The sequence below is a fragment of the Pinus tabuliformis genome, chromosome 1_2 (genome assembly GCF_031772625.1).
Source record: "Pinus tabuliformis cultivar Carrire ecotype Pingquan chromosome 1_2, CPIR1, whole genome shotgun sequence".
Taxonomy (NCBI): domain Eukaryota; kingdom Viridiplantae; phylum Streptophyta; class Pinopsida; order Pinales; family Pinaceae; genus Pinus; species Pinus tabuliformis.
The window spans coordinates 880,101,480-880,173,568 of record NC_142298.1 but is presented as its reverse complement, the minus strand read 5'-3'; the positions used below and the strand labels follow the sequence as shown (position 1 = coordinate 880,173,568).

Genomic DNA, 72,089 nt, shown 5'->3' with positions numbered 1-72,089 from the left:
ATAACAATTTCTTATGTAAATGTTATAAACAATTTAACATAAAACATATGTTGAACAACAACAAAATAATACTAAAGAACATCAAAATACAACACACAACACAAAGATTTCATGAGGAGTTCACCTCTCCTGGGCTACGTCTCCTTGCTCTAGCTTCCATTGCCTGGGCCTCTCTATTATGCTCAAAATTACAACAAAAGTGTGTTTACAATTCTCAAATGCCTCTGAAAACCTATCTCAATGAGTTCATAATACTCAAAAATGGCTATCTAGCCTCCTTTTGCATCCAATTTCGATAATAACTGAAGACGTTATGACTTCTCCTAGTTCTCCCACTATTTGTTCCACAATTTTTTCCGAAACCTATAGAAACCCACAAATTCGCTCCAAAATCCACTAACTGAGCAAATATTTCACCATGTCACGGGCCATAACCTATCGGTCATATAGAAAATCACAATCGGTGAGGCTTGGCGAGCTAAACGTCTTGCTAACATGATGGAATGTTGTGATAGAGATATTGCAGACCTGAAGGGGATATAAAATGGAATTAATAACATCAAAATTGGTGGTATTGACGGACCTGACGGCATATAAACTGCAACACATAACATATCACGTCTGAGACTTATCACAATCAGAACTCATGTCATTTATCTATCGGCTGATAATCTTTGTATCATATATATATTGGTGGTTACTAGATGTGATATGCGATTGCAATATATCGCATCACAACCCTGACTGTGCCAGCGGCCGATTCTATAACACCTCCCTTCCTGCGATTGCGATATGCGATATCGCAAATTGCAAACAGCACTGCCTGGGGATAATTCTTAACCAGATCCACCTATAAACTATGATATGTAACATGTGAGGGTCAATGGTAGCCTACCACTTGGCACCTCCTCATTCACTAAGAATTTTTCCATGTCATCCAATCCGGCCATGTAGATAAGTCAAATTTGAACTTTTACTTGCTCTAAATTTTGCATACAAGATTCGATTTGAGTGTCATTCACACCATTGGATTCAGAATGACGAGCTCTTTGATCTGAAGCTAAGTGTGAAAAAATTTGACGCTTTGATTTTTCAACATAAACTTCAGCACCTGAGCACTCCTCTCCAGTGGAAGCCTTTCAGAGGCCAAAATATTATATTCATTTATTGAATAGATGAGGGTATTTTCCCTCACCTTCCCCTCTTTGATCGATTTGGGCTTTGATGGATTTTTACCTTTCAGGCCCACTCGAAGATAATCAAGATTTCCCCTTTTTGATGACCTCATTCTTCTGTCAAGTGTGGTGTATTGCTGAAGCTCATCAAGAAACTCTAGAGAAAAATATTTAATTGATGGAATCTGTACACTTTCTCCTTGATATTCAATCAAAGGAGGCTCATACAATCACAAATTTTCAACATTAACAATGGAATAATTTGCATATATGAAGGCAAATCAAGCTTGAATGCTTTATTACAAATATTTTCCAAAAATTTAAATGGACTATAACGGATTGGTTTCAGCTTTTTACCTTCACCTTGAATCCATTCCTTGCTAATGTAGAGCCAAAATTCATCACCTACTTGAAATTTATAATCCACACGATGCTTATCATGCCTTGCCTTATAGTTGCCTTGAATCTTTACTAGTTGTTCTTAAACTATTTGGTGAATCAAATGAATTTTCTCAATGAATTTCTTTGCTATGTCTATGTTGCTATGTCCATCTATAGCTACATCATTTTCAAAAATGAAATCAAAAGGATATTTAGGAAAATAACCAAGACATGCCTCAAAAGGAAAAGTTAGAGTAGAAGAGTGTTTTTCTCAGTTGTAAGCATGCTAAACATAATGCAACTATTCATCCCACAACTTAGGATGTTTGCTGCAATATTCTCTTAGCAAATGAATAACTATCATGTTAACCACTTTAGTTTGACCATATTTTTTTTTCAAATGGAAGACTATACTTTTCATCAACTTAGTGTCCATCAAGCTCCATAAACTTGACCAAAAATTCCGAACAAATCGGGAATCAAAATCACTTACAATAGAAGTAGGTAATCCGAAATGAACCCATACATTTTGAAAGAAAAGTTGAGCTATTTGTTCAGATGTAATTAGTTTTTTTACAAGGCATTAATATGTGCATCTTGTTGAACCTATCCACAATTACGTACAAATAATGATGACCTTTTCTTGATAAAGGAAGACATCCTACAAAATCCATAGAAACCCTTTCCCATGGATGTGAAGTTACTAGAAGTGGTGTGTATAAATCTAGTTTCCTATTATTAGGCTTATTGACTACACACAATGAAAAACCTTTGATAAAATGTGACACACTTTCAAGCGTACGAGGCCAATAAAAATACCTCTGAATATTTGCCATTGTTTTACTTACACTGAAATGTCCAACAATAAGAGAAGTGTGTGCTTCCCTTGTGACATTCACTCTCTCTCCCTCTGGAACACAAATTTTTCCCAAATGATGCAACATATTATCATTTGCATAGTATTCTAATTCCTCAACTTGGTGGTCTTGACTCAATTTTGAATATACCTCTTGAAATTCAACATCATGTGTGTATTGTTCAACATAACTTTGAGGAAAAATAGAATGATTCTTGAGTAGAGTGGCTACATTAACAACGGGTCTAGAAATCATATCAGTAACTCCGTTATAAATACCTTTCTTGTACCTGATTACCAAGTGGAATTGTTGTAAGAATCCCATCCAATGAAAGTTCCTTTATTGTTGTAATTTTGTTTGAGATTGGTGTGAATAATGGTTTCTTTTCGCATCAAGCAATTCTTCCATTTATTCACACTTTTCACCAATGCGTAAAGCTCTTTATCATATATAGGATAGTTAATAACAAAACTATTAAAAATTTTAGAATGAAATGAAATGGGCTTTCCATGTTCTAAAAGAACTACACCCATGGTATAGTCACTTGCATCTGTTTGTATTTCAAATGGTTATTTCAAATCTAGCAATGCTAAAATTGGCGCTAAACTGATCTTTTGTTTTAAACCATGGAATGTTTTTTTATTTTTTTCCTCCCCATTGGAACACAACCTTCGCGCTGGTCAAAGCATGTAGTGGAGATATTATGGAGAAGAAATTGGCAATGAACTTCCTCCGATACTGCATTACTCCAAGAAAAATCCTTACTTCTTTGACTGATTTGGGTATTGGCAAATTCTCAATGACTGACACTTTAGAGGAGTCAATATTCAGCTCACCTCATCCAAATGTGTCCCAAATAAAGTAAGGAATTTTTCCCAAATTCACACTTAGACATCTTCAGAAATAACTGTTCTTTCTTCAAGATATTCAACACTTTCCTCACATGCTTGAAATGTTCTTCTCGTGATTTTTTGAATATAAAAATATCATCTAAATAGACAATTACACACTCATCAAGAGAGGACCTTAAAACATCATTCATAACTCTCATGAATGTAGCTGGAGCATTGCAAAGATTGAAAGGCATAACCAGTCACTCAAACAATCCTTGTTTAGCTTTAAAAGAAGTCTTCCAAATATCCTCTACAGTTATTCTAACTTGATGATATCCACTTCTCAACTATAATTTAGTGAAATATTTTGCATTCTTCAACTAATCTAGTAAATCATCTATTATGGGTAGTTGGTATTGATTCTTTATGGTAATTTTATTCAAATCTCGATAATCTACACACATGCGTTAGGTTCCATTTATCTTAGGTACCAAAACAATTGGTGAACCACATGGCTAAGTAGAGGGACTAATTACACCTTTATCTAACAATTCCTAGGCGTGTTTCTTAATTTCTAAACTTTTGCATAATTGACATTCGATACATACCAATGTTTGGGAGTGGATAGTCTTGTTGTAGCTGAATTTCATGTTGAATTTCCCCTTTTCGTCGCAGTCCCTTTGTTTCTTGAAACATGTCTCCATATTAATTGACCCCATCAACCAATTCTTCTTTTAGCTTCATGTCACATCCTTCAAAGGATTAATGCTCTATCTCATTCTTTTTCTTGATCACAAGGAGCTCAAGACTCTTGTTGGAATTGACCAGTGATTGCATTTTCCCTACGGTTGCAAAAGAAAGTTTAAGCTTCCTCTGATGGGCTATCACAATATAATCCACTCTGTCTTTGAAAAAATGATATTTTTTCTCAAATCCATGTAAAATGGATTTCATGTCATACAGATACAGGCTTCCCAACACAATTCCAAAAATATCCAGCGGCACTACATCTAATTTGACTTCATCAATGAAATTGACAGTAATTGAAAACCTGAAAACACATTTTTTGTGACATGAAAATTGGCATCCTTGGTTATCAAACCCAACATATACGGTTTATGATGAGGCATGGTTTCTAGATTCAACTTCTTGACGAAGTCTGTAGAAATAAAATTTTCCTGGGATCCATTGTTAAACAATGTATCAATCATCGTGTGTTTGGAAATAAATCTGATGTGGATCAACTCAATTATGTTTTTGTCATTCGAAATGTTTTTTGAGTTATTTTTTTGTGTTGGCGCTTGCCATGACTTCCTCTTTTCTTGATTTTTCCACGACTTTTCCTTTAGTGACTGTGGCTACAATCTTCATTTCATCAGCTGAGTCAGAACCTGAGTCCTTTTGTGCAAAAAAGTTGGTCTTTTGTTTCCCTTTATTCATAAATTTCTTCAGTTGTAATTCATAATGAAACTTCGAGCAATTCCCTTCATCATGACCCTCTTTGGAACAATTCTTGCACACGAGTTTCTCCCCTTCTTTCTTAACAAAAGAATTTATCTTATGCTTTCCTTTGAAATTGTTCCCTTTTGCACCACTCTGGAATTGCTTCTTGTTACCTTCTTCTTGTACAATTTTCCCTCTTGCTTCCAGGTGTGTATCTTGAACACAAAACTTGTCAAGATTCGTGGAATTAAACATAAGAAATTGTATGTCGATGTTATCTATTCAAACCTCCTATATATTTTAGCAAAGTGTCTTGTGACTGCAATTCTTCTCCTAACATAAGAGCTCTTCTCCTAAACTCTTGAGTATCCTCTTGCACATTTTGACCTTTTAACTGTCTGAATTTTTTTAAATTCATGATAACTTTTTTCATATGGGCTAAAGGGTAGAGTTGTCTTTTTATAGCACCAATGAAATGATACCAAGTAATAGAGATCTTACCATGTTTTTTGATATCATATTGATTCCTTGCTTCCCACCAAATGAGTGTTGCACCCTCCATTCTCAATTAAGCCAACTGAATTTTGATATCATCCTCTTAAAGGTTCTGAATTCTACAATACACCTCGAACTGATGAATCTAGTTATCCATCCTTTCTGGATTAACTTCTCCATTGTACATAGGCAACTCAAATTTAGCATCAAGCTTTAGAAAATTTTATTTACCAATTCCTTTTGTAGAATGATGATGAAGATGAGTAAGGGCTATATTAGTGGAAGAGTGTGAAGATGCTTTTGAAGTAGAAGATGAAGAATATGGTGGAGAGGGTGGGGGCCTGTCTCCATTCCTATTACCTCCTCCCAAAGAGAATTCTCCTTTGGGAGGTTTGGAACTTTCTCCTTGCAATCTGCTATTCCTCTCTTCATAGAGGAGCTTCACCATATCTATGATATCAAAGAAATCCTTTCCGAAGGTCTTCTCATCTTCTGTCATGATAGGTTCTCCTTTATGACAAACGGTCTTTGAAGACTCAACCGCAACTTCTGCAAATTGACAATGTACTATTGTAGAGGACTTTGGAAACCTTTCTCTTCTCCCCCTTGAGTGAAAAATAGGGCTTTAAACTAGCTTTCCTTCACCTCTTTTGATTTTTAACCTTGTTAGCATGACACAAACTTGCAAACATTTAAATCCTTATTTCACAAACAAAATACAATAAGTAAAAACTAGAGCTCTGATGCAAAATTGATATGAAATAGAGCATATTAGTAATGTTGTGTTAATTCCCCATTCAGAATAAAACACAAGATGCTTATCATTTTCTTATCAAGTGCTTAAGGATTAACCATGTTTTCTTAATTAATTGATTCCCATGAGAATTAATTATGTAAATGTTATAAACAACTTAACATAAAACATATGCTGAACAACAAGAAAATGACAACAAAGAACATCAAAATACAACAAACAACAAAAATATTTGATTAGGAGTTCACCCCTCTAGGGCTAGGTCTCCTTTTTCAAGCTTAGAATTCTTAGGCCTCTCTATTGTGCTCAAAATTACAACAAAAGTGTGTTTACAATGCTAAAATGCCTCTAAAAACTTGTCTCAATGAGTTTAGAATACTAAAAAATGGCTATCTAGCCTCTTTTTGAATCCAATTTGGATAAGAACTAAAGAAGTTATGACTTATCCTAGTTCTCCCACTATTTGCTCCACAAATTTCTCAAAAACCGACGAAAGCCCACAAATTCACTCAAAAATTCACTAACTAAGCGAATATTTCATCGTGTCATGGACCATAACATATCGGCCATATCGCAAATCGCAATTGGCGAGGTTTGGCGGGCTGAAGGTCTTGTTAACATGGGAAAATGTTACGAGGATATAAACTGGAATTCATAACATCTTGCATTCAAGCAGTTTATCGCTCATCACAATCGGCAATAATTGCAGGAACATAATCAACAATATTGGCAGACTCGACAACATATAAACTACAACACATAACATATCACATCTGGGACTTATCACAATTGGAACTCATCACATTTCTCTATCGGCAGATAATCTCTGTATCATATATATAATGGAAGGTATTGGGTGCAATATGCGATTCGATATATCACATCGCAACCCTGACTATATTGGGGGCTGATTCTATAACTCCTCCTTTCCTACGATTGCGATATGTGATATCACAACTCACAATCGACATTACCGGGGGCTAATTCTCAACCCAATCCACCTGCAACCTATGTTATGGATATGGCAAGGTCAATGGCATCCTGCCACTTGGAACCTCCTCATTAGCTGGGACCTTTTCCACATCATCCAATCTTGCTATTTAGACAAGTCAAACTTGAACTTTGACTTGCTCTAAATTTTTCATACGAGCTCGGACTTGAGTGTCATTCCCACCGTGGGATTCAGAATGACAAGCCCTTCGATCTAAAGCTAAGTTTGACAAAATTCTGAAACTTTTAATTTTTAGCATAAACTTTAGCACTTGATCAATTTGCACAAGTGCTAAAAATGAAGAGTAGACTGACAAAATAGTCATTCTGTAAGCATGGAACAATTTCAGCCCTTAGGTTTTTACTTTTAGATTCATCTTATAGTTGAGATTGGGCACCATACTGTAATCAGTAATATGGCTTTGGAAGGGTATTAATGGCAAGAAATTTGATCCCTAAACTATAATGTTTTTGACATATTCATTGATTATTGAATGTTCTATTCTAATTTTCAGTAATGGAAAACTACAGAAATTTTCTCAAGCTCTTCAAATTTTCTTCATAGAGTATTCAGGGGATAAGAAATTTCATCAAGATGAGATTGCCAACACCATGCTATACATGTCTCTACAAAAGATTGAGGAACGTGTAGTTTATGCAGATACTTCCAAAAAGCATATTGAAGACGAGCCTTTGAAGGCCAAAGAAGTGAGAGATATACACATAGGCTCTAAAACCTGGCTTGAGTCTTTGCTCTAATGACTTGGATGCGGTTGTGGACAGTCTCATTCTCATTTTTAATTTTTTTTGAATTTGAAACGAAATTTATAAGAAATATATAATAAATGAAAAAATATAAAAAACTATTAAAGAGATAAAACAAATTCAGTTATTAAATATTAATATGGCATAAGAGTAAATATTAGTTCAGAACTAAAATCAAGGTCAATAATGAATAAATTAGAACTAACAATATTCCTTGATATAATCAAAAGAGAAAGTAAGATTAATAGAAAGAGAACTTATTAAATTAGTATTTTTTAATTTGAAACAAAATTTATAAGAAATATATAATAAATGAAGATAAAAATATTAAAGAGTTAAACCAAATTCAGTTAATAAACATTAACAAGGCATAAGAGTAAATATTAGTTGGAAATGGAAAATTAGTTATGATATGATTATCTTCGACAAAATTTCTTTAATAATTATTATTTTTTAAAATATTCATTTTAATATTCAATTTTTCAAAAACATTAAGAAATTTTATAAATGATTTTAAAAAATTTACAAAATTTAAAAGTTCTAACAACCAATTGCTTGCCATATAATAAAAGGATATTTGTAAAAATTAACTCATACTGAATATTTTTAGAATCAAGCAAGAATAAATTAAGAAAATAAAAAGATAATTATGTTAAATTTTAAGTGTAGAGAAGGTTTGTCAATTCATTGTTAAAATGAGTGGATACTTTGTTTAAATATAGGTAGATGATTTCCTATATGTTGCTATAATAATATGCCATAGCAATGAGTTTAACTCTGGGTAAGATATTCCAGTTCACGCTTAGTAAATAAACTAATAGGACAATATTGAAGTGCATTGTAATAACTTAGACTTCCAAGAAAACTTTGAAAAATCAAAGTTATTTTCTTTAGAAGAATTATGTTGCATAAGACCTCTAATCCACCCGCAGCCACACAATTTCTAACTACAGACACTCAAATATAATGAAGTATTGTATTAGTTTAAACGGTTGTAGTAAAGGGATCTAAATAATGGACACAGCTCATTACAAGTACTTTCATACATACATTGTTTATTATTTTTATAAAAAGGAAGATTACATAAAAGAAAAGTGATTTAGAGCCCACTCGATTCTTCCCTAATTTTGTACTATGAATAAAAGCAAAGTGATTTAGATCCCACTTGGTTCTACTCCACATTACTACTACGAAACTTCAATTACATGTTGTTTCTAAACATCACTTCCCCACATTGACAACAAACTTCATTTCTATGTTGTTTCTAAACATTTCTTCCCCGCATTTCTATACATGCATTACATTCACTTGGCTTCAAAACATATATTACACCCAAGAAAACAAATATATTTAAATATATGCAGGAGAGCAATGCTTTATCAAGGAAAACACAATATTTTCCAACACGTTTACAAGAAAATAAACAATTTTTTAACTAGTTGTTTCAGATCATAGCATGCCACCAACTTACATTCAAATAAGAACAAATTGCTCAGTGAATGTACATTGGTTGGAAAACTCCACTGATAACATATATAAAAACACATTTCTTTTTCCTAAAACATAATTTTAGAAAATTGAGCTCAAACAATGTGTAACTTCATATTCATCAAAGGTTGCAACAACCCAGTGTACATTTAAAATAGTGAATAGACTATTATTAAGTGGACTCTAGCAGTATTACTTCAAAGTCCAGTTAAATTATTAATACATGTAGAATCCCAAACTAACTTCTATTGATTTGTTGAACATATTTCTCAATAAAAAATTAGTTGATTAAAAGCTACTTCCAGTCGAGCCTGTTGGACAACTAATCCTCTATGGGTTCGTGTAGAATGTGAACAACAACGAGAGTCCAAGAGACATTGGGATATGGAACCCAACGGTCACGCAAATATAATATAAATGTATATCATGTGAATAATAATGCATTCAATGTTTATCATCCATATTTGTTGTTTACATTCCATGTGACTTTAACATGGTATCAGAGCATAGGCCATGGCTGAGCATTTTAACATTCTGTCAGCTCTACATCATTTCCAGAATTTATCTATAATTTCTCTATTTATAGAAATATTCTAATGTTGCTCTGTTGCACCTGCGTGCTCTAGCATACCGTTTAATTACTCTTTGTGAATGTGTATGCACTCAGTGTTGGTTGGAATCTTGAAAACTATTCATTGAGCCTCTGTTATACTGCAATTAGTTGGAGGTTGCGTTACTTCATTACCGTGGCTGACTATGTTAATTATTTTACCGAGTAACTGTCTTAATTATTTTACTGAGACATTGTGTGTTGTCAGCTCCTCTGTCTACACTTAAAGATTCGACAGTCATACCACCATATATACAATTCTGTTAAGAACGCTATTGGCATCACACAAGAGCACTTGAAGATCTTCAATCTGGCCATCAGAACATAGTTCTTGATACCGAGCTAAGTCACCAGTGTTAAATGCTTGTAAAACATAATATAGCCACTCTACACATGTACCCAAAAGACTCTTCACAATTGGATGTGCCAGTAGTTCTCCAAAGTTGCATATGTTATCTCCAAGTAATGTAGCAAGAGACAAGTCAAATTCTAAATCCAACTTGAACAACTCTGAAAGAGACTCTACAGTAGTATAAGCTAGAAACACAAGAGCAATTTTATAAAAATCAGCAAATTCTTGTCTCGACTTATGATGCTGAGATGATAGCCAATGGTAGCTTGCATAAATAGAAGGATCTATCAGTCATACTGTCCAGCGTATTTTTTCCCTCATCTAGTAGCTTTTTACATTCTTTCTGTTCACTTTGTTCAAGTTTTAATGTGACTATTTGCATTCTAACATATTGTATTGGTTCCTCAATTCGTGTATCCCTTGTGGCACGAAGCTTCTCGATTACTCCCTCTAAGTAGCTGATATCAGCTTCCCTTTCTGTGTACTAACAAGAAATAATAACAACAAAATGTGCAAGCTTAAGCAAATTGATCTTCGTCTCAAAATCTGTTATAAAATTGTGATATAGTTGGATAACCACATCACCAGCTTGAAAAACTACGAGGGCTATGAATTGTTCGAGCTTGAGAGTGAGTTGATGCCCCATTAATACAAGATTTTTCATTGGCTCTTTGCGTTTCTCCACCACGGGCTCCTTCACCTATAGCAGATTTACATGCTCAGGGGTTGCATCTTCCCCACTGAGCTTCTTCCCTGGAAGCTTCAAGCATCTGTCCCTTCAATTTTTGGGCATTGAAATCGGTATCAATGGCCAAGAAGATATTTCAATCATATGTCTGAACTTGTTCTAGAGTATTGAACAATCTTGCAGATGATTTTCTCCATCATATCACCTTGTATCTGATGGGGGGCCAATGTTGGTCCTCTACAAGCTTCAAAACCACATCAAGTGAGCCTAAGCCACAACCTACCATACCAGATTTAGATTTGTAGCCAGAGACAAATATGCCCTTGAGCATGCCTTATGTCGATGATACCTCTTCAAAGAAATGGGGACACTTCCTCTAGTAGAAGACTTCATCTTCTTGCCAGTTTTGGAAGAGTTCCAGGAATTGCATTAAGCATTCTAGAGTTGTTGGTCATCCTTAAACCATCATAGGTTGAGACCTCTCGTTAGAGGTTGAGGTTCTCCCTTTTATGTTTGGTGAGACCTCCCTTTCATGGTTGAAGGTCTCCCTCTTCAAAACATCAGGAGCACTTCCTCTAGCAGAAGACCTAAGCTTCATGGCAAACTTGGAAGAGTTCTGGAACTACACTAAACATTCTAGTGTTGGTGGTCATCCTTAAACCACCCCCCTTATACCAACATTTCAAAGAGCACAACATTTCAAAGAGCACATTTAGCCTAGTGTTGCCATGTATTTTTGCACATTTTGTATTATAGCTTTCTTCTTGGACTCATACATACCCCCTCAGATTAAGGGGGGAATGTTGGACAAATAATCCTCTATGGGTTGATGCAGAATGTGAACAACCACGAGAGTCAAAGAGACCTTGGGATGTGGAACCCAATAGTCACACAAATGTATTATAAATGTATATCGTGACAATAATAATGCATTCAATGTTTATTTTCCATCTATGTTGTTTACATTCCATGTGACTTTAACAGAACCATAGTATGGGTAGCCTGGACGAGGACCTGCTCCACCACCTATTATGTCCAATATTGATGGAACCATTCGTGGATCTTGGATGGATGTTGCATATTTTTCATATTGGTTTGAGCTGTATGGTGTTGCAGAGCTTAGAACGCCATATTGAGAAGCAGATGAAATTCCTCCACATGCAAGTTGTATTGCATATGGATGCTGAGATGCATATGCTGAAAGGCCTGATGGATATGCTAACAGACCAATTCGTGGTGGTGTAGAGGCTGGTACCTATGGTCCTGGCCTATGATATGAGTTCAGGCTTGAATATTCTATTCCATAAGGTGTTTTCTTTGGTGGAGATACTACAAGTTGTGATGATAACTTCTCCTTTTCACCATCAGCTACAAGTTTCACACTAATAGTCCTTCTCTGCATACCAAGCACATAACATAGGTGTCAATATAAAAAAAATTTCACTTCAACTAATATGACCAACATTATCGAGTTCTAGCTATTACTTATATCAATGGTTTTATTTGGTTCCTTAAGGGGCTGCTTTGTAGCCTCCACAACCTTGAAATTCACAAATGAAAATCCCCTATTGGTGACAAATACATATAACATTAACCAAGAAAAATACAGCCAAATGAGCTAGGCCTTGGAAAAACATTCATATATCTCTAAAATTAGAAGCATGTTAAATTTCTCATCATAAATTAAACCAATTAATATTAGATTTGCAACCTGTATTTGTTGGTATTCTTATCATATGCAAATGAACCTTCTTCTATCTCTACATATTTGGAAAAAAAATGTCTAGAAGTTTATCATTGGTCGTGTCACATGAAATATGATACGTCCCTATAATACTTGTGATTCCCACATTACTATTGTCACTGTAGCCCCTTATTGTTATTGTTGTGCCCCTGTTGTACCCATATTGTTATTATTGTGCCCCATAGAAGCCCACTATTGTTACTGTTGTGCCCTTACATTATTATTGTTATGTCGCCTCTGATTATATTGTGACCCCTTATAATCCTATATATAGAAAGGATGTTTTCTCATTTGAATCATCCAAGAATTATTCATTTGTGTAATGTAAAGGACGTTCCCCCCTCGAAGAGGCTTATTTTTAAGTCATTGATTTATCTCTTCTCCTATTTTGTGAGCTGGTTTCATAACATTTGGTACTAGAGCAACCTGAAAGCTCTACTATGACACATCGAACATCAACAATAGGTTCTCCAACTCTTGAAGGATAACCTCACTTTGGTTCATAATAGAATGAAACAATAGGTAGATCAACATCGTAGAGAAATAAGTTCTGATGTAGGTGACTGGGCATTTCTACGACTACAACCATGCAAGAAAATGTCCCTCAAACAAGCTAAGAAGGATAATAAATTATCACAAAAGTATTATGGTCCATACAAGGTGTTGCAAAATATTGGTACCATGGCATATAAATTGGAGCTTCCTCCATCTTCTTGAGTGAACCTAATTTCCATGTTCCATGCTTAAAGAAGGTTATATGTGACAAGCTCCCAGTTCAAAAAATCCAAAACTTGATGAGGAAGGAAAAATCATATTGGAACCTGAAGAAGTCATAGAAACAAGAACACGACAACTACAAAATTAGAGTTTATAGAAATATTTTCGGAAAAATCACATCAGAAAATCTTTGTCGACGCGTTGCGAACCAACGAGTGTAGTTCATCATCAGGACAAGTTGAAAAAATCAGATCATAGCTACATGTTAAATAGGGATGGAAGATCTTCCAACGGTTAGGTTTGACTAGAAAAACGGCTATATTAGACTCGATTGGACCAAGGCCATAATTGATTAAGAAACGGCTAGATTTGGTTGGTTAAAATTATTTAATTATAATATTATTATTAGTGTAAAAATATTAATATTTTATAATCCCATTTAATACTTTTTTTGGTTGTTATTGAGTTTTATAAAAATTGGGTCATATGTTATATATTAATAGTATCGATATAATATTATCCTTAAAATTAATAATACTAAATATTATTAAATTATTATCATAAAATTATCATAGTGGTAGTATTTTTGTACTTGAGGTTTTGGGAAATTTCTTAATACAAATTTATTAGCCAAAACTTACTACTTAAATCTAAATAATAATCTTATAATTGGTAATATTAACCCATTTAGTTAGTTATGACAAGGGAAATCTTAATTATAATAATATTATTAATGTATAATATTAGTATTGTATAATGTTATTTAATACGAGTCAATATTAATAGTATTGCTTTAATATTATCCTTAAAAATAATAATACTAAATATTATTATAATATTATAATAGTAATATTTTTATCATTAATGGTTTTGTGAAACTTATTAATATAAATTTATTTGTTGAGCTATCTAAAGAGAACCAGAACTTACTATCTAAAAAGGGGGGAATATAAATCCATTCAGTAAGTTATGACAAGGCAATCTTATAGAAAAGGAAAGGGGAAAAATTAGTTCAAGTCATTAATAGAGTGGGGAGGCGATGAAGAGGGGAGATATGACTCGGAAGATAGGGCAAGGATCCAACAACTACTAATCTTCCAACCATCGTCCCTATTAAGATTACTTGGCATTTTTTCAATCTCTATAGTGAAACCCCCTAGGAGCAACCTCAACATAGAAGAATTCGTTGTCCTCAAATACTTAAACTAGAACAATAATGTCGTAGTCCTGAAAGTCGACAAAGGAGGGTTTGCTATCATCCTTGACAAAGAGGATTACCACAAGAATATGTTAGATCATCTATATAATAGTGGAAGCTATAAAACGCTTCCCAAGAACCATCTTAAGAAGATATTCAAGGCCATGGATCTTTCCATCAAATCTAGTAGCTCCGTGAGTTCCCTTTGCCACAAACTCATTGAGAGAAGTCCCATTACTCCAGGGATCTATGGACTTCCAAAGATTCATAAGGAAGGAGCTCCCCTTAGGCCCACTGTAAACACCATTGGTGGTCCGACCTACCTTCTAGCTAAATACCTTGCCTCAAAGCTTAAATCCTTAATCGGCCTCACGAAGTCCTTCATCAAAGACTTTGGATCCTTTGCTGAAGGGATCAGAGGCATAGAACTTGAACCCAAGGATATTCTTGTGAGTTTTGATGTAGTCTCCCTTTACACTTGCATCCCTATAAAGGAGGCCCTGGAGGTTATTAACCATCTCATAGATCCTGATACAGCTTGATTAGTCAAGATCTGTCTCAGTTCCACTTTTTTTAGTTTCGAAGGCGAGTTCTTTGAGCAGACCTCTGGTGTCGCCATGGCCTCCCCCCTATCCCTTGTTGTTGCTAATATTTTTATGGAAGATTTTGAATCCAAAGCTTTAGCTTGTATCCATCTCCTTCCCCAACTTTGGAAGAGATTTGTAGATGACACTAATGCCATCTGGTCTCATGGCCAAGAGGAGCTGGATCTCTTCTTCAAACATCTCAACAGTCAATCCTCCACCATTAAGTTAACCATGGAAAAATAGGTCGATGGGTGGCTCCCATCCCTTGATATTCTTATTTCCAAAAATATCGATGGTTCCCTCTCCCACCAGGTGTCTCGAAAGAAAAATCATACTAAGAAATATCTTCATGCCAGTTCCCATCATTTCCTTGCTCGAAAGTCGTGCATTTTCAACATCCTCACTACTCATTCCCTGAGAATCTATGATGAGAAGAGCTTCGATATAGAGAAATCCCTTCTCCTTAATGTCTTTGTGAAAAATAGTTATAGTAGACACCTCGGTTAGAAAGCTTTCCTTAAAGCCTTCAAGAACTGGGTGGTCAAAAAATAACCTAGAAATCGAATACCAAGCATCCATCTACCTTTTATCCAAGGGACAAATCATAAGATTGCTAGGATTCTTAAGAAGCATAATGTACCCTCAACCTTTAGACCCCTTAAAACCATTTGTAATTCCCTCCGATCGGTAAAAGATCCTATCAACGCCAAGGACATGAAGGGTTTCTTTATTATTCCTTATGCACGCAGAACCTCATAAATTGGTGAGACTAGACGCTCTATTAATCAAAGGATTAATAAGCACACAACTGACCTAAGACATGGGAGAACCAAGTCCTCTTCACTGGTGGAACATGCGGAAAGGACTAAACATCATGTTTTTATTAAGGAAGCTCGAGTGATTGCTAAGGTTGCATAGTTTCATCACCGAAAATTTAGGGACGCTATTGAGATTGAAAAAATGCCAAGTAATCTCAATAGGGACGATAGTTGGAAGATCAGTAGTTGTTGGATTCCTACCGTATCTTCCCAGTCATATCTCCCCTCTTCATCGCCTCCCCCCCTATTAATGACTTGAACTAATTTTTCCCCTTTGCTTTTCTATAAGATTGCCCTTGTCATAACTTACTGAATGGATTGATATTCCCCCCCTTTTTAGGTAGTAAGTTCTGGTTCTCTTTAGATAACTCAATGAATAAATTTATATTAATAAGTTTCCAAAAACCATTAATGATAAAAATATTGGTATTATAATATTATAATAATATTTGTTATTATGATTATTATTATTATTAAGAAAAATATTAAAGCAATACTATTAATATTGACTTGTACTAAATAAAATATTAATATTATACATTGATAATATTATTATTATTAAGATTGCTCTTGTCATAAATAACTAAATAGGTTAATATTACCCATTATAAGATTATTATTTAGGTTTAAGTAGTAAGTTTATTACTATTATAATATTATAATAATTTAATAATATTTAGTATTATTATTTTTAAGGATAATATTAAAGCAATACTATTAATATTGACTCGTATTAAATAACATTATAGAATATTAATATTATACATTAATAATATTATTATAATTAAGATTGCCCTTTTCATAACTAACTAAATGTGTTAATATTACCCATTATTAGATTATTATTTAGATTTAAGTAGTAAGTTTTTCCTATTAAATTTATATTAAGAAGTTTCCAAAAACTTTAATGATAAAAATATTTCCACTATCATAATGTTATGACAATAATTTAATAATATTTAGTATTAGTAATTTTAAGTATAATATTATATCCATAGTATTAATATATAACATATGACTCAATTTTTTTAAAACTCAATAACGACCAAAAAAAAGTATTAAATGGTATAATAAAATATCAATATTTTTACACTAATAATAATGTTATAATTAAATAATTTTAACCAACCAAATCTAGCTACTAGCCCCGAGGGTTAGCTCAAATGGTTGAGTTCCCGTTGATAGTACTCTCCCGGTTTGAGAGGTCACGGGATCAAACCTCCTCGGGGTCAGGTCTGAAACGGCCGAACGGCAGTTCCCTTCGGGGAGTTGCCCCGCTTCTCTACGTGGATGTAGCGGCCCACCTCTGGTGCCCCGTGAACCACACGGAAAAAAAAAAAAAAAAAAAAAAAAAAAAAAACCAAATCTAGCTACTTCTTAATAAATTATGGCCTTGGGCCAATCAAGTCTAATATAGTCATTTTTCCAGTCAAACCCAACCGTTGGAAGATCTTCCATCCCTATTTAACATGTAGCCATGATCTGATTTTTTCAACTTGTCCTGACGATGAACCACACTCATTGGTTCGAAACACATTGAGAAAGATTTTCTAATGTGATTTTTTCGAAAATATTTCTATGAACTCAGATTATGGATCACAAAAGCTTAAATTCAAATAACTACGAAATCAATCAATTTCATTGTATTTCATCAAGTGGACGAACTCACCCACTAAAGATTCTACATGGTAGGATGATAATTTTATACAAAATCATCAAGAACTACTCAAGCATTGAGGAAAACACTTTTTTGAAGGAGAGGGGCATGTTAGGTCCCTATAATACTAGTGATTCCCCCATTATTATTGTCCTTGTATCCCCTTATTATTATTGTTTTGCCCTTGTTGTCCCCATATTGTTATTACTGTGCCCCTTAGAAGCCAACTATTGTCATTGTTGTATCCTTACATTATTACTGTTATGTCAAGTTTGATTATATTGTGACCCTTTAGACTCCTATATATAGAAAGGAGGTTTATCATTTGAATCATCTAATAATTTTCATTTGTGTAATATAAAGGATGTTGACAGCTCGAAAAGGCTTATTTTGAAGTCATTGATCTATCTCTTCTTCTATTTTGTGAGTTTGTTTCATAACAAAATACCACCAATGTAAAGTTTACTTTGACGCTGGTTTGCACTTTGACCAGGACCTATGCTCGGCACTGACATATTTTTTACAGTAATCTCCCCTTGTACAATAAACAATAATGGATATAAAAATTACCAAAAATCGATGTTAAATAATGAATCAGAGTTGTTTGATGATCAGTATTCCACCCTATGTAACATTGAAGTAACATAGAATTTGAGTAGTCTCAAGACTCAGAGAAAAGAACAATATATAAATGGAATACCACTTTTAGAAACAATAGTTGGATTTCTTTCATTTTTCTTCAAACAAGTTTGGGTTTTGTGGTAAGTTAAATTTTGTTTTCTCCCCAACATCAGTGAAATATTTTGCAAAGTGACATTAAAAAAATTTCTTACTTCTGCGGTTACTAAGCCTATGAGTTTAAATGCGAAAGATCAAGTTTTTAAATTACAAAAATCAAACATATAATCTATTCATCCTGTCAAGTGATATTACATGATACATATTCAATTAAAACTATAGATATATTATTAGAGGCATAATAAATAAAATTTAGAATTGTGAGGAGGTATCGATGTTTGAGGTGAATATGTCTGCAAATGAAAGAATGATTTCTGTATTTGAAATAAATCATAAGCATCGCAAGGTATTGGAGGGAAACATTGATATTTAAATGCATCCATGTCTATAATGTTGGTGAAAACAATGGTCAAGATGCATGGAAATTCTTCATGAGATATAATATTGATAAAGAAGAAGCAACTCAGAAAATACACATGCTTAATCCTTTAATGGCAGTGTCCTTCAAATTCAATAAGATATCAGTGGACAAATACAAAGCCAAAAAAGAAACAAAATTTACAAGACTGAGAAAGGAAATACATACATCAATAGTCTCACTAGGTTCCTTTAATGCCCTTCAACCAGAATCCATATGCTTAAATGTGACAAAGCCAAATCCTCATGAATTTTCTGATCTCTTATTCATAATAACAATGCCTTCTTCAATCTTCCCATACTCTTCAAATGCTTAAGAGGAACTATGCATGCATTACATTCACTTGGATTTAAAGCATATATTACCCCCAAGACAACAAATATATTTAAATATATGGAGAGAAATGCTTTATCAAATCAAACACAATCTTTTGCAACACGTCTACAAGAAAATAAACATAATTATTTAAATAGTTGTTTCATATCATAGTATGCCACTAAATTATATTCAAATAAAAACAAAATTTCTCTATGAGTGTACATTAGCTCGAAAACTCCACTGATAACATATATGATAACTAATTTCTTATTTCTGCAATAGAATTTTAGAAAATTAAGCTTGAACAATGGGTAACTTCACATTCATCAAAAGTTGCAACAACCCAGTGTATATTTAACATAATGAGTAGACTGCTATCAATTAGACTCCAGTAGTATTACTTCATAGTCCAGTTAAATTCTTAATGCATGTAGAATATCAAACTAATTTCTATTGATTTGATGAACATATTTCTCAAATAAAAAAATTGGTTGATTAAAAGCCAGTTCCAGTCGAACCATAATATGGGTAGCCTGGGCGAAGACCTTCTCTACCACCTGTTGTGTACAATCCTAATGGAACTTGTCATCAACCTTGGAGGGATGTTGCATATTTTTAATATTGATCTAAGCTATATTGCGTTGTGAAGCTTAGTACATGAATTTATTATTCCTACAAAAGAATCTTAGAAAATTGATCTCAAACAATGTGTAATTTGACATTCATGAAAAGTCGCAACAACCCAGTGGACATTTAAAATAGTGAGTAGACTAATATAAGTGGACTCCAATAGTATTAGTTCATAGCCTAGTTAAATTGTTAGTGTAGGTAGAATCTAGAACTAATTTCCATTCATTTGATGAACATATTTATCGATAAAAAAATTGGTTGATTAAGATCTAGTTATAGTCGAACCATAGTATGGGTAGCTTAGACAAAGACCTGCTCCACCACTTGTTGTGTGCAATCCTATTAAATTTGGAAACTGTGGCCAAAATCCACCTTAGATAGCTCATATGATGCAACTGATATTTTTATTGGATTCCTCTTTCTAAGAGGTATAGGATTGATCTAAAGATCATCTCATTCTGACATGTACAAATAGAATTATGAATTTATTTCGTTTATGGATAAATTGTCAATGCCGGCCAACAAACTATTGTAGGATCAGAAGCCCAAAAGACATGTAATTTAGATGCAGGAGCATGAGGCTTGAAGGCAAAAGGCTTTGAACTTATTCTAAAAATACAAAAAAAAGTTACAAGCAAAGGAGTGGGATCCTTTAGCTGTCAACTTACAAGCTTTCTAAATAGGATTTGAGCTAGGATTTAGGGATTGATTGGTTTTGTAATTAATTTATGCAGTTTTGATTCAGTTGATATTCTCAAGGAGAATATCGACCATATTAGATATTGTTCAAGATTAGGCAAATTCAATCTAGTGTTTAAGGATTTGATTGTTAGATGAAATTGTATTTATGTAAGTTCTAAATGATTGTAAAAGGATTTTGATTGATTCGGCTTGTTTTGGCCATATAAGATTTAGTTGCAAAAATTATATCTCTGTGTATTTTTGTGTATAATTGGTCAATCCCAGAGGTGTTGCATCCCTCTGTAGTATCTCTGTGTGCTATTGAACTTCCAGTTTGGCCTGAGAATTTAGAGTTCTGTGTAATCGCATCTAATTTCTTTTCGTCGTGTATTAGCAACTTCGGGGGTAGAAGTGTACGAATTCTTGATCCAGGACTGAAGTCCCACACTCATTCCTAACCGTTGATTTCATTTTCAACATCTTACATCACCGTCAATAGTGGGGGTTAGGCCTATTTTAATCCGTGTGTTAATCGAAGTCCTGCGAGCCATAGATCTAATGGCCTCTGTCATCCAATGGATATTGGGTCATCAAGTGTTCAAATTTTAATTCCAAAAGCGGACCCAAACTTCTATATATTGATGCAGGAGCATTCAACCCAAGGAAAATCATTGTATTTTAGTAGACATAGGGAGTCATGTGTTTTAGGGAAGTTGGTTTCCCAAGTGTTAAGTTAATGTAACATTTAGGATTTTGAGTGATTAGAATAGGAATTAATTAGATGTTGTGAGGATGTTTGTAAATGCTCTCAAATAAAAGAGAACATGAGTGGTTAATAATGACAGGAGAGTTAGAAGTCAATTATAAATCTTAAGCCGATTTCATGATTCAAGGAACTAGAGAGGATTCTTAGGGATTAGCTAGAGTTAAAAGTGGATTTAGAAGACATTTAGGAGTTAGTTCAGTAGATTAAGGATCTGAATAAGAACTAGCTCAACAGAAACTTTCTAGTATAAATGTGAGCCTACGGTCAGAGTGTAGAGGAGGCCACGTATATTGAAGATCAGGCCTGAGAGACAGAGAGTCTCAATATGTAATTAGTTTTTTGTTTATGAATACAAAGGTTTATGTCAAACTGTATATGTGTGTGTGGTATAAATATTGAACGACCGAATTACATATAAATTGCATATTCTATAACAGAGGTTGTAGGGAGAGTTCTGTAGAACTACATAGAAGAGGAAAATGATTCGAAGGAATCGTAATGGATCATTGAATCCAATTGAAGGATCAAATTGAAGCTCTAGAGAGGTTGCAAAGTCAGAATTTGTGGAGTAAATCTCAGAGAAAGTTGAGCAGTGGAAGAGTGGAAAGTCAAAACCCTGAAGAAAAACCCAAATCCATAAAACAATGAAAAATGAATTAAGGTTAAAGCAAAGGGACGAGCGAAGAGGTGAGTCTTCAACGCATAGGAGCCGTTTGATCTTAGAGATCAATGGTCCATACCAAACCACTGAAGATCGACGAACCTTGACGGAGGAATATCAGAGGAAATAGATGTCGACCGTCTGATCGACAGATCAACAAATCGATGGTCATCGCACGGTGAAAGATCATAGAAGATAACACAACGAAGAGGTGGTTTCTCAAACCCTTAAGTGGTATTTCAGTCGAGCAAAATGTGGTAAGTGGTATTCAATGGTGATCACCCAATTCCACTCTCAAGCAACACATAGCAGCGAGGAGGAGAGTGGAATCCGTTTATCGGGCAGATAATCCTCACATAAGTTGTTCGGCCGAAATTTTTGTGAACCGTCAGATCCTTTGAGTGCAGATCAACGGTGGAGGACCAATGGATGGCTTTGAATATTCAGAGTGAATATTAACCATTGATCAAGAAAAGAAATGGATGGTGGAGATTAGGACAATCGGAGATCGATGAATGGAGAGTGCAGCGGGAATGTGATGGACCAGATGTGCGGACTTGATGATTTATGAACATAGGTTCATTCTTTTTGAAGTTCTGTAAGGATCGAGGGAAAAGGAAAAAAGGTAAGTTTATGAATGTTTATGTGTATTTATATTAAAAGGGATATAATAGAAATAAAGCACCGAGAGAGGGTTTTAAGGTTAAGTCCGATATATCAAGAAAAGTGTGAAGTTTGATTATATGCACCTTAAGGTTTAAACTAAGGTTTTTGAGGGTGAATTAGTCTCGATAGAAACGAAAGGATGGATTAATGGTTAGAATTGGTTATTCTATAAATCATTCTACATGATATTATTAGAGGGGACCTTAACCATATTCTAAATGAGGATTTGACTCTTTAGAGAGTTAGATCCCTGGGACTAACGTGCTTATCCATTTTACATGCATACTGTGGGTGTAAGCAGGGATAACCCTGCATCATTTGGTACTAGAGTAGAATTGTAATTGAAACAATTGGTGTTAAAACAAAACAAAGAAATTCTATGTAAAAGAATTGAGAACAAGTTATGTGTCAAAGATGTTTATGCAGGCAAGGAAGAATTAGATTCTAATCTGACAGAAGGTAGGCACGCAGAGGTGATGTGTAGCAAAATTTGCACATGCAAGAAACAAAGGACAATCCATTCAAGGTACAGTTGGAATGGTGGAACAAGATCATGCAGAGATCTTTAAGGTGAGGTGATATGCTTTGATTTGATTGGAGAATGTGTGTGTGTACATTTATGCACAGATAACAACAAAAGAAGGTGAGAAGGTTGCAACATCTAGAGCAAAGAGTGCCTGAATTGGTTCGAGAGGGAACAACCAGGGAAATGCTAAGAGACTGAGCTAAGAGGAGAGAAGCTTAGTAAAGCATATGTAGCAAGAAGGAGACTTGTTACTGTAGAAGTATTGTTGCAGATCATAAAGGCGATTCCACAGAGGATGTGGGTAGAATTTCTAAGGTAATGAAGGAAGATGGTAAGACTTTATAAGTGAAAGAAGAGGTGGTTAGAACCAAGTATTTCATTATGATTGAAATACAAGAGGAAAATAACGTTCTTAGAATATGCAGATGAGTTGAAGCCTAGAAGGAGCAGAGAGAAGTGCTCAAAAGAGGTTCCAAAGACAAAGAACCAAGGACCCGCCAAAATACCAAGTACAGAGGATAGCTTGGTGAGGCAAGAGGTAGTAGGGAGGACTTACTATTGCAGAGGCTTTAATGCAACTCATAGTAAGTGAGTAAGGAGCTCATGAAGATAGAGAAGACGAATATGGCTACTGATATTCATAGCAGAGGTTCTGAGGAAGACCACAATAGAAGAAATATGAAGAAAGAAGATGCCAAGGAAAATGGCAAGAGGATGAGTCAAGAGGAAATTGACAAAGAAATTGCAGAGATGAAAGAACAACTCGATGTATTGATGATGATACTAGGGGAAACCTAGAGACTAGATTGGGTCTTGAGGAAGAAGCCAGTGAAGTGGCATAGGTTGCAGAGAAGGCTACAGTAGAGGCATGTAAGGTGGCTGATGGAAAAACTCAGAGAAACTGAGTTGGAAACGGAAATGGAAGTGTCCATTTGTGAAGCAGAATAGGGTGAAGTTCTAGGTAAAGATGAAGACTTGAAGACTGAAACTTCAAGTGAGGTCAAAGGGTCACATGGTTTAAAATCTGACAATTTGTGTATGTTTGCAGGTGAAACATGTGAAGGACAATTTGCTAATATTGTCATAAAGGAGGAAGAAGACAAGCAAAATCTGAATTCTTTTCTTGAAGAAGATGAGATAGATAGGTCTCATATATAGTTGGGGAAAGATATCAAGCAACCAAGCGAAGGGCTTGAGGAGATTGAAGAGGAAACCATCGAAGAATTTCTGAGTCATAAAGAGAACTTGGAACAACAAGGAGATATGATGGCTGAAACATCATGTGAGACCACAGGGTCTTATGTTTTTAAAACTGGTAGTTTGTGTATGATGGCAGGTATTGCAGGAGAAAAGAAACCTTTTGAAGATACCTTTATAGTAGATGAAGATCTAGAAGTAAAAGGTGACCAAGAAAGCTTCTAAGAAGAAGAATAATTTGGCTGCATATAGAAGGAAAAGTCTATGGATGATTCTATAGAAGCTGTCATAGAGACGAGGAATTAGGATCTTATTCTAATGAATAATGAAGGAATATTGTCTCATAAAGGTAATCAAATGAGTTTGATTAATGTTATTGATGAAAAACAAATGCAGGAGAATATTAATGAAGATGATGAGAAAAGAATAACTCTGGGAGAAGAGCTACAGAGGGACAACAAGGAAAAATGTACTGAAGAAGAAGGACAACTACTAAAATATGTTAATGAAGAAGAAGTCTATGTAAAAAACTTAGAAAAGGGAAAAAGGGCATCTAATGATTTATCTATAACAAAGGAAGGTATGTAAAATTGTGTGAAATTTCCAAATTATACTCCAATTGAAATTATTGAGTTATATAGAAAATTAGACCTTCAAAGTTCAAGGGAGTTGGAAAAATAGAAGATATATAACCAAGATAGATTGCTGAAAAAGGAAGACAAAAAATTTGTCATGAGTGACAATCATAAGAAAAAGGAGATGGTAATGAAAGTTCAACAAATTGACACTACAAAAGAAGGAGTTCACTACAGTGGGCAAGAGCAGAGAGATATTACTGGAAAAGATGGTATCGAGGAGAGACTAGCTGACAGTGTCTTGAATTATTTTAAGAATTCAAATTAGCAGACTAATATGCTGATAGAGAATGAGAAAACATAACAACATATTGATGTGTTGCCAACGGAAGAAGAGGTGCAAAAGCCTTATGTTTTTTATTTTAACAAATGTTTTGTGAGTGCAAGTTTAGTCGCAGATGCTGGAGGAAATTTGGCACAGATGAGTAGCCAAATAAAAATGAAAGAAGAAGATTCTATGGTAGAATTTAATCCACGGAACATAGATGCTCAATTGCTAGAGACAATGCTGGACAATCATGATTCAACGCAGACATAAATAATCATGAAAGAGTGTAAGGATGAAAGGGAGGAAATTAGAATAGGAGAAGAACATGTAAGAGTAAGTGATAGCGTTCAACAACTTCAAGGAGAAGAATATCAGATTGAAGAGTTGGTAGATAGCATCAACAACCTGAAGCATAGAGAAGGAAATAGCAGTAACTGGCAAGGTATGGACCAGACCAAGAATATGCTGGAGATAGAGATTGAAGAATTATGGCAGTTAATGATGAAGTAGCCCATATGGAGGAAATTGATAGTAGTAGGAAGGATGATCAATCAGAACTTGAACCTGATTGATAAGGAGAGGAAGATGAAACTAAATACAGCAGACATACAACAAAAACTAAGGTGCAAGGCATTTGGGCAGTTATAAAACAAAGTATTGGATCCAAGAAGACAAAGATCAGAACCACATGATCCAGAGATCAAGAATATTTTCTACTTTGGGAGTCTGATGCAGGAGCATTCAAGCCAAGGAAAATCATTGCATTTTAGTAGACATAGGGAGTCATGTGTTTTAGGGAAGTTGGTTTCCTAAGTGTTAAGTTAATGTAATATTTAGGCTTTTGAGTGATTACAATAGGAATTAATTTGAGGGTGTGAGGATGTTCATAAATGCTAAGAGAGTTAGAAATTAATTATAACTCTTAAGGAAGTTTCATGATTCGAGGAGCTACAGAGGATTATCAGGGATTAGCTGGAGTTAAAAGTGGACATAGAGGAAATTTTGGAGTCAGTTCAGTAGATTAAGGATCTGAAGTAGAATTAGTTCAACAGAACCTTTATGGTATAAATGTAAGCCTACCGGCAGAGTGTAGAGGAGGCCACTGATATTAAAGATCAGGCCTGAGAGACAAAGAGTCTCAATATGTAATTAATTGTTTGTTTATCAATACAGAGGTTTATCCCAAACTGTATATGTGTGTGTGCTATGAATATTGAACAATTGAATTACAGATAAATTCTGTATTCTGTAACAGAGGTTGTAGGCAGAGTTCTGTAGAACTACACAAAGGAGGAAAATGATTCAGAGGAATCATAATGGATCATCAAATCCAATTGAAGGATTAGAGTGAAGCTCTGGATAGATAGCAAAGTGAGAATTCGAGGTGTAAAGCTCAGAGAAAGTTGAGCAGCGGAAGAGCAGAAAGTCGAAACCCTGAAGAAAAACCTGAATCCACAAAACACTAAAAAATGAATTAATGTCAAAGCAAAGGGACGAACAAAGAGCTGAGTTGTCGATGCATAGCAGCTATTTGATCTCAGAGATCAATGGTCCATATCAAACCGCTGAGGATTGGCGAACCTTGATGGAGGAATAGAGGAGGAAATAGATGTCGACTGTCCAATCGACAGATCAAAAAATCGACAGTCATCGCACGTGAAAGAGCACATAAGATAATGCAGTGAAGAGGTGGTTTCTCAAACCCTTAAGTGCTATTTCGGGAAAGAGAAAAGTGGTAAGTGGTATTGAAGGGTGAGCACCCGATTCCACTCATCAAGTGACACATAGCACCGAGGAGGAGAGAGGAAACCACTTATCGGGTGGTTAATCCTCACATATGTTGTCTGGTCAAAATCGTTGTGAACCGTCAGATCCTTTGACTGCAGATCGAAGGAGGAGGATCAACGGATGACTTTGAATATTCAGAGTGATTATTGACCATTGATTGCAGAAAGAAATGGATGGTGGAGATTGGGCTGATCAGGGATCAGTGAATGGAGAGTGCAGCAAAAATGCGATGGACCGGATGTGTGGACCCGACAATTTATGAACACGGGTTCATTCTTTTTGAAGTCCGAGAAGGACTAAGGGAAAAAGTGAAAAGGTAAATTTATGAATGTTTATGTGTATTCCTATTAAAAGGGACATAATAGAAATAAAGCATCGAGAGAGGGTTTTGTGGCTAAGTTTGATATATCAAGCAAAGTGTGAAGTTTGATTATATGCGGCTTAAGGTTTAAACTAAGGTTTTTTAGGGTGAATTAATCTCGATAGAAAGGAGAGGATGGATTAAGGGTTAGACTTGGTTAGTCTATAAATAATTCCACATGAAACTATTAATGGGGGTCTTAACCATATTCTAAATGAAGATTTGACTCTTTAGAGAGTTAAATTCCTGGGACTAATGTGCTTATAATTCTACATGCATATTGTGGGTGTAAGTGGGGGTAACCCTGCATCATAGGTCGAGGACTTACATTTCCTATCGGCTCCATAAAGGAGATAAGAATGGCGTAATATTTCTGGGCGATGTTGTTACTAACCATTGGATCAAGTTTGCCTTGATCAAATGGTGGAGACTAGTCACTAAGTCGCAAACAAAAGGGTTATCACAATTTCACTTATCACAATCACGACTTCCTTTGCAATATGCAATAGAGATTCAGAACTGAATTATGATTCACGATTTGCAATGTGCGATGATCACCGATTAATATCACATCGCATGGTTCAAGAGTGAATAACCCTGCATGGAGAAATTGTGATTGGGATGTGCAATGTTTAAGGGACTTGTGAAGAACTTTTCGTTCCAGTTAAATTAAGAAGTTCTGCTAATTTAACAGAATAGATAACTTTGGATGTAGATGACTGATACTCTGCAGGAAATCTAAGAAGAAGTCCCGCCCAAACTTGCAGAAATTGTTTCCGGATTTGAACGATTTTCCATTACACCTGCACCGAGGCCACCAATTTTCATCCTCAACATTGCATATAAATAGAAGGTGCATCTACCTCATTTGGACATCATTCATTATCACACATTTCTCTCTCTCCTCATCTAATTAGGTCATACAACTTCAAGACAACATTCTTCTCCTCCACGCGTGTGAAGGGTTGACTGTGATTTTCTATTTCTAGAGTTTACCAAGGTGCACGAAGTTTGGCCAGCATTGACCGGGCAACGTTGAGCTTGTTTAACTGCGCTTTTTGTGGGAATATTTCTGTTTCCGCAAGCCACATTCTTTGGCACAGAAACACAGATTTTCTTTGTTGTTTGACCACTGTTGACCACAACATGTTCGACCGCACGCTTGACTCTACGTTGACTCAGTTTGTCTGATATTTTTGGGAATGATTTAGGCTAATTCAGACTATCCTTAGAGGCCAATTTGACTAGGTTTGACTGAGCTGATTTGGAGGAAGATTCCTACTAAGTTGACCAACATTAAATTTCTAGTTAGGGCATCCCATTAACTGCAGTTTGACTAGACGAATTTGAATGTGTTTGGGCAATTGAATTTTATATATTGTACTCTCGCTTTGGTGAAATTTTGAAGAATAATAAGAAGACTTGATCAAAGGGTTTCCCCACATTGCGGTTTTTCCCCAACATCCATAAAAAAATGTGTCCTCTTGTCTTGGCATGTCTTCTGCTATTTATTTATGTTCTATCTACATTTACTATCATGTTAATGTGATTACTAATCTGGAAATTGATATTGGGCTGGTAAGAAAATTTGAAGTAAATTTCTTCTAAGCATGGAGCATACATTGGAGGGATGTTGCATATTTTTCATATTGGTTTGATATGTATGGTGTTGTGGAACTTAGAACACCATATTGAGAAGTAGATGAGATTCCTCCGTATGTAGGTTGTGTTGCATATGGAGGATAAGATGAATATGTTGAAAGGATTGATGGATATGTTGAGAAACCAATTGGTCGTGGTGTAGAGACTGGTGCCTATGGCGCTAGCCTATGATATGAGTTTAGGCTTGGATAGTCTGTGATTGCTTTCATTTTTCTTCAAACAATTTTGGGGTTTTGTGGTAAGTTATATTTTGTTGTCTCCCCAACATCAGTTAAATATTTTACAAAATAACATTAAAAAAATTTCTTACTTCCTAGGCTACTGAGCCTATGAGTTTAGATGTTAAAGATCAATTTGTTAAATTACAAAAATCAAACATATAAATTGTTCATCGTGCTAATTGATATTGCATCATACATATTCTATTAAAACTATAAATATATTATTAGTGGCACAATAAATAAAATTTAAAAAATGTAAGGAGGTATCAATTTCCCAGGTGAGAATGGGTGCAAATGAAATAATGATTGATCAATTTGAAATAAATCATAAGCATCACAAGGTATTGGAGGGTGGCATTCAGATTTAAATGCATGCATGTCTATAATGTTGGTGAAAACAACAGTTAAGATACCTGGAAAGTCTTCATGAGATATAATATTGATAAAGCATAAGCAACTAGGAAAATAAACATGCTTAATCCTTTGATGAGTATATACTTCAAATTCAATAAGATATCATTGGACAAATACAAAGAATCCAAAAAAAACAAAATTTACAAGACTGACAAATGAAATACTGTCAGGCCACGCAGTAACTCCACAAAAAAAACAACTGATTCGTATTATTCATTCAATCTGGTAGGTCTGTTATATACATGAGGGAGAGACTGTTCAGTTCATCTCCCGATGACTGTTCACATCTCTTAATTATTTGTTTACAATAATTCACCCAATCACAAGGATTAGGTGTCAACATTCCCCCCCTTAATCTGAAGGGATGTTGGTGATTCCAAGCATCATTCTGAATCTTTCAAGCTTTTCTCTTCCAAGCGCTTTGGTGAAGATGTCTGCAATTTGCTAATTTGTGGAACAATGATGGAGATGGATTGTTTTGGCCTCAACATGATGTCGAATCAGATGATATTTAGTGTTGATGTGCTTCATTTGATCATGTAACTTTGGGTTCTTGGACAACTTTATTGCAAAGGTATTGTCAATCATGAGTGGGGTTGATTGTACTTGTTTTACCTGCAAATCTTCAATAATTTTCCTGAGCCACAAAATTTATTTTGTTGCTTCAGCTGCTGCCACGTATTCTACTTCTATTGTGGAATCTGCTGGAACTGATTTTTTGCGTGATCTCCAGGAGACAGCTCCTGATCCAAGACTCATAACATATCCTGAAGTAGATAACCCAGTTTCTTTGTCTCCATCGAAGTCTAAATCAGAGTATCCAATCAAGCTGAAGTCATCCAATCAAGCTGAGTTCCCTTCAAGTACCTTGGAACCCTTTTTGCAGCAGACGAATGTCCCTCACAAGGCTTTTGCATAAACCTGGAGAGGATTCCAACAGCAAATGAAATGTCTGGTCTGGTTGTAGTACAGTAGTTGAGACTTCCTACAAGCTGTCTATACTTTGTTACATCCTCAAATTCCTTTCCTTCAATAGATGTGAGCTTTAAGTTTTGTTCCATTGGCGTGGTAAGAGGATTGCACTCTGTCATGCCAAATCTGTTTAACAAATCTCCAATGTATTTCTTTTGAGAAAGAAATATGGACTTTGGATGTTGGGTTACTTCAATGCCAAGATAGTAATGAACATATCCCAAATCATTCATTTCAAAAGTTTTCCCCAATTCTTTCTTTATGGATGCAATGTAGCTTTCATTGTTCCCTGTCATTAAAAGATCATCTACATATACCACAAGATATACAACTTTTTTCCCAACTTTATTGACAAATAATGTTGCATCATCAAGATCAAAATGATTGAAGTTGAGTTTCAGAAGATGCTCAGTTACTTTTTCATACCAGGCTCGTGGTGCTTGTTTGAGGCCATAGAAGGACCTCACAAGTTTGCATACTTTATGTTCATGTCCTTTCATAGCAAATCCTTCAGGTTGGGACATAAAAACATTCTCTTTTAGATCTCCATTCAAGAAGGTAGTTTTTACATCCATTTGATGGACTTTCCAACCATTCTGAGCTACTAGTGCAAAGAGTGTCCGGATGGTGGCCCATTTTGCTGTGGGGGCAAAAGTTTCCTCATAATCGACCCCTTCCTTCTGTGCAAAACCTTTTGCCACAAGCCTAGCTTTGTGCTTGTCAAGTGAGCCATCAGCTTTGTACTTGTTCTTGTAGACCCACTTGCAGCCAATTGGTTTGGTTCCAAATGGAGGATCAACTAGCTTCCAAGTGCCGTTCTTTATGGGGGCATCATACTCCTTTTGTATCGCTTCTTTCCATTCATCATGACAAGAAACTTCTTTAAAGGAAGTTGGTTCAAAAACTGTAGACAAGTTCAATTCACAATCATAAGAAACATCCATGTCAACAGGTGAATTAGAGTCATCTACATCACCTCCATTTTGTCGGTTTGAATTTGTTGTTCTTTCTTTTCCAATTTCATCAGGATGAACACTTTCAAGTGTCTTTGTCAGCCACTTTGGAGGACCTTTCTGAGATGGTCCAGGTTGCTCTGTTGATTGAGTTGGGACTGAATCAAGATTGAGTCTCCCAATTCTATCAATTACATCACTTAAAGCATCATCCGTTGTTGGAGTTTCAGTCGAGGGAGAGTGTTCTTCAGAAGAAGATTCCACATGTTGATCTAGTATAGGAATCCCTCCTTCAAGATGTGGAATTTGATTATCAAATTATTGAAATGATTTCGTTTTTGTGAATCTATCCAAGCGATCAAGTTGCCTCTCAACAACATTGTCAGATTTGGATGATTCAAGAAAAATTACATCTCTGGATACAACAAACTTTTTATTTACTTCATCATAGAGGCGGTATGATTTGGAGGTGTTTGAATACCCCAGGAAGATACACTTACGACTTCTAGCACCAAGTTTGTTTCTATGTACCTTTGGTATCAAAGCATAACAAGTGGAACCAAAGATGCTGAGATGTTTTACCGAAGGACAATGTCTATACCATAATTCATAAGGAGTCTTGTTTCTTATAGCATTAGATGGATATCTATTCTTTATATATGCAGCACATAGAACAGCATCAGCCCAAAACATTATCTTTACATTTTTGAAGAAAAGCATGGATCGTACCATATTTAGGATTGTTCTATTCATTCTTTCAGCTACACCATTCTATTGGGGATTATAAGGCACAGTTGTTTTTATGTTTGAACCCATGTTGGCGAAGATAGTTTTCAAATTCATTTTATGCATATTCTTTTCCATTATCAGTGCGAATAGACCCAATATGAGATTGTGCATCATTTTCAATCCATTTATGAAAATTCTTGAATGTTTGAAAAGCATCAGATTTGTTCTTCAATCAATAAACCGAACACATTCTGGTGTTATCATCAATAAATGTCATAATATATTTATTTCCATTTGCAGAAGGAACAGGCATTGGACCACATAAATCTGAATGAATGAGTTCAAGCTTCCTATGTGCTCTTGAATGTGAATCATGAAAACACTGTTTGCTATGCTTTAGTAGAATGCAAGCATCACATTGCTTATGTTTCCTAGGAATTGTAGGCAAACCAACAACACCATTTTTCTTCAATAAGCGGAGACTGTCATAGTTTAAATGTCCAAATCTAGCATGCCATAATAAACTTGATGGAAGTGTACTTTCTTCATGACGAGATATATATGAGAAATGTTGTGCATGAGCAGAGGTTCCTTGCAGTTTGAGAAGCCTTTCTTCTTCTATTCCCTTCACGACAAATGAGTGGTCAGATGCTTTTCTTACCTCAATCTTGCCATCAAACATATGAATGGAGTGACCTTGCTGACAGATGTGGACAAAGGACAACAAGTTTCTCTTGAGCTGTGGGAGATATAGAACATGATCCAGAAGAAAGTCTGGAAGACCAGGCAGTTTAAGCCTGATTGTGCCAAGCCCTAATGGCTTGATTTTTGACTGATCTGCAAAGTATACTGCTCCATCAACATTGTCAGTGGAATCTTCAAAAAAATCTTTTCTATGAGTCATGTGACAGGTTGCTCCTAAATCAAGCAACCAATCATTTTTCAAAGAAGCAAGTCAAGCATTAAACAAATATTCATTTACTCCAATGTTAGATTGTGCCTCAATATAGTGAGCGGATTCAGGTGCTTTACCTTGTCTGTATCAGTAGTTTTACCTTTCTGTTGGTTTCTTTTCTGCTCAATTTTGTCCCATGGTAGCTTGCATGTAGAGGCATCATGTGATCCATTTCTTTTGCAGCGAATGCAGTGTAATTCTGCCATTTCTCCTTGAGAATGTCTACCCCCCCTGCCTCTGAAATATCTTCCTCTTCCTCTTCGTCCACCTCTTCCTCTTGTAGAATCTTGAACAGGATGCTTTTCTTTATGAGCAAGGCACACAGTCTCTTTAGAAGATTCAGGGGTTGTCTTCTTTCCAAAGGCTTTCTCTCTTTCAACAAACTTTTTCACAAGAGAGTCAAAGGTTATATCTTTAAGATTTCCATTTGCTTGTAAAGACTCAAGATAATTGGAGTAAGTAGGATAAAGTGCCTTGAGAAAAGAAATAAGAGGGATATCCAGCTCAACCTTAGTGGATTTGATATCATGCATTATAGACTTTACTTCAAATGCAAGAGCAAGAGGATCATTATTTTTCAGTTCAAGAGTGAAGAGCTTAATCATGAGCTAAACAACTTCAAGTGCAGAATGTGAGTCATAGAGTTCTTTCATCTTTTGTAAAGCTTCAAAGGCAGTTGAAAATGATGAAATATGGCGACTCACCTCTTCATTTACAGATGCTGAGATTAATGCATAGGCTTTGTTGTTCTTGTTTTCCCAAATGACGAGCTCTTTGTCTGAGGTAGGATGTACTGGGTCATTATCTCCTTCTCCGACACACACTCCTTTCCACAACTCATTGAAGACGAGGGTGTGTTTTATCATCTGGGACCATTCAGGATAGTTCTCCTTGCCAGTGAGAACTATTCCTACCATAGAGATGATTGAATGCATTCTGTAAAAAAAATACTTCTACTGATAGAAAAAATACTTTTGCTGATATACAGTGAAATTGTACTCAAAAGGGCAAAAAGATTTCAAATACTTTATGCACTATGTTTTCTTCAAATCCCTCAAAAACATCCTCATATAATATATGCAACATATAATTGGACCATACTATAAACTCAGTTCATATTCCATATATACGCTGGACCATTCAACGCATTCAATAAAACAATGTTAATATTCCACACCGCACAGTATTTCAACAAGTTCATATATAGCACACAGCAGTTCATATTCCATATATACCAATCAATAAAATGTTATGGGACAACGTTATTACCACATACCAACTCTGATATAATACTCAAACAACGTTAATACCTTATACCAACTCTGATATAACAAGCCCCTTCAATGCATTCAACGCAATTCAATACCATATACAAAAGCGATGTATTACCATTCAATAAAACCGCAGTTCAATACCATATACAAAAGCGGTGTATTACCATTCAATAAAACCGCAGTTCAATACCATTCAAACGCACATGCATATACCAAAGTCATTTTAACGCATATACGAAAGGCAGTTTCAAATACCATTCAACGTATACCATTCAGGTTCAATGCATATACCATTCAAACGCACAGGCATATACCAAAGTCGTTTTAACACATATACCAAAGCTGCTCAACACAAATACAATTTCTGATACAAACTCATTCAATAAACCAAACGTTGATACCACTAGACAGTGTTACCAAACGCATTCAACTTAGAACATAACGCATTCATTCAACATCGTTAATATTCAAAAACTATACGCATAACATTCAACTTCGAACCATACGCATACCAAAAGCTAGAACTTCATCGATGGTGGCGTATCTCTGTAGTGGCACCGTTAGGCCTCAATGCTAAAACAGGAAATGACAGTATGGACAGATGTGCAGCGTTGGCAGAGGTAGGTTATTTCAGGCTTGAGGGGAATAAGGCAGAGGCAGACGCTAGGACAGAGGAGTTACAGGAGCATAATAGCTAAAACAAGGAGCTGGCTATGATACCATGTAAGGCCAGGCAGTAACTCCACAAAACAAACAACTGATTCGTATTATTCATTCAATCAGGTAGGTCTGTTTTATACATGAGGGAGAGATTGTTCAGTTCATCTCCCGATGAATGTTCACATTTCTCAATTATTTATTTACAATAATTCACCCAATCACAAGGATTAGGTGTCAACAAATACATACATCAAAAGTCTTGTTAGGCTCCTTCAATGACCTTTGGGTAGAATCCATATGCTTAAATGTGACAGCCAAATCCTCATGATTTTCCTAATATCTTATCCATAATAACAACACCTTCTTCAATCTCCCCATAATGTTCAAATGCCTGAGAGGAAAAAAAAGGTATATACTTTTAACATTTTTACAAACCTCCCCTCACTACCTCCCTTGAAACTCTTCTGGTGTATTTAATGATACAACAGTATAATTCAAGTTTAAGGCTCAAGCATTATAAATTTACACTTGAAAGCCATGCAAAAAATCAAATGCATACATAGCATAAAATGAGCAAGTGACGAACAAGGAAAATACGCTAAATGAGCTAATTTTTACACACATACGCACACACCAAAAGAGAAAAAAACACTTTAACCATCTAAACCTTTGTTTCAATCCTAAGACCACAAATATACAAGTGACACACAATGTTGTTGTCATGCACTCACATCACGTAGGGTATGTGAAGAAGTCTCCCAGGCCAAGCCACACATAAAAAACTTCCGATGAGTAGGGTCCTTGCTTGCAACATCTTTAATTTCTTCTCCTATTGTAGCGAATGAAGAATCTCTGCATTGACAATCATTCCAATCAATCCATTCACCAGCAAGAAAATCATCCATGCAAGAATCGAACGCACAATACATAGACAGACTTCAGTAATACAAACCTCCCTCTCGAGAAAAACTGAAATTTAAAAGAGAATACATCAAATTTTGACGTGGAAAAAGTATTTTAACTTAAATCGTGGGATATTGATGTTCAAAACAGAGTAGAAACATTCGAATAAATTCAAATATGATTTGAATGTCTGAGGAAAAAATCGAGACAATGTGGAATTATGCATCTCGGAGGAAGTCAGCTACCTAGGCTATAACAGTCGTCAAATCCTCCATGATTCCCAACCCTACATTCATCAGCAGTGAAAAGATCACTAGAACGACTCACGCGCACACCAATATTGGCCTATTCAGCTGATAAAGAACCAAAAGAAAGAGGGTTTTTAGGGTATCCTTGGTGCACTTGGGGATTCCCTGGTGGATTAAATCTAACATACCTTTGATAACCTTCGGGTGGTCACCCACTATGGCTCTGTAGCTTTCCACGATGAGAAGGTTGACTATGGCGCCCGTGAAGTTCTCCTTGCCCTCTAAGCTCCGCCCATACGTAAGACTGTGCGTGATGACATCCAGGGCACCGTAGATTGACATTATGAACTATGTCGTTACCTATGCTTTGGAATCAAATACCACTCTGCAACAAATTCGTAAGTACTTTCTTTAGATCGAACGGTTGAACGTTTTTCAATCGTATAACATCTAATATTATGGTGCACAATGATGACATGCGGACAAGAGGGGAGTTAATTTCAAAGGGGAAGACCTTACAACACACACACACACACACACATATATATATATCTGTGTGTGTGTGCATGCGCGCGTGTGTTTTAATTATATATTAATTGATTAAATAAATAATAATTACAATAATTTAAAATAAACTTGTAATTTAGTTAACGTTATGGTTTTTTAAATTTTGGTAATGTTAGATGTATCTTAAGGTAAGTGTTCTAAAGTGTTTATTGATAATTTATTTATGTTATTGTTGTGTTAGTTAATGACACTGATAAATAATATATATTTTCATTTTCTTATTTTTAATAGTGTTGAATCAGTGACTTGTAAAATCAAATATATTAATAACTTACTAGCATATATCTATTTTAAATATGGATCTAACATGAGGTGAGATCCAATTTCTCCAATTGCAATTTTTTTATGAACAAACATTATTTAAATGTTTTGTATAGATTTTTTTTAGATTAAAAAAAAAAAGATTGGCATAGATGATCAAAATTTCAACTTTCATGAGAGATAGGCTTACATGGCATACTGGGTTGTAGAATGAGTATCCGAACCCAATACACATCATAATGTGTTGTAAATAAATCTCTTAAATCAATAACTTAAAAACCATGACATAACTAGAGTTAAGTTTGAATAAGAAAATAATCTATTTTCCCTACCAATGTAATTACCAACCTAAAAGAATAAAGCATCTTTATTATGCATCTTTATTTTAAAAATAATATTCAAGAGAAAAAATGAAAAAGGAAAGTGAAAAAACCGGAGTTGACCTAATGTTTCAATAGGGATAACAACGAATTTTATTAACCTATTTTCCATTTTTAATATATCTTGACATGATGTTGCACAGTCTTCATTCTCATCCTTCAATGCTCTTAAAAGATAGTGAAATATGAGTATGTATAAAAGGTACATAAATATCTATATGACATATTTTGACATGACGTTGCACAGTCTCCATTGGCATTCCTCCCATGCCCTATAAAAATAGTGAAATATCAATGTATAAAAGCTACATAAATATTAATATGATATATTTGAAAAAGTTACACAAATAGAGCAGGTTCCCTTTAATAATTTAATATTAATCGACGTTTCCATTCCGACACTCGAATAATCCAAGATCAAATGATTCCTTTGTCATTGATGTCTGGTTGTGAAGCAACCACGTTGTGAGCGACAGAATGCCGAGAGTGTTGAGGGAATTATGAATTATAAAGTGCAATATTAGTTGGACATTACTATTCGAACATTACTCCCAGACTGCAAAAGAGAGGGATCATGGATAAATATGGGGCCAGGACCATAAACAAATTGGCGACATAAGAACAGAATTACGCAATATAGTGTAACGTTGTAGCGGAGGAAGAAGAAATGTCACATTGAATTAGGCAATGGACGGATGATGATCTGAGCTCCATACTGAGGGTGAAGCATCATGAGAACAGTGGGTGCATGTCTGTAGGAAGGAGAAATCTCGAAAGAGAAGCGCTGTAAAATCATGGCCAAAACAACCTTCGCTTCAATCACGCTGAAATTCCGCCCTATGCACGCCCTCGGCCCAACACCAAACGGAATAAATGCCAGTGGATGTTTTGCAGCCCCTGCAACTCCAGTACAAAATCTGCCAGGATTGAATTCGTTCACATCATCTCCCCACAAAGCTTGCTCATGGTGAATGGCCAAGATTGGTATCAGTAGCTCCATGCCTTGTGGAAGATTAAGACTCCCAAGATTGATTTCCTTCTTTGTCCGTCTGACCAGAGCTACTAAAGGTGGATATAGTCTTAGAGACTCATTAACAATCATGTCCACCTGCAAAAAAAACGAAAATAATATCAATAAGTTTATGACCCAATTAAGAATATCAATAAGTTATAACGTTATCACACAATTAAGTTTATCAATAAGTTATAAAGCTATCACCCAATTAAGAATATATCGCTGATCTTACCATTCTGAGTTGGCTCAAAGTATTTCTGTCTGGATCATCGTTCCCACACACATCTAAAACTTGCTTCCGAGCCATTTGCTGCCAGTCTTGATGGATGGCGAGAAGAACTACCGTCCATGTCAACATATTTGAAGTGGTCTGCTTTCCAGCAAAGAAGAAAGTCTTGCATTCCTCTATTATATCTTCAATTCTAATCGCTGGAGGACTAGCGTTAGACTGGTCTCCCACAACAGTTTTTTCTTTGGCATCTATCATAAACCCTAGCAAATCTTTTGAAATGGGTTTCCCAACGATTGTATCATTTTCTCGCCTCTTAATTAGCTTTATCAAAGCCGATCTAATTTCTTTGGCCAGTTTCCATTGATGCAGGTTTTTAGTTGTAGGGACAAACCTGAGACACATTTGGAGCCCTTCTCCTCAGATTTAGACGGCCATTACATTAACTTGACATTGTGCAGTCTTTCATTAAATTAACTTGACATTTTGCATTCTTTTTATGGCCATTTTTATGGGGATTGCAGATTTAGGGAATATCCAGAATCTGATAGTAAGAAGAAGAGGGCTGAAAGAATTGACCTCTATCGTGACCATCAAAAACAATTTCTACAATACTCATAAAATTTGAAATTCATAATGTGCTTCTATTACAACAAAAAAATGAAAAAATATGCTTCTCTTACATTTAAAAAAATGAAAAAAGAGCCTGATAAACTGAAAAGTTGGCTTCGATTTTCTGAAAGAAGAACGTAGAGAAAATAAATTCAATGGTAGACTAATAAAAATGTTTTTACGCTAGTATGTATTCCAATATGATAGTAGCGGCAAAAGATTTGATATGACTCCAAAAAAGGGAAAGATATTTTATATGAGGCTAAAATATGACAAATTCATGAACCGTCCAGGAATATCTGACCTCCAAAAATACGAAGCAGAAAAATTTTGTAAATCTTCTGCAGCAAAGATGAATTGTTCAGACTGCATTTGAAAGATGCATTTTCCTTCCTCGTAGCTGGTGCCAAAAGCTGCTCGTGCTATGATATCTGCACTAACATTCTCAAACTGCTCACAAATGTCTATCTCATTCACGCCTGCTTCAGTGTAACTTTTCCATTTGTTTAGCATATTTGTGGCACTCCCGGCAACGACAGGGATCAATGCCTGTTATGCAGAGAGATAAGTATATGAAACATAGGGTATTATATTCATTTTAGAAGTTTAAGCAAACTGGATAGCTTCAGATCATATTTAAGAAAAAAATCATTTGAATATATTACTTTCAAGTTCTGTGTGGAAAAAGCAGGATTTATGATTCTTCTGTGCTGCATCCATTTCTCCCCTTTCAAATTTGGAAGTCCATCGCCTTCCAAGTTCTTTAAAATAGGATGAGGCTCTGCTTTTTCATAATCACCGTGCTTGAATGAGAATATCTCCTTGATTAGCTCAGGGTCTGCAATAGTTAGTCTTGCGGTAGGGCCAAACCAGACGAGAAAAGTGCTACCTATATAGACAAAACAATATATAGAAACCCAATGAACTATACTTTTAAACATTGAAAATACCAGAAATTTGAAAATATAAGGAGAAGCGATACTTCACCATAGCACTTCCTCCATTCGTGGTAGAATGGCAGAACTCGAGAGAGAATATCATGAGAGAAGCCCATATTTTGAAAACTCGCTTGATGCGCCATTTTCATCATCTCTTTGATATTTCCACTAAATACCCTATACCGTGGGCCTCCTACTCCTTGTGATTCGAAATGTTTCTGTATGTGTAGAGGCTTCCGCCATACAAATCTGATAACTTCCACCACTATTCTAACAACAACTATAGCGCAAGCTGCTAAAGCAGAAATCCAAAAAGCTGCCTTCATTATCTCAATATCGCTTCTCTCACTCACAATCTCAATATATCTTAATAGCCTAAGCCTCATCATTATATAATTTTCCAAACCATTATAAGCCACAAGTAAAGTAGATATGTTAGAAATGTTTCGTTTTCCACTGACGTGCAATTCAACTAACACTGTGACAGCGGACGCATGGATTTGATGCTCTAAGTCGTCACCCAGCATCATCACCCGACACGTTTTTTGATGTGTTATTGGTAAAATATCCTCTTAATTTGAATTAAAAAAGAGATGGAACAGACTCACCTAATGGTTTTAGTAACAATTTGACTATGTTGGAGGGGCATTTCATAGATTGCGCATACAGGGATGCGCACATTCTGCAACATGTTTGTTGTCAATGAATGCATTTAGCAGAAATGATTATCGAAAAGTGCCCCGTTTGCTCGGTTATGGAAAGCTGCTTCTATTCGATTGGGACGTTAATGGAATCTAAGTCTCCAGATCTAGATTTAAGTAACTTGCACCTTAATTAATGGAGAGCTTTCTGAAAAGCTGGTCGCCATTGAGATCTCGCCTTTCATGTAGCTGACACCCAAACAAACACGTATCAACAAAACAGCGCCTATATTTTGATGATTTTAATGTATTTTATCAAACAAATACTTTTGAAATAGTTCTTAAATTTATTTCACCACATTGCATTATTGTAATACCATTCTCAAAGAGTTGTGCATAATATTTTTTATTTATTCCACATGTAAAATGTTAGCTTCCGTTTTTGAATAATCAACTCTTATATTGTTTGGCAGTATTAATTTTTTTAAATGGATGATAATATTTTTTTTATTAAAAACCAGTTGGTAAAAGTGATATGATCCGTTTCCGGGATCATCATCAAAGTATTTTTTATAACTTTTTATGAGGTTTTGTTTAATTATATATCACTATTAATCCATTTTAATCAGAGATTTTGGTACGAACTTTTTTATTTGGGCATAAAATAGTGATACTGGTTAAAATGTTTTAATTATAAAAAATATTTTTTTTAGATTGCTTTATATATTGTTTATATTGTTCATTGAGTTGACAAGCTGATTCTACAACCCAGTATAAGGGAGATGTGGCTCATTCTACAACCCTGAGGAGATGCCTAACTTCATCCATAGTCAACCATGTGCTCAGCAATGTAGTCCATAAATAAGATATTCCAATGTATGTATTAACTAAATATTTAAATTTCAACTATGTATAAATTATATATGATTAAAAAACTATGTATACATTATATAAAGCAATTGAAAGAATTGTATTGTGCACAACTTAAGTACCCAATTAAATTTTCGAGACATGAAATTTTCAAAAACTTAAAATCCATTTATACATAAAAAAATGTAATTTAAACAATGAAAAAATATATTTTCTTTGTGTCTATATATATCAAACCAGTATATATCTATTTTAATCAGAAATCTATCAAGCTGCAAGAGGGATTAAATATGTCAAAATGCACATCTTTTATTCAATTTTTCACTCTAAAAGAGTTTTTCACCTCAAGAGATTTGATTCCTTTTGACTCTTACTAGATTTGTTGGACACCTAATACTCTAAGGGTTGGTGTGGAAACTAAATAGTCTAGGGAACTCGAAGAGGCCTTGGAATACGAAAACAAAGGTCATATCAATGTACTATAAATGTATATCATTTTTTAATAATGGATATACTCTCATGCTTATCTTTCATATTCCGCCCTCGCCATGTATGTGTTTAACATGGTATCAGAGCGGGCATACTCCTGCCCTACTCATATTTGAGCAACTTGTTTTATGGCTTTTCTGTGAAGGTCATTTCTGCCATGAGTTTTGCATTTCATGAATGTTTTCTCAGCTAAATTATAGCTGCAACCTCTGCCATTGTTCCATTCTTTGCAAGTTATCGAATATGATTAATTCATTCACTGCATTCTAATGCCTAGTCTCATTCACTGCATTGTAAAACCTATGCTTCCCTCTCCATAATCTTCCAAAATTTCGAGACAAAAGCATGAAGCCGTGTATATTCAACTGCTAAATTCCAACAAAACCACTTTCAGTGCCTATTAGAGAAGAAGAAAAAGTTGCACGGGAAGAAGAAACATCAAATTCTTGGAAGCAAAAGAACATTGGATATTGCCATGATCTTAATGGAATGGTAATCGTGGCTAAAAATGAATCACTGCAGCCATGACCATGATATATGGTGACAAAACTCCTCCTAGTGCTAAAAGGAGAAGAATTTCGACATCTTCACTTTGAGGAAAGAAATGATATTCGACATTGGCGCAGATGGAATGAATGGAAAGAGTTGGGCAAAGGAATTGGGAGCGATAAAAAATGGTAAGGGTTTTGAGTAATTTCACTGTAATTCTCTCAGAGCTGCACAGGTCAATTATATAAATAATAAGGGGACTGAAAAGGTCGGAGAAATTGTTTTAATCGAACCGAGAGGGCCAAGACACCGTAATTTCCATTTTATTGAATATCAAAGTCGATTAATATTAATGATTAATATTGAGCTTAAGCATCTTTATTAAAGCATGAATTATGCACATGGGTAGTATTCGGCAAGTGGTAAGCGGTATTTCGCGCACCCTAAAGGCCAGAAATGGTATTCCTAAATTTCACGTGATTATCCTTAGCGGGTGACACGTAACACGAGAAAACCACTTTTTTCACGCGCTCTTGGTCAGATATCGGTCGTGCAAGATTTCACATGAGATTCTGTGATAATGGCTCGATTGGACGAGTCCCATCGATGGTGGAGATCTTCTGGGTTTGTTGTTGAGCGGATGATGCAATATTCGTTGGATCTGGAGAAGTGAGCTCAATGGCGTGGATTGAAGCGCTTGATAAAAGGAGGAGTCAACAAGGGACCGATAGCGATTAGTCAGACAAGTGGGACCCTTAGGGGAAAATAACATGCTGTAGATAGAACTGCTATTATTGTGTGCATCCCATTTAATACTGCACAATGTCCGACTAACCTCTCTCAACTAGATTCGTGTTGGAGGTTGAACATTGTGCATTGAAACCAAAACTAGCATGGTATTTGGTATCTTATTGCAGTTGGTATGTTATTACTAATAAGTTGATTGATATTATGTTGTGATAAATTGTTGTGTATAAATGTTGTGTATGCACAGTTATTACCATGGGTATGCACAATTATTGCAATTGCAGTATATTCGTTTAAGGCCATACCATTTCTCAACATTACCATACCTCCTACCACTGCAAACAACTCTTGGCATTCCTTAGTTCCACCTCTAGATTCTCTACCTTCACTGGTGGCTCTTTCAATGCAATATGCACAATTATTACCACCAAACGCTACCGCTATCCATCCAGTCAGAATGTTGTCTCCATATATAATTTTGTCTCCCCATATATTATTGTAGTTGGTATGTTATTACTAATAAGTTGATTGATATTATGTTGTGATGAATTGTTGTGTATAAATGTTGTGTATGCACAGTTATTACCATGGGTATGCACAATTATTGCAATTGCAGTATATTGGTTTAAGGCCATACCATTTCTCAACATTACAATACCTCCTACCACTGCAAACAACTCTTGGCATTCCTTAGTTCCATCTCTAGATTCTCTACCTTCACCGGTGGCTCTTTCAATGCAATATGCACAATTATTACCACCAAATGCTACCGCTATCCATCCAGTCAGAATGTTGTCTCCCCATATAAAACATTGGCATATATACAACGTTATTTGGCTTCCACATATACTCGATTTGGTGCAGCAGCTACTCCAGCATTTGGGAGTAGGACAAGATTTCGAAGCACTCCACCTCCTTTTAGTCAGAGTTCGGCTTTTGGAGCTCAGTCAATAACTCCAACATTTGGTAGCCCGGGATTCTGACAAACTAGCTTTGGTGGACAGCGCAGAGGTAGTAGAGTGGCACCATATACAAGTACAAATAATGCAAAGTCAAGTCACAAACGGAAGATCAATGACGTAGAAAGAATTAAACTGCAAAGAATGGGAACCGTCGGATCAGCAAGATCAACGAACACGATTGATATAATAGGATCGGCGGAGATCTTATCATGCAAAATAAAGTCAAGAAGTAAAGGGATCAAATCAAGCCACGTGACAATAGAATAATGAAGTGGTCTACGAAAGTGGTAAGTCGTATCTCACGCGATCTCAAAATGGTAAATAATATTTTACAAATTCACACGATTAACCTAAGGGGTTGACACGTAGCACACCCAATACAACTTTCCTCATGTGCTTTCAGAGTATTAACTATCATGCTTGTTATCATGTGATATGGCATGATCACCATTGGATTGAGGTAGGAGAAATAAACAGTGGAGATTGGCGAGGCTAGTTGGCACAAGTTATTGCGCAATAACCCTTGGATTGAGGAATGAAATCGACGATGCAGATTTAATGCGCTAACGAGAGAATCGATATATGTGCAAAGGTCTGTGGAATGGATGAAAGGTACAGTTTAAGTGTGGTCTATGAAATATTTTTATTATATGGGAAATAAGTAGGATTAGTGTATTATGGTTTAAGTTGAGTTTTAACCAAAGTCTAAAATCCATGGTATGGTTAATATTCTTGGGTAATAAGAATTAAACAAAGATTATTAACGATTTATAAGTTATGCTCAAAGGTTTATAAAGGTATAGATTTTGGATAGTTAAATCAAACGTTTCCGCATAAAGTTTATTAAAGGAGCATTAAACCTTGAGTTGTGAAGACCGTGTATACTCGCACGAAAGATTTGTGTGTTGATGAATTCTTATGCTATGAGTACATGTTGTTGGACATAGCTACTCTTTCAGCCAGAGATAGCTTTGATGAGCTAATGAGATTTGGTGCCAGAACTCGGTCTATTGCAGATGTTATTACTTAGATTCTTAATGCCGACTTTGGTGTGTGTCAGATCTGTGCATATTGAGTTATAAAGATGACTGCATCTGTGAATGTTGAATGTAAAGATGTTTTGTAAGTAGGCTCTAGAACTATCAGACAAATCTCATTTGCAAAGAAAGTAGAATATTGGCTCTTATTTTGCACAGTGTGAGTAATTTGAGAAGTAAGTGCATTGAAGCATCATTTGTTGCGTTCAAATTAGTATTGGGCTGTCTGCTACAATGACTTGGTGATATTGGTACCGTGCTACTCATCTAATAGTTGTAGCTATTTATCATTTTATAGGTCAATTTGTGGTTGAAGATTACATCATTTCTCTGATTATATTGGTTTGAAATGGATCGCTTCTTGACAATGGGCATTAACAACCAAGAAGATATTCTAGTCATATGTCAGAACTTGTTCTAGAGTATGGAATAGTCTTGAAGTTTAATTTTCTCCATCATCTCACCTTGTATCTGAAAGGGGGGGAAATGATGGTCATCTACAAGCTTCAAAGTCAGATCAAGCGAGCCCGAGCCACAACCTACCATATCAGATTCAGAGTTGTAGCCAGAGACAAATATTTCCTTAAGCATGCCTTAAGTTGGTGATGCGTCTTTAAAGAATTGGAGACACTTCCTCTAGCAAAAGACTTTAGCTCCTTACCAGTTTTGGAAGAGTCCCAGGAATTGCATTAAGCATTCCAGAGTTTTTGGAAATCCTTAAACCATCACAGGTTGGGACCTCCCTTTTTAGGTTGAGGTTCTCCCTTTGATATAGGGTGAGACCTCCCTTTCATGGTTGAAGGTTTCCCTCTTCAAAACATCGCGAGCACTTCCTCTAGCAGAAGACCTGAGCTTCATGCTAGACTTGGAAGAGTTCTGCGAACTGCACTAAGCATTTCAATGTTCGTGGTCATCCTTAAACCACCTCCCTTATACCAATATTTGATAGAGGACATTCAACCTAGTTCTGCCATGCATTTTTGCACATTTTGTATTACAGCTCTCTTCTTGGACTCATACATAACCCTTTGGATTAAGAGGGGGAATGCTGGACACCTAATCCTCTAAAGGTTGGTGTGGAAGTAGAATACTCTAAGGAAGTCCAAGAGACCTTGGAATACGAAACCAAAGGTCATATGAATGTACTATAAAAGTATATCATTTGTTAATAATAGATAGACTCTCATGCTTATCTTTCGTATTCTGCCTTCGCCATGTATGTGTTTAACATATCAATGGTTAAGATGGACATGGTTTTTAACTTTTAACTGCTTTATTTCTCTACAAAGTTGATACAAAATTATGTTGTTTCATATAGACATTGAAGTATATATATATATATATATATATATATATATATATATATATATATATATATATATATTTATATATATCAATTTTTTGTAAACATTTTCTCTATAAAATTGATACAAGATTATGTTGTTTCATATAGACATTGAAATATATATATATATATATATATATATATATATATATATATATATATATATATATATATATATTTCAAATTTTTGCAAACATTTTATTCGAATTTTGCACTTAAAAAAATTACATCAAGATTGTTACATCAAAATTGTTAAATCCCTAGTTAAGATGGATCCATAGTGGTATAGTTTATTTATTGTTGAGAGTGATTGAATTTTTTTACCACTTCTCTCTTTGCTATGCTCATTGTGAGTGAGATTATTGACGTTTTATAATACCTTTAACTAAACCTTAGACGGCTAATCGTGAGAGTTAAAGATTGAATGAGTTTGTTTTATGGTGAGTAGTTATTGAAGTACCAATTCAACTATTTCTTATATGTATTTATATGAACATCATGTACATCAAGATATGGACATCATGTGCATCATTCTTCTTGATCAATTAATATACAATTGTCTTGGTTTCCAATCAATGTATTTAACGGTGATAGTGTGTTTAATCGTGGTATCAAAGCGAGTAGTTCATCTGTGTTGATTGAATTTTGTCACTAGTTTTGTTACCATGAAGAGATGTGTGACTGTAGGAGACCGTGTATGATTTGAAATGCCTACTGTCTAGGATAGAAATGGTCACAACTTCATGGGCTGGGTTCTTCGCTAGCAGTGGGCAAAGGTGACCAGTGAAATTTATCGTGGGATTTCATGGCATCAGAAACGATTGCAGACCGTGGCGGTGTATACGAAACTGGGCAGGCGTGAATAAATTTATGAAAGGTATGTAAATTGCACATTGTTAATCTAAAGAAAGGAGAAAGTTGGCGATAGGAGAAAGGCCTGACTCTCGACTTGGAGTGGGCCTATAGCATGTCTTGGTCACCGTGACGAAGAGCGTTGGTTTCAATTTAATTCAATTCCTTCCAACCTGCGTCGTAAAAACAATGACCGATCCGACAACTTTGGGGAGTGCCTGATTATGGTTAATTCGACTGTGGTTTGAGAGAGGAGTCGAATGTTACCGTTGATTTAGTTATTTCACGATTAGAGGAATACTTCCATCGTGTATTACAACAAAATAGTGCTTAAGGAAAGCCGCAAAATAGTGATTTATGTTATCAGAGGAGAGATAATAGAAAGGGCCACTACAAGAAATCAATCAAAGAATGAGAACCCTGGGGTTGTTGAGCAGGCCATCAAAAAGGCCTGCTATTAGAAATATTAATCAATCCAGAAAAAACCGTTGTATAGGTATGGAGAGGCAGTTACCATGCAATAACTTACATGAGAAGGGCCACTCCCTTGGCCACACCAGAGGAATCATTACTGTCAGTTATAATCCAACTTTCACGAGGTTCAAACTGATGATAAATTCAAGCAACAATCCCCAATAATGAGAGAGAAAAGACCCGAAACCATGATATATTTTTTTAAGAATTGCCCCGAACTGTGTTGAAATTTGATTGTTTTAGTGATTAGTTAAAATAACTGTGTTTTCATTTACGCATAAGCCCAAATTCAAACAAAGTATTTGCACTTTAATAGAATTTAGTGATTAAATCTTTATATAGAGATACATTTTTCATATTTATATATATATATATATTTTATTTTTGAGTTTTGAACTCAACGTAATTTTAAAAATCAAATAATTATCATAATATTATAATAATCATAATTTCCAGTTTTCTTTACCAATGTTATATTTAATATATTTTAATTATTTTTTTTATAAAAATATAAACAAATAAATATCAAAATCTCTCTCACACATACTTATATATTTTCAATAATTTCAATGTAAAGTGGGCTATAACTAAAATCAAGTATTTATTTTAAATATATATATGCATGATAATACCCTTTCAACCATAAATTATATAATTTTGAACTTCTAAATTGTTTTTGGGTCATTCTATAAACAATGGCGATTCTAGCTTTGAATATTTCATAATTAGTGAAAATAGAGTTTTCAAATTCTAGTTTAATCATCATATTTTGGGCGGATTTTCAATTGTTTAGTTATCACTTTCTTTGTTGAGATAATTAATTTCATTGTCTGTTCGGTTTCATAGCCAATGTTTCATAGCTTGTTTTTGTTTACTTGAGTTTAATTGAATTTTGTTGGAACTTTCTTTAGTCATTTATTGTTGTTTTTCCTTGTCTTTTAGGTAATTTTATTTCACTGATTTTGAATGATGAGAAGAGTTGTTTACTTCATTCAAGTTTTGTGTTCATTCTTTATCTATTTCTCCCTATTTACATTTTTTGTCATGGTATTAGAACACCATATTGCATAATAATCGATGGAGAACATCATTTCAATTTGTTTTTATGCTCACAAAAAAATAGCAAAAGTTGTGAAGAGCTCAAGGACGAGAGGTCAAGAGAAAGTACAACAACCACAAACCTTCACACTTTTGAAGAGAAGAAACTGCTAGAAACTTATGGAACTATGGAATTTTGGAGAATGTCGCAACTGTTGGAAGAATCACCGCACCTCTATAGAATCCGTAATTTCCACCGTGGTGATCCTAGTTACTGGTTTGTAATGTTTACCAAGACCTGTGGGTTTTGGTGTAATGGCAAACCTCCACATGGTATTAGAGCTTGGACCCAGGTTTGATTCCCCCGAGTTGCGTTTGAGGGGGGGTGTTGGAAGAATCACCGCACCCCTATAGAATTCGTAATTTCCACCCTGGGGATCCTAGTTACTGGTTTGTAACGTTTACCAACACCTTCAGGTTTTGGTGTAATGGCAAGCCTCGACAGCAACCTGTTAGTGCATACAGTGTAGGAGATGGTCCACCCAATTTGTGTCAGGAGGTGGGACACCCAAAACACACAGGTGAGTTTTTTAAGAGGGAGCAATTCTTTTAAAGGTACCATAAGTCGTTTTTATTTGGTCAAAGGCTTCACTCAATTTTGAAGTTTCTTATTGTCTTATAAAATGACAACGTTCAAAAACAGTTTTGTTTCATGAAATATTTGGCTCTTCTTGGTAAATAAAAAGGTTGCATATTATTTTTTTTAGTGCCTTCATTCAAAAGGCCTTATTTAAATACAAGCACTTTAAAGGAAGGCAAGAGGTTTTCAAAAGTTTTTATTTAAAAAGGGAGTTTTGTTTTTTTTTAAGGGAATACATAGCTTGTTTCTTGTCCTTGTATTTTGAAATTTCTCAAAAAATTTAAATCAAGAAAATTGTTTTACTTAAGGATCTTTGCAAAGAATTTTGTAAATAAGGGAACAAACTTCCACAAAGATGGTTTCTTCTAGTGCTTTGCCACAAAGCCTAATTTTACTTGGAAAAAAGTATGAGTTATGGTCTTCGCTCATGAAGACATTTTTGCAAGCCCAAGATTGTTGGGACACCTTGCCAAACGATTATGTAGATCCAACCCAAGAAGCATTAGCAACCATGAAAAATAATCATAGGAATGTCATTGCAGAACTATGAAATAAAGAACACAACCAAATGTTGGATACAATACTCATTCGATGTCTCTATCTTTGAAAAGATAATTGGCATCAATAATAAAAGAATCTTGGGATATTTTGAAAGTTGTGTATCAAGGTAATGATATAGTGAAGACTGCTAAATTGCATACATTGAGAGCTCAGTTTGAAACCTTGAAGATGACTGAAATAGATAATGTTGACTAGTTCATGACTAGAGTCATGGGCATCGTCAATCAAATCAAACTTATTGGTGAAACCATCACAAATCAGAAGATCAATCTAGAATGGCGCGTATACCTTGGAAAACTAAATTTTTGGTCCAAAGTATTTGGTCCATGGTCTTTTGATCCATCGTATTGGTCCAAGGTATCTGGTCCAAGGTATTGACCTTAGGAATTTGGTCCAAGGTATTGGTCCTAAATGGTTTTGGTCCATGGTATTGGGAAAGGCCTGAAAGTATAAAAGGAGGAGAAGATCATTAAGCCAAGACACTCAAGTATTGAATATCTGATGAAGGATGAGATCTAGTATGAAGGTTATTGGGTTACAGTGCATTTCTGGATCTGAACCAAGGACGAACTTTAGTGCTTGATGAAGGATAAGATCTAATGATGTATCAGGATCTTAAGGCTTGAAGAGAATTATCTTTATATTGTTTGATCATTTATTTGAATAATAGGCGCATGTTGTAGTCTGTAAATGTGATGATCTAGGTACGACTGAAGTTTGGAATTGTTGTAATATTTAAATCATCATTTACATATCTATACGCAGGTTGACTTTAGAAAAATCGTGTACACACGCTTGTTCTGCCTATCGAAATAGCATATACATCATAAATTTGATTTGCAGATCTGTATGCAGGTTCATCTTGATGAAATCGCGTATGCACACGTGTTTGACACATGGAAGTAGCATATACCTTATAAAATATGTTTTAGTTTCTTGTGTTTGCTGTTGTAGTATTCAGGGTTTTGCTTGGGTTCTGGTTATTGTATTCTGGTGATAGTATCCTGAATGATCAAATTAATGGGCTATCAAAATGATTGATTGATTTTGTTATGGTTGGTTCAATAGGAGATTGGTTGGTGCAGATATACTTGATGGTTGAATGATGTTGTTCATGGATCCAGTCTGAAAAATTATGAAACGTGGTCCGTGGAAGAAAGGAGATGGTTGTAGCCTTCTGTAGGCTGGCACCTACGTACTAGTAAACATATCAGCTAGTACAGGAGCTAGGGGGTTGTAACTCCCTTCGAGTAGAAGCTGGAGAATGAGAGAAGGTTATAGCCTTATGTAGGTAGAAGCCTGCATACTGGTACAAGGCTGCACCAGTACAAAAATTGTAAACATAATTCTCTTATTATTAAAATAAGACAGAGATGATTGCAGTAGGTGGTTTTCACCCACATTGGGTTTCCACCTTATATCTTGGTGTTTATTTGTGTTTCTTATGTGTGATGCTTTATTCTACTTTTGCTGCATTGTTTAATGAATTGATGATATATTGATTAAAGTTCACTACATGATAATTTGGGTAAATCAAAGGATCTCTACATATATGTTGGTTTCATTAAGTATAGTTGTGTATACGTGCTAGTTCACTGTACTGAAGTGGCGTATACAAATTAGTTTTAAAAATTAAATTATTGGTCTGATAATACTCATTCACCCCCCCCCCTCTCAGTATTATTCCCAACAATTGGTATCAGTGTAGGTCCTTCAGAAGAAGCTTGATCGCTTGAAGGTAGATCCATCATCATGAGTAATCAAGACAGTGGGGGATCCATCAGACCACCAATATTTGATGGGAGAAACTTCATTTATTGGAAGGTAAGAACCACAGCCTATCTTCAATCTCTTGGAATAGTTGTCTTGGAAATCGTGGCAGGAGGATATACATTTCCATTAGCAATTCCTATAGATACGGTAGGTAAAAAGCAATATGAAACCAATGCCGAGGTTGTCAATACATCATTGCGAAGTCTGTCACAATCAATGTTTGTCAAAGTTATGCAGCTCAAATATGCCAAAGAAATATGTGACAAAATCACTTTAAGCTATGAAGTAGATTCTCAAGTAAAACATGCTAAACTGCAAACTCTCAGAATTCAATATGAAACTCTCAAGATGCACAATGATGAAAGTATAGCTAGTTACTTCATACATATAGATGATATTATTAATTGCATGAAGAATCTGGGTGAAGAGATAAAGGAAGTTACTTTAGTTGAAAAAGTTTTAAGATCCTTGTCTGCTAAGTTTGAATCAAGAGTGTCTACCATAGAATAAAAGCAGGATCTGCAGACTATTACTATGACACAACTGTATGGAATCTTAACTGCCTTTGAGATGAGAAAAGGAGGTCCATTAGATATGAGAGAAGCCACATTTAAATCTTCAGCAAAAGGAAAAGAAGAAGTCAATGAATTAGGACACGTTTCAGAAGCAGAAGAAGAAGAAAACTTTGTCATGAACCTTCAACGGGGTTCCAGAAGATTCAGAGGTAAACTAACTTTCAAATGTTTTGCTTATGGTAGAGTTGGTCATGCTTGCAAATGTCCTTATAAAGATAAATATGATAAAGGGAAGGAATATACAAAATGGAATAGAAAACAAAGTGTAAGTAAAAAGAGCTACTATACTCATGAAGATAGTGATGGTTTAGCAAATAGTGATGAAGATTAAAATAGTAATTACTATAGGTTTATGATGGCTTATGAAGATGATGACTTTTTGGATGCTTTAGATGAAGCTGACCTTTATGAATAAATCTCTAAACTCAAAATATGTTTAGAAGAAAAGAATATGATTATAGATACCTTGACATACCAACTTGCTGAAAGAGAAAAACACAATGAAAAACTAGAATGTGAAATTATGGGTCTAAGAAAGGATCATGAGAAAAAAAAAAGCTCTCAATCTTAGATTTTCTAAAGGATCAGAATCCTTAAATTAAATTATCAAAGTGCAGCATTCTCCTCTGATAAAGATAGGTCTTGGATATAGTGAAGAAGCATCTCAAGCACAGAAGCCGCCAACCTCTAGTAAAAGCTATCTTGATGTAGCAAAGAGTAGTGAACAATTTGACAATCGTCAGCAAAGGCATAAAGCAGACCACCAGATAAAACAGGCTCAATTTACTTCAAGTATGAACATAAGCCACAACCAACCTCATGTAAATCGCAGTCAGTTTGCTTCAAAGATGAACATCAATAGAAACTACAATCACCAAGTCAGTAGATTCGATAATCGCAGGAACTTCTTTAATGGTCAATGTTTCTCATGTCATAATTTCGGACACAAAGCTACTCAATGTGTTGCTTACAAAACCATCAGGACTAGAGAAGCATGAAATCAAAGGAATGTGATAGGGGTCAAGAAAAGTTCCTATCATAACTTTTCTCTGCTTGAAAATGAAATAGAATGCTCAATCTGTAACAATTTTGGCCATGAAGAATCTGGATGCAGGAGAAAATTTCGGCAAATATCTCAAAAGGAGAAAAATCCAAAATATGGAGAAAGAAAGAACCACAAACAGAAAGATGTGGTATAGCCTTGTATGCAGGAGGACAAGAAAATTAGTGGTACATCGACAGTAGATGCTCAAAACACATGACAGGTGACAAAGTAAAACTACACTCATATAATGCCTTAGAAAAGGAAAAGAGCGTCTCATTTGGAAATGACACTCCTGCTATCATAAAACGTAAAGGCTTTGTTTTCTTGAAAAAAATAGTTAAAGCTAGAAATGTTATGTATTTTGATGGCTTAAAGCATAACCTCTTGAGTGTGAGTCAAACCTATGATCAAGGAAATGAAGAGTTTTTTGATCAAATGGATTTGTTGTTCGTGAGCTTGATACAGGAGAAACCGTGACTAAAGGTACAAGAACTCCAAACAACTTATAGATACTCAAGGGAGGACAACAACAGTGCTATCTAAGAAAAAATGATGAACACTGGCTATGGCACAAAAGATTGAAGCATCTAAGCTTTTCTCAAATAAGAATAGCATGAAAATTCCAGGTTGTTCATGATTTCCCCGATATCAGCATTCCTGAAAATACAATATGCAAATCATGTCAATTCGTTAAGAAAACCAGATCGCACTTCCCTGAAAAAGAAGGATCAGCTAGTAAGCCTCTCGAACTTGTTCATACTGATTTATGTGGACCATCAAGGAAAAATTCACCTCGTGGAAAAGAATACTTTATATTATTCATTGACGATTTTTCGAAAATATGTTGGATAGGTCTTCTAATGCATAAAGTGAAGCATTTGAAAAATTGAAAGCCTTCAAAGCTTTGGTTGAAAATGAATCAGATCGCAAAATCAAATGCCTCAGATCTGATCGAGGAGGGGAATTTACCTAGGATGAGTTCTTTGACTTTTGTGAGCAACATGGAATAAAGGGACAATTCTTTAACATAAGGACTCCTCAGAAAAATGGAGTGGCAGAAAGAATGAACAAAATTGTTCAACAAATGGCTCGAGCTATGCTAGATAAATCTGGAACTACCGCAACCTTTTACGGTGAAGCTGCATTCACTGCCGTCATTATTCTCAACCAAGAAAATGTTCGAGTAAATAGCACTCATACTCCACATGAAATTTTGTACGGTAAAACTCCTACTCTAAAGTACTTCAAAGCTTTTGGAACCAAATGTTACATCAAAAGGATTGAAGAAAAACTTGGTAAGTTTGAACCTAGAGCAGATGAAGGTATTCTTCTTGGCTACTCTTCCTAAAGGAAAGGATATAAATGTTAAAATAAAAGACTTGGGAAAATTATTGAAAGTATTGATGTTGTAGTTGATGAAGCATTCAAAAATCCAAAACAGATAAAAACCGAAGATCATGACAATGAAGAAGATGAGGATCATTTTCCCACATCAAATAACACTGATTCTGAAGGACAAACCAATGAAGCACCAAAAGAAGAGATAACGACAGAAGAAAAGACTCCGTTAAGGTATGTTCAGAAAAATTATCCAGAAACTCAAATTTTAGGGGAAAAAGGGGCAGGTGTGCAGACAAGAAGAACTATTGCCGAAGCCTCAAGCTATCTAGCATTACTATCTTCCACCGAACCTCAAAATGTAAATGAAGCATGCAAAGATGAATGTTGGGTCAAGGTCATGAATTAAGAACTTGAGCAAATTGAAAAGAATAATACTTGGGAATTTTTTCCTAGACCTCATGATAAAAATATCATAGGAACTAAATGGATATTAAAAAACAAGATGAACGAAAAAGGAGAAGTTATTAGAAACAAGGCCAGACTTGGAGCCATAAGAATATTTCTTGCTCTTTCTAGTTTTCAGAAATTCAAAGTATATCAAACGGATGTAAAATCTACCTTTCTTAATGGATACTTAAAACAAGAAGTTGATATTGAACAAGCAGAAGGATTCATTCTTGGAAATGATGCAAAACTTGTATGCAAACTTAGAAAGGCTCTATATGATCTAAAATAGGCTCCAAGGGCATGGTATTACCATCTTCACAAATATCCCCACCAACAAGGTTTTTCAAAGGGATCAGCAGATAGCAATCTATATACAGAGGTTGACACTTGTAAATTGCTAATAATTATTTTTTATGTTGACGATATCATTTTTTGTGGCAATGAAGAATCCATGAGTCAGAATTTTTCTTTAGTAATGCAACAAGAATTTGAAATGTCTTTGCTTGGTGAGCTCACCTACTTTCTTAGTCTACAAGTTCAACAAAATAAAGATGGTATTTTTCTCTCACAAACCAAATACCTCAAACAGATCCTAAAAAAGAATGGCATGGAAGATTCTAAACCAATATGTACCCCAATGGTAATAGCATGTAGTCTCAACTCAAATGATGAATCAACATCTATGCATCAACCAACTTACAGATCCATAATTGGTAGTTTTCTTTATCTAAAAGGTACTCGACCGAACATCATGCATTCAGTGGGAATAGTTGGAAGATTCCAAGTGAATCCAAAGGAATCACACCTTCAGGCAATCAAAAGGATCTTCAACTATCTTCAAGGAGCATAGAACTTTGGTTTATGGTTTCCTAGAGATACAAATCTTACACTTCATGCATATACAGATGCAGATTGGGCATGAAGTGTTGATGATAGAAAAAGCACTAGTGGTGGTGCATTTTATATGGGTTCAAGGTTAGTGTCTTGGTTCAACAAGAAACAAAGTTCAATTTCATTATCTACAGCTGAAGCATAATACATTGTTGCTGCATCTTGCTACACACAACTACTTTGGATGATTCAAACCTTGCAAGACATTTAGATCACATGTACTCCACCCATCTCCATTCTATGTGATAATACAAGTGTCATTAGTATTTCCAAGAATCCAGTCATGCACTCCAAAAAAAAACACATACCCATCAAATATCATTTTCTATGTGAACAAGTGCTTGAACAAAAGTTCAAATCGGAGTATGTTCCCTCCAAAGAATAGGTTGTTGATATATTCACTAAACCACTGCCCATAGAGACATTTGAATATCTCAGACAAAATCTGGGAGTAGTTGTTGCATCATCCTGCTGTTAAATCCTATCTTCTTTAAATAAAGGTGGTTATACACAAGTTTCATGAAATGTAGTTGCGTATATACGCTTGTTTTTGTGGGTACAGTCGCATATAGGATGGCTTGAGAAAAAGCAATGGGTCAGACTCAGGAGAAAGTGGTCTGATATGGTTCAGTGAATTATCTTCTATGCTTGATGATGGTTACAGTCTGTTGATGGCATGTGGAAATATGTTGGATTTCATAAGTTGTTGATAACTTGATATATATCTGATTAATAATAATGCCTTGATAACTTTTCTAATATATGAAATGATCAGATGTGAGAGTGAACATTTAACACAGGTTCAGGGGGAGAACATGGTAGCTAATCTAGATGTTGATTGACAAATGCCATTGATGATAGTTGCTAATGAATATCATGGTCTTGTTTAGGATATTTGGTCTCTGTTATATAAGTCATGTACATCTTTTAATGTTAAGGTCATGAAAAGACGTAATTTGTAACCCCACTATGCATGGGATGGATGATGTAATGTTTGTGTTTTGACATGTATAAATAATTATATATCCCCACTTGGTTGGGTGGATGAATCAAATTTGGTATATCCCCTTTTGATTGGGAGATGGATGTATGTATGAATCTTTGGTGATATATGTATAGATTCATGTTATTTTTTTTGCAAACCTTGCTTGTGCTGAAGGGAAGCATGGACTCGATCATAGGAGCTCAATCAACACTTCATCATATCAGAGAATTCAGCATGTACTCAGGGGGAGCATGACTCTTTTCCCTTGATAACAAAGGGAGGGAGTGACTTGGTGTTGCCATCAAGCCCAAAGGAGGAGATTGTTGGCATTATGACACAAGTGTTTTCCTTAATGGCAACTCACTCAGATGACAGATGACAGTGAAGCAGGTTAATAGCACAGAATTTAGATCAGACTTCACAGAATGAAGAAGGAGAGGTATACGCAGGTTGACCATTAACCAAGCCATGTGTACATGCGAGTTCACTGTATTGAAGGCACGTATACGTACACATGCATTTTCACAGAAGGAAAGTTGTGTATACCTTGGAAAACTAAATTTTTGGTCTGAAGTATTTGGTCCATGGTATTTTGATCCATGGTATTGGTCCAAGGTATTGACCCTAGGTATTTTGTCCAAGGAATTGGTCCTAAATGGTTTTGGTGCATGGTATTGGGAAAGGCCTAAAACTATAAAAGGAGGAGAAGACCATTACACTAAGACACTCAAGTATTGAACATTTGATGAAGGGTGAGATCTAGTATGCACGTTATTGGGTTATGGTGCATTGCTAGACATGAATGAAGGATGAACCTTAGAACTTCATGAAGGATAAGATCTAATGATGTATCAGGATCTTAAGGCTTGAGGAGAATTATATTTATATGGTTTGATCATTTATCTAAATAACAGGCGCATGTTGTAGTCTGTAAATATGATGATCTTGGTATGACTGAAGTATGGAATTGTTGTAATATTCAAATCATCATTTACAGATCTGTACACAGGTTGAATTTATAAAAGGTGTGTACACATGCTGGTTCTCCATACCGAAACAACATATACATCATAAATTTTATTTACAGATCTGTATGCAGGTTCGCCTTGAGGAAAGCATGCATGCACGCAGATTTGACACATGGAAGTAGTGTATACCTTATAAAATATGTTTTAGTTTCTTCTGTTTTCTGTTACAGTATTCAGGGTTATGGCTTGCGTTTTGGTTACTATATTCTGGTAACGGTATCCTGAATGATTAGATTGATGGGCTGTCAAAATGATTGATTGATTTGGTTATGGTTGGCTCAATAGGAGATTGGTTGATGCAGATATACTTGATGATTGAATGATGTGGTTGATGGATCCAGTCTGAAAATTTATGAAACATGGTCCCTTGAAGAAAGGAAAAGGTCGTAGCCTTCTATAGGATGGCACCTACGTACTAGTAAACATATCAGCTAGTACAAGAGCTAGAGGGTTGTAGCTCCCTTCCAGTAGAAGCTAGAGAACGAGAGAAGGTTGTAGCCTTCTATAGGTAGAAGTATGCACACTGGTATAAGGCCACACCACTATAAAAGTTGTAAACATAATTCTCTTATTATTAAAATAATACAGAGACGATTGCAACAGGTGGTTTTCACCCACATTGGGTTTCCACCTTATATGTTGGTGTTTATGTGTGTTGCTTATGTGTGATGCTTTATTCTACTTTTACTGCACTATCTAATGAATTGTTGATATACTAATTAAAGTTCACTACATGATAATTTGGGTAAATTAAAATATATCTACATATATGATGGTTTCATTAAGTATAGTTGCGTATACATGCTAGTTCAATGCACTGAAGTAGCGTCTACAAATCAGTTTTGAAAATTAAATTATTGATATAATAAAACTGATTCACCCCCCTCTTAGTATTTGTAGAAATAATTGGAGAAGGTGTGGAAGAGCCTATTGAAGTAGAAGAGAATAAAAAGGTTATGGGGAATACAATTAGTTTGGAAAATATAGAGAAGTCTATTGAATAAATTGTAGATGAGAAAAGAGACTTTGTATAAGATGCAAAGCATAAACAGGGTGAAAAAATTGAATCCCATTATATATATATATATATATATATGAATTCAAATATGAAGATGAAAATGAAAATAACTTTGTAACAATAGCAAAATGTAAGTAGAATCTAGCCATGGATGTTATTGAAGACATCAACGATGTTGTTGTGACGAATATTAAATTTGATTATAATGTTGAATGAAAATTTGTTGTAGAATGTATTGCAAAGCCCAATGTTGATGAAGATGAAATGGGTTATAGAAAATATGGTATAGCTATGGGAGGAAAATGAACAGGGAAAGAGGGGAAACCAACAAATTTGTTAAAGATTTTGTGGAAATGAAAGAAGAGAATAAATAAAATGAATATTCCATTAATCTTATAGAGGTTTAATTATTAAATTATTAGTAGCTAAATTAAAAGTACATGGAAAGAGGAACCAAATGAAAAAGATAAAGAAGATGAGGAAATATTGAAGAAGAAGACATAGTAACAATGAAGAAAAATATAAATAAAAAAGGATATAAAATACAAAGTTAGAGGAAAAAAGAAGAAAATAATTAAAGAGAATGGAGCTAAGGACAAGTTATATTATCATGTATATGTAAATAAAAGCATGTTTTTTGAATTGATCTCAAGTGTTGTAGGCCTAGTTGAGACTTCCACCAATAGGCAATCATGTTATGAGTGTTGTAAGCTCACATAGGCTTTCTTAATTAGTTAGCATTAGAGTCATTAACAATCATAACTAGGCGGAATGTTGGAATATTATAATTACTCCCTCTATCCTCTAGAAGAGTTGAGTTACCTCTTTCTCTATATTTAGAAAATTTGTTTCTAGGAATGTCTTATCTAGATATTTCTTGAAGATATTTTGAGACTAATTTTTTGTCTTATTTAATTATCCTTCATGAAACAATTAATGAATCAAATTTTATGATATGAAACTCATTATGTGAGGTGTGTGCATGCTTATCTACTGTATTAGTTCCTGGTTTCCTGCAACAACCATCAATTATTAGACTTGTGGAAGCAACTATAACTGTGGTACAACCATTATATCCATCAAGGGTCTTATTACCTTCTTTGGCTAGTAATTGCAACAACAAAAATGTTTTCCTCTGCAATGATCTTACTAACACCTTAGTGGGTCATTTCAATTATGCAACAATGACATCCTCTAATTTAATCCCAAATAAGAAGTATGAATAGGTAGGTATACAAATATTTACTACCTCTTCATGTTGTAGATACACTTCCAACCCCTTAAACCATATAGAATTTCTTGGCATAGGCATAATTCTACCCAAGCCATACCCTTCATGTACAAGTTCATCAATCATATTTAGTTCCACAAATAATTTCCTCATGATCTCCCAAAATAATGGGCATGACACTTCTTTTATAGTTCATCCCAATGTAACTTCCCCCAATAAGTTTGATTTGATCTAGATTGATATTTTGATTGATCTTCCATATTTTATGCTTTATTAATCTAGAATGGGAACCCTTAGATTCATATAGGCAACTTATATATCAGAACTATCATTGAGTGTGAAGGAATAATCATGGCATGCAACTTATATAATGTTCTGGTTGATCCACAACAACATTAATGGAGTATTATCTTATGTTTACTATGGCCAACGTTTGCCATCCATCATTAATATAATTAAGCATAATCAAGGTGTTCTGACCAGCCCTTGGTTCAACATACGTAACTAACTAATTAAACTATCCTTATTGGAAGCAATTCCTTTACTTGTGCAATTAGAAGCATGATCCCCTAAGTGTCCCACATGCACGAGAGTTACCACTTGATGTTAGCTAAAACAAATATATTAACACTATTATATGACCATTTCAGAATAATGACTTCAAGGAGACATTACGGAAATCATGAACATCAACACACTATAGTTATAATTTTCCAACTCCTTAAGCATGGTCAAAGGAATACTCACATGTATTTCAAGCCCACAATAGATGCACTCATTTCATAATAAATCATTAACATAGTTAATCTATTTATGGATAATTGTCACATGCCAATTTCTACCATGAATGAGTCCTAGAACTGTTACCCACTCAACATCCTTCTACAGTTAACTTCACACTGGAATGCAACCTGCATAAGAAATCTATCATTCCATAATAGAGATAAATTCAACCATCATTATATCTATGCTAATTGATTTTAATCTCATAAAAAGTAATGATTAACACAAAACAAATACCATGCAAGCAAAGTTTATGAGATTAGAGGGAAAGATAATTAAATCTATTAATACATAACCATATACTATTCATCAAGAATTCTCATGGCGAAGAAAACTTAAGAACTATTCTCATAAACAAACTGGGACTATAACACACACACACACAGAGTAAGAATCACCATACGCACATAACACGCATGTGACACCAACTAAAACATCACTTGGAGGGAGGAGAAACACCACCCAGCCATGAATCACCTCTGATTCCCCTCGAGCCGAAGGTCTTGCCAAGGATCAATTGTCCTCAATTGATCAATGCACTAGGTATTTAATACCCTCTTTCATGATTTAGTTACCATTACCAGCATCCCGCTTTTATGGATTTTCCATTTGCCTAGGTATTTTTTGGAAAATCTTGTATTTATCTCCCACAAGGATTTTCCACATAAAAGCTTGCCTTTATCTCCTGCGAAGCTTTTATGTCCGATGGATCTTTATCTCCCATCCATCTGATGGATAGCCAATCCATCGAAGCTTATTTATAATCACATCTAGAAGCTTTATCATGAAATATTCCCCATTCCTCATGGGATTTGGGAAGAATCTCCTCCCTCTTGGTGCTCCGCCCTCTATGTGATTTATTTTATTAATTTATTTAATAACACATTTGCTTTTCATATTACATATCGCCTAGCTTTCCTCATCTTATGTTTAGAATAGTTTAACCCACAAAGGAGGCTACCACGCCTAGCTTTAACTCAATTAAGGTTTGTAAACATTTATCACACAAGGGAGTATCTCAAACCTACCTTTAACTTAGCTTAGGTTTACAATAATTTAGTACACAAGGGAGGGGTGTTACATACTCCCCACCTTAAATTTTACACTGTTCTTACTGTATCACTGCATCATGTCCTCATTCACAGGTACCTGGGTTCTGAATCAATAGCTCTCATGGCTCTGCTATCTAATGCAATTTTTCCTATGTACATCAGTCACAAGGAGTGCACCTTTTCCATAGCTACATTGGCCACCAAGAGTGCTTCTCCTTTCATAGCTACCTGTAACATTCCTCGAACCATTTGTGAGCATTTATAAATGCAGAATTTTAACTATGGTATATATCATAATAGATTACTTAATATTATTAAAGAAACTATTTCCTATCAGTTAGTCTATCTGAAGAATGCATGTTCTCTGCTTGCATTTTGTTCCATCCTTTATGTTCTTGTTGAACACCTATTTCTTGCAGTCTCTCTACATACAATACATCAGTTAGCATATTTTCCACATTAATATGCTTGCAAGGTCATAACAGACTAGTTCACATAACAATACATATCCACCATATATATTCAATGTGATTGTATGTATTCCAAATTGCAATTACCCATGGTTAGTTATACCAATCTTACATTCATTTTTCTATGTAACCTCCAGGTCAGTTTCCTTGCCATACATTTACCTAATCTCTTCATACATACCTGCGCAAATGTGTATTATACACATTGATATACATCTCATATTCAAATCATGTAATACATGTATTCATACGAGTACTGTATGTACTGTTGTATATAGTACCATTTGTGCTACTTCCCATCATACCATTCCCATGGTATCACCTGCATGACAAAACATTGTCCAATATTTTCCTACCATGTTATTATCATACCAAACATTATTTTCTCTTTTTCTGGCAATTAAAACAACTGTGCTCAGTTGACAAGAAATTTGTATGAGTATTTCTCTTTTCTGTGATCAGAGAAAGTTTTCTCAAGTGCGATCATTTCTAGATTTCATTTGGTTACAATATCAGTGGTATTGTACTACATTCATGCATATTTTCATCATACCTTCTGGTTAGTGTCCTAAAGAAGATTATTAGCTCATATATTATCAGATCATATTTCATAAGACAGAAAGGCGCGTATACCTTGGAAAACTAAATTTTTGGTCCAAAGTATTTGGTCCATGGTATTTTGATCCATGGTATTGGTCCAAGGTATCTAGTCCAAGGTATTGACCCTAGGTATTTGGTCCAAGGTATTGGTCCTAAATGGTTTTGGTCCATGGTATTGGGAAAGGCCTGAAAGTATAAAAGGAGGAGAAGATCATTAAGCCAAGACACCCAAGTATTGAATATCTGATGAAGGGTGAGATCTAGTATGAAGGTTATTGGGTTACGGTGCATTGCTGGATCTGAACCAAGGACGAACTTTAGTGCTTGATGAAGGATAAGATCTAATGATGTATCAGGATCTTAAGGCTTGAAGAGAATTATCTTTATATTGTTTGATCATTTATTTGAATAACAGGCGCATGTTGTAGTCTGTAAATGTGATGATCTAGGTATGACTGAAGTTTGGAATTGTTGTAATATTTAAATCATCATTTACAGATCTATATGCAGGTTGACTTTGCATCTTATACAAAGTCTCTTTTCTCATCTACAATTTATTCAATAGACTTCTCTATATTTTCCAAACTAATTGTATTCCCCATAACTTTTTTATCCTCTTCTACTTCAATAGGCTCTTCCACACCTTCTCCAATTATTTCTACAAATACTGAGAGGGGGGTGAATCAGTTTTATTAGATCAATAATTTAATTTTCAAAACTGATTTGTAGACGCTACTTCAGTGCATTGAAATAGCATGTATACGCAACTATACTTAATGAAACCATCATATATGTAGAGATATTTTAATTTACCCAAATTATCATGTAGTGAACTTTAATTAGTACATCAACAATTCATTAGATAGTGCAGTAAAAGTAGAATAAAGCATCACACATAAGCAACACACATAAACACCAACATATAAGGTGGAAACCCAATGTGGGTGAAAACCACCTGTTGCAATCGTCTCTCTATTCTTTTAATAATAAGAGAATTATGTTTACAACTTTTATAGTGGTGTGGCCTTATACCAGTATGCATGCTTCTACCTGTAGAAGGCTACAACCTTCTCTCATTCTCTAGCTTCAACTGGAAGGGAGCTACAACCCTTTAGCTCTTGTACTAGCTGATATGTTTACTAGTACGTAGGTGCCATCCTACAGAAGGCTACGACCTTTTCCTTTCTTCAAGGGACCATGTTTCATAAATTTTCAGACTGGATCCATCAACCACATCATTCAATCATCAAGTATATCTGCATCAACCAATCTCCTATTGAGCCAACCATAACCAAATCAATCAATCATTTTGACAGCCCATCAATCTAATCATTCAGGATACTGTCACCAGAATACAGTAACCAAAACGCAAGCCATAACCCTGAATATTGCAACAGAAAAAAGAAGAAACTAAAACATATTTTATAAGGTATACACTACTTCCATGTGTCAAATCTGAGTGCATGCGTGCTTTCCTCAAGGCGAACCTGCATACAGATCTGTAAATCAAATTTATGATGTATATGTTGTTTCGATATGGAGAACCAGCATGTGTACACACCTTTTCTAAATTCAACCTGCATACAGATCTATAAATGATGATTTGAATATTACAACAATTCCATACTTCAGTCATACCAAGATCATCATATTTACAGACTACAACATGCGCCTGTTATTTAGATAAATGATCAAACCATATAAAGATAATTCTCTTCAAGCCTTAAGATCCTGATACATCATTAGATCTTATCCTTCATGAAGTTCTAAGGTTCATCCTTCATTCATATCTAGCAATGCACCATAACCCAATAACCTGCATACTAGATCTCACCCTTCATCAAATGTTCAATACTTGAGTGTCTTAGCGTAATGGTCTTCTCCTCCTTTTATAGTTTTAGGCCTTTCCCAATACCATGCACCAAAACCATTTAGGACCAATACCTTGGACAAAATACCTAGGGTCAATACCTTGGACCATATACCTTGGACCAATACCATGGATCAAAATACCATGGACCAAATAATTCAGACCAAAAATTTAGTTTTCCAAGGTATACACGCCTTTCCTTCTGTGAAAGTGCATGTGTACGTATACGTGCCTTCAATACAGTGAACCCACATGTACACATGCCTTGGTCAATGGTCAACCTGCATATACCTCTCCTTCTTCATTCTGTGAACTCTTATCTAAATTCTGTGCTATTAACCTGCTTCACTGTCATCTGTCATCTAAGTGAGTTGCCATTAAGGAAAACACTTGTGTCATAATGCCAAAAATCTCCTCCTTTGGGCTTGATGGCAACACCAAGTCACTCCCCCCCTTTGTCATCAAGGGAAAAGGGTCATGCTCCCCCTAAGTACATGCTGAATTCTCTGAAATGATGAAGTGTTGATTGATCTCCTATGATCGAGTCCATGCTTCCCTTGAGCACAAGCAAGGCTTGCAAAAAGAATAACATGAATCTATACATATATCACCAAAGATTCATACATACATCCATCTCCCAATCAAATGGGGATATACCAAATCTGACTCATCCACCCAACCAAGTGGGGATATACAATTATTTATACATGTCAAAACACAAACATTACATCATCCATCCCATGCAAAGTGGGGTTACAAATTAGGTCTTTTCATGACCTTAACATTAATAGATGTACATGACTTATATAACAGAGACCAGATATCCTAAACAAGACCATGATATTCATTAGCAACTATCATCAATGGCATTTGTCAATCAACATCTAGATTAGCTACCATGTTCTCCCCCTGAACCTGTGTTAAATGTTAACTGTCAGATCTGATCATTTCATATATTAGAAAAGTTATCAAGGCATTATCAATAATCAGATATATATCAAGTTATCAACAACTTATGAAATCCAACATATTTCCACATGCCATCAACAGACTGTAACCATCATCAAGCATAGAAGATAATTCACTGAACCATATCAGACCACTTTCTCCTGAGTCTGACCCATTGCTTTTTCTCAAGCCATCCTATATGCGACTGTACCCACAAAAACCAGCGTATATACGCAACTACATTTCATGAAACTTGTGTATAACCACCTTTATTTAAAGAAGATAGGATTTAACAGCAGGATGATGCAACACCTACTCCCAGATTTTGTTTGAGGTATTCAAATGTCTCTATGGGCAGTGGTTTAGTGAATATATCAACAACCTATTCTTTGGAGGGAACATACTCCAATTTGAACTTTTGTTCAAGCACTTGTTCACATAGAAAATGATATTTGATGGGTATGTGTTTTTTTTTGGAGTGCATGACTGGATTCTTGGAAATACTAATGACACTTGTATTATCACATAGAATGGAGATGGGTGGAGTACATGTGATCTGAATGTCTTGCAAGGTTTGAATCATCCAAAGTAGTTGTGTGTAGCAAGATGCAACAACCATGTATTATGCTTCAGCTGTAGATAATGAAATTGAACTTTGTTTCTTGTTGAACCAAGACACTAACCTTGAACCCATATAAAATGCACCACCACTAGTTCTTTTTCTATCATCAACACTTCATGCCCAATCTGCATCTGTATATGCATGAAGTGTAAGATCTGTATCTCTAGGAAACCATAAACCAAAGTTCTATGCTCCTTGAAGATAGTTGAAGATCCTTTTGACTGCCTGAAGGTGTGATTCCTTTGGATTCGCTTGGAATCTTCCAACTTTTCCCACTGAATGCATGATGTTCGGTCGAGTACCTTTTAGATAAAGAAAACTACCAATTATGGATCTGTAAGTTGGTTGATGCACTGATGTTGATTCATCATTTGAGTTGACACTACATGCTATTACCATTGGGGTACATATTGGCTTACAATCTTCCATGCCATTCATTTTTAGGATCTATTTGAGGTATTTGGTTTGTGAGAGAAAAATACCATCTTTATTTTGCTGAACTTGTAGACTAAGAAAGTAGGTGAGCTCACCAAGCAAAGACATTTCAAATTCTTGTTGCATTACTAAAGCAAAATTCTGACTCATGGATTCTTCATTGCCACAAAAAATGATATCATCAACAAAAACAACAATTATTAGCAATTTACAAGTGTCAACCTCTGTATATAGATTGCTATCTGCTGATCCCTTTGAAAAACCTTGTTGGTGGGGATATTTGTGAAGATGGTAATACCATGCCCTTGGAGCCTATTTTAGATCATATAGAGCCTTTCTGAGTTTGCATACAAGTTTTGCATCATTTCCAAGAATGAATCCTTCTGCTTGTTCAATATCGACTTCTTCTTTTAAGTATCCATTAAGAAAGGTAGATTTTACATCCGTTTGATATACTTTGAATTTCTGAAAACTAGAAAGAGCAAGAAACATTCTTATGGCTCCAAGTCCAGCAACAGGTGCAAAAGTTTCTTCAAAATCTATACCTTCTTGTTGAGAATATCCTTTACAAACAAGTCTGGCCTTGTTTCTAATAACTTCTCCTTTTTCGTTCAACTTGTTTTGAATATCCATTTAGTTCCTATGATATTTTTATCATGAGGTCTAGGAACTAATTCCCAGGTATTATTCTTTTCAATTTGCTCAAGTTCTTCATTCATGACCTTGACCCAGCATTCATCTTTACATGCTTCATTTACATTTTGAGGTTCGGTGGAAGATAGTAATGCTAGATAGCTTGAGGCTTCGGCAATAGTTCTTCTTGTCTGCACACCTGCCCCTTTTTCCCCTAAAATTTGAGTTTCTGGATAATTTTTCTGAACATACCTTAACGAAGTCTTTTCTTCTATCGTTATCTCTTCTTTTGGTGCTTCATTGGTTTCTCCTTCAGAATCAGTGTGATTTGATGTGGGAAAATGATCCTCATCTTCTTCATTGTCATGATCTTCGGTTTTTATCTGTTTTGGATTTTTGAATGGTTCATCAACTACAACATCAATACTTTCAATAATTTTCCCGAGTCTTTTATTTTAACATTTATATCCTTTACTTTAGGAAGAGTAGCCAAGAAGAATACCTTCATCTGCTCTAGGTTCAAACTTACCAAGTTTTTCTTCAATCCTTTTGATGTAACATTTTGTTCCAAAAGCTTTGAAGTACTTTACAGTAGGAGTTTTACCGTACAAAATTTCATGTGGAGTTTGAGTGCTATTTACTCGAACATTTTCTTGGTTGAGAATAGTGACGGCAGTGAATGAAGCTTCACCCTAAAAGGTTGCGGGAGTTCCAGATTCATCTAGCATAGCTCGAGCCATTTGTTGAACAGTTCTATTCATTCTTTATACCACTCCATTTTTCTGAGGAGTCCTTATGTTAGAGAATTGTCCCTTTATTCCATGTTGCTCACAAAAGTCAAAGAACTCATCCGAGGTAAATTCCCCTCCTCGATCAGATCTGAGGCATTTGATTTTGCGATCTGATTCATTTTCAACCAAAGCTTTGAAGGCTTTCAATTTTTCAAATGCTTCACTTTATGCATTAGAAGACCTATCCAACACATTTTGGAAAAATCGTCAATGAATAATATAAAGTATTCTTTTCCACGAGGTGACTTTTTCCTTGATGGTCCACATAAATCAGTATGAACAAGTTCGAGAGGCTTACTAGCTAATCCTTCTTTTTCAGGGAAGTGCGATCTGGTTTTCTTACCGAATTGACATGATTTGCATATTGTATTTTCAGGAATGCTGATATCGGGGAAATCATGAACAGCCTGGAATTTGCATGCTATTCTTATTTGAGAAAAGCTTAGATGCTTCAATCTTTTGTGCCATAGCAAGTGTTCATCATTTTTTCTTAGATAGCATTGTTGTTGTCCTCCCTTGAGTATGTATAAGTCATTTGGAGTTCTTGTACCTTTGGTCACGGTTTCTCCTGTATCAAGCTCACGAACAACAAATCCATTTGATCAAAACACTCTTCATTTCCTTGATCATAGATTTGACTCACACTCAACAGGTTATGCTTTAAGGCATCAAAATACATAACATTTCTAGCTTTAACTATTTTTTTCAAGAAAACAAAGCCTTTACCTTATATGATAGCAGGAGTGTCATTTCCAAATGAGACACTCTTTTCCTTTTCTAAGGCATTATATGGGTGTAGTTTTACTTTGTCACCTGTCATGTGTTTTGAGCATCTACTGTCGATGTACCACTAATTTTCTTGTCCTCCTGCATACAAGGCTATACCACATCTTTCTATTTGTGGTTCTTTCTTTCTCCATATTTTGGATTTTTCTCCTTTTGAGATATTTGCCAAAATTTTCTCCTGCATCCAGATTCTTCATGGCCAAAATTGTTACAGATTGAGCATTCTATTTCATTTTCAAGCAGAGTAAAGTTATTATAGGAATTTTTCTTGATCCCTATCACATTCCTTTGATTTCATGCTTCTCTAGTCCTGATGGTTTTGTAAGCAACACATTGAGTAGCTTTGTGTCCGAAATTATGACATGAGAAACATTGACCATTAAAGAAGTTCCTGCGATTATCGAATCTACTGACTTGGTGATTGTAGTTTCTATTGATATTCATCTTTGAAGCAAACTGACTATGATTTACGTGAGGTTGGTTGTGGCTTATGTTCATACTTGAAGTAAATTGAGCCTGTTTTATCTGGTGGTCTACTTTATGCCTTTGCTAACGTTTGTCAAACTGTTCACTACTCTTTGCTACATCAAGATAGCTTTTACTAGAGGTTGGTGGCTTCTGTGGTTGAGATGCTTCTTCACTATACCCAAGACCTATCTTTACCAGAGGAGAATGCTGCACTTTGATAATTTAATTTAAGGATTCTGATTCTTTAGAAAATCTAAGATTGAGAGATTTTTTTTTTCTCATGATCCTTTCTTAAACCCATAATTTCACATTCTAGTTTTTCATTGTGTTTTTCTCTTTCAGCAAGTTGGTATGTCAAGGTATCTATAATCATATTCTTTTCTTCTAAACATATTTTGAGTTTATAGATTTCTTCATAAAGGTCATCTTCATCTAAAGCATCCAAAAAGTCATCATCTTCATAAGCCATCATAAGTCTATAGTAATTACTATTTTAATCTTCATCACTATTTGCTAAACCATCACTATCTTCATGAGTATAGTAGCTCTTTTTACTTACACTTTGTTCTCTATTCCATTTTGTAGATTCCTTCCCTTTATCATATTTATCTTTATGAGGACATTTGGAAGCATGACTGACTCTACCACAAGAAAAACATTTGAAAGGTAGTTTACCTATGAATCTTCTGGAACCCCATTGAAGGTTCTTGAAAACGTTTTCTTCTTCTTCTGCTTCTGAAACGTGTCCCGATTCATTGACTTCTTCTTTTCCTTTTGCTGAAGCTTTAAATGTGGATTCTCTCATATTTGATGGACCTCCTTTTCTCATCTCAAAGGCAGTTAAGATTCCATGCAGATGTGCCATAGTAATAGTCTGCAGATCCTCCTTTTATTCTATGGTAGACACTTTTGATTCAAACTTAGCAGACAAGGATCTTAAAACTTTTTCAACTAAAGTAACTTCCTTTATCTCTTCACCCAGATTCTTCATGCAATTAATAATATCATCTATATGTATGAAGTAACTAGATATACTTTCATCATTGTGCATCTTGAGAGTTTCATATTGAATTCTGAGAGTTTGCAGTTTAGCATGTTTTACCTGAGAATCTACTTCGTAGCTTAAAGTGATTTTGTCACATATTTCTTTGGCATATTTGAGCTGCATAACTTTGACAAACACTGATTGTGACAGACTTCTCAATGATGTATTGACAACCTTGGCATTGGTTTCATATTGCTTTTTGCCTACCGTATCTATAGGAATTACTAATGGAAACGTATATCCTCCTGCCACGATTTCCAAGACATCTATTCCAAGAGATTGAAGATAGGTTGTGGTTCTTACCTTCCAATAAATGAAGTTTCTCCCATCAAATATTGGTGGTCTGATGGATCCCCCACTTTCTTGATTACTCATGATGATGGATCTACCTTCAAGCGATCAAGCTTCTTCTGAAGGACCTACTCTGATACCAATTTTTGGAAATAATACTGATGGGGGGGGGTGAATGAGTATTATCAGACCAATAATTTAATTTTTAAAACTAATTTGTATACGCCACTTCAGTACAGTGAACTAGCACATATACACAACTATACTTAATGAAACCAACATATATGTAGAGATCCTTTGATTTACCCAAATTATCATGTAGTGAACTTTAATCAATATATCATCAATTCATTAAACAGTGCAGCAAAAGTAGAATAAAGCATCACACATAAGAAAAACAAATAAACACCAAGATATAAGGTGGAAACCCAATGTGGGTGAAAACCACCTACTGCAATCATCTCTGTCTTATTTTAATAATAAGAGAATTATGTTTACAATTTTTGTACTGGTGCAACCTTGTACCAGTATGTAGGCTTCTACCTACACAAGGCTATAACCTTCTCTCATTCTCCAGCTTCTACTCGAAGGGAGTTACAACCCCCTAGCTCCTGTACT

The 72,089-nt window shown here is 35.2% G+C and overlaps 1 protein-coding gene and 1 pseudogene across 1 annotated transcript; both read right to left on the bottom strand.

Annotated features, from left to right (window-relative positions):
• Positions 1 to 11,771: 11,771 nt before the first annotated feature.
• Positions 11,772 to 36,538, bottom strand: LOC149208773 (UBP1-associated protein 2A-like; annotated as a pseudogene).
• Positions 36,539 to 38,001: 1,463 nt separating this feature from the next.
• LOC149208772 (cytochrome P450 734A1-like) lies at positions 38,002 to 40,728 on the bottom strand. The gene is made up of 5 exons (XM_089398418.1): positions 40,248 to 40,728; positions 39,926 to 40,149; positions 39,547 to 39,809; positions 38,652 to 39,042; positions 38,002 to 38,512 (listed from the first exon to the last, which is right to left on the bottom strand). Exons 1-5 carry the CDS (start codon positions 40,726 to 40,728, stop codon positions 38,075 to 38,077), a joined length of 1,797 nt encoding a protein of 598 aa, XP_089254544.1. The 3' UTR covers positions 38,002 to 38,074.
• Between the last annotated feature and the right edge of the window lie 31,361 nt (positions 40,729 to 72,089).

What these genes read in the sequence shown, in the direction of transcription:
- LOC149208772 (XM_089398418.1), bottom strand. Translation starts at nt 40,728, where the DNA reads ATGATGCTGGGTGACGACTTAGAGCATCAAATCCATGCGTCCGCTGTC. An exon ending in CGAATGGAGGAAGTGCTATG is followed by an intron (nt 40,150 to 40,247) that starts GTGAAGTATCGC and finishes TTGTCTATATAG; the next exon opens with GTAGCACTTTTCTCGTCTGG. An exon ending in TTTCCACACAGAACTTGAAA is followed by an intron (nt 39,810 to 39,925) that starts GTAATATATTCA and finishes TCTGCATAACAG; the next exon opens with GCATTGATCCCTGTCGTTGC.